Here is a 72089-nt window from a genome sequence, read left to right as displayed (position 1 = left end):
TATGTGTAGAAACACTGCAGTAATCACACACACATTTATGTGGATACCAAAGAACTGATGACTAATTTATCACAATAAGCTGTTATTTGCTCATCAACACCTGTTGTTTACTTTGAGAGAAGGCCATGTGGTGGTGATGTGGCAGATTAGTATTCATAGAGTATTTCTGGGTTTGCTGCCATAAAGATGCCTGCAATAATGACAAGATAGTCAGCCATAACAACATCTGCATTAGGAGAAGGCACATTTCTAGTCAAAGCGAAAATCTCGAATGGTAATTAGTTTTACCTAACAGGGCTCCAAAAAATGTTTTACTTTTAGTTACTATCTAAAATAACTAATACTTTCTATAATTTTGCAACAAGATGAAAAAGCTTCATAGGCTAGGCAACACTGGGCCAGGCTAGGCCATACAAACCACTGAATAACATTCCTTGTTGCTGTGATGAAATTTCAGCAAAATGGACTAAAATGGCCTGACACATCACTTTTTTCACTTTGATTTTTGGGGTGGCTTTAAATTCAGTCCGCTGTAGGTTGATAATTTTCCGTCAACTGATGTGGAATTGTTTCATTCCAAACACATTACCCAGCAGTGTATGAGTGAGAAAATACAAGAGCCATCCCGTATCTCCTTGAAGTTTTCAGCAGACTCTATCAGTCTTTATAACTTTAAAATCTTCTTTTTTCTTTCCCCCTAGCCCTTACATATAACGCTGTCTTTTGCCAGAGGTACAGCTTTTAAAATTCACAGATATCCATCTGCAGACATTGCTGCGATACATCCTTTGCATCTTCCTTCGAGTCATGAGATGAGGATGTTTCTTTGCCTCAGCTTTACAACACTTTTCAGATCTCTGCCTTCAAACAAACCCACCTCTGCTAAATAGCTTGTCATGAATATTAATGTAAATGTCCAATAAACATTAATGAGATCGTGAATAAATCCTGCTGATGAAAATACCCACTCTCTTAAAGGGACAATTTTCCAGTGTGCAGCTTGAGAAAAAATAGCTAGTTAGAATTACAGGACATAAAGTGGTCATCTAGGGACACACATTTTTACAGTCTATTAATCTATGAAAAATTAAAGGCTCTCAGTTATCCCCGAGGAGATTACAGCACTTTGTCTTTCAATATAGTAACTCGTTTAGTGGTGTCCAAATACAGCACACTGCAGTCCCTATTGTCAGGAGGCCGTGAGCCCGAAAAACTGCACCAATTTTTTTGCAAACAGCTGAACAAAATAGGTCAAAAAAGAGGATGCAAAACTCCTGATATTGGTATTCTTTAATTGGAAGAGACAAAAATATGCAACCTTCAAATTCCTTTCACTTGTTATTTTTATTTCAAAGTGACAAGAGACGACTTTCTCTCACAGCAGACGAGATTTTATCATTTTTACACAGGAACATATTAAAATCATTTGTCATTATTCTGTCACATTCATAATGTGACAGGACTGAAGATACACAGATTTCTTTTTATTTCCAGTTTCCTGAGCAGGGAGGAGATGTCCAAACAACAGCTGTTATTGCTGCTTTGCTTGCTTTGAGATTTCAAATGCTGGCTCGCAGAGCCGATGACAGTAAACAAGCGCTCCCGCGTGCAGATGACAAAAACAAATAGTTTCCAATCTCATCAAAGCCCAGGCGAACTGTGGTGGATTTACAAGCCAAGCTGCTGCCATCCGACTATCAGAGATAAAAATTATTCTGTATTTCTTCCACATTAGTGGAAATTATGACACTGGAATCAGAAGATCTTCTACTCTGTGACTGGCTTACATGACGGGATGTTGTTAATCTTTATATTTGAACGATGTTGCCAGTTTGATCCACCTTTAGCAGGAATAGTTTTGGTGTCGGTGAAAGTTTGTCATAATTTACAAGTCTGAATGAAAACAAAATAGTTGAGACAAAAATTAAAGAGCATATTCAAGTAAATGTGAGTTTCACAAGGAGGATTAACGATGATGCTGATTTGGCTCAGGGGGAGGGAGTTAGAAACTGAGGAACTTTGCAGCGCCTTCACTGTTATCAGCAAAATCTAAAAATTGATTCTTTAACTCACAGGGAGACAGAGAGGGAGGCAGCTGTGGGTGTAATAACCATCCTGTCTCCTGTAATTTGATAAAAGCCTCACAGCAGCATTTTTGGATGAGCTGGAGGCGGCTGATTGACTTGTGAAGGGCCAAAATAAAGGGAATTGTAACAATCCAGATGCAGTTGTTCTTGTGAAGATGGGTAGTTGTAAAGGGAAGTAAAAGGCTTAATTTCTGTTATGATCTGGAGGGGGGGAAACTTCATGATTTGTTTTATATACAGTGAAAAAGAAAGTTTTCAAAGGGTCCTGCTGAAAACTAAATAGACCCCACGATTTGGTAGCTCTCAGAACCACCTTCAACAGGAATAACTTGAAGTTACTCTTTTCTGTATGACTTCATCATTCTCTCGTCATTGTTGTTGAAGAATTTTTCTTTCTATACTTTACAATGTTGCTTCATTTCATTGACGTTTGCAGGCATTCATTTCTGCACAGCTGTCTGAAGGCCTCGCCAAAGCATTTCAATCAGATTGAGGTCTGGACTTAGGCTGGCCCATTGCAGCACCTTTATTCTTTTCATTTTCAGCTATTCTGTTATAGATTTGTTGGGTCATTGACCTGTTGCATGACACAGGGCCAAGATTTAGCCAAGGCCATAGAAAGTATAGGGGTGCTGGGAGTGCTCCAGCACCCACTGTACCAAATGGTAGAGATAATAGCATGGCCCTGCTTTTATTCTTTAAATAACACAAAGAATCACAGCCAAATGATGTAACGTAGAAATGGTAAATGGCCTGTATTTGTATAGCGCCTTACTAGTCCCTATGGACCCCAAAGCGTTTTATACACCCAGTCATCCACCCATTCACACACCCATTCACACACAGGTGATAGCAGCTACATTGTAGCCACAGCCACCCTGGGGCGCACTGACAGAGGCGAGGCTGCCGAACACTGGCGCCACCGGGCCCTCTGACCACCACCAGTAGGCAACTGGTGAAGAGCCTTGCCCAAGGACACAACGACCGAGACTGTCCAAGCCAGGGCTCGAACCAGCAACCTTCCGAAGGTGTACTCCCAACTCTTGAGCCACAATCGCCCCTTGATCATGACTTGTAGCTAAAAAAAGGTGCTTTTTTCAAAATCAGCTATCAGGTAATATTAATCAGGTAAAATTATCACTCTTATATTTTGTGAACTACCATCTCATAAAACCTCAAAACACCTGGATTTGTCCCCATCTTGGATCCAACAAAGTGATCGTTCTCCAACCTGTGATTCAAAACATTAAATCCATGCATCCAGATTAAAGTACTATGAGTATGAGTTTAACATTAGCATTAGGCAGTAATTCCACTCTACCACCTTTGCTGCAAAGGTCTATGTTGCATGCTGTGCAAATTTGGCTTTTGGGCTTCACTGCTGTGTCTTAAGAGGCCTCATAGTTGCAAGACTGGGACACTTTTTAGTGGTTTCATAATGACTTTGCTCATTGTGCACACCCTGTCACCGATTAGAGGTTTAATAATTGTACTGTCCATGTTAAAATATTGTTTGTAAGCCTATATATTGTTGTCCACCAGTTGGGTTAAGTTTATCCTTGTCTGATGTTTGCAGCGAGGTTAGAAGGTGACAAGATGAATGAAATTATATCTAAATTTTAAATAAAAACTTTTAAACCTTTTATATTATTATAGCCTCACATGTCAGCACCTCCAACTTCAGGGCCATTTCCCATGTCTTTGGCTTAAACTGACAGTTGACCTCACACGTCACCCACAAAGTATACAGATGAGTTCATGCTTGACTTACTGACCACAAGGCCCCTTTGGTTGCAGGACAACTGTCTCTAATAGTTAACAGTCCAGCCAACATAGCTCAGAAGCTAAAGAGACATAGCATAGACAATGAAGCCAGTAATAAATTCAAAAGTTTGAAAATAATTTCAACTTTAAAAGTGAATGGTGCTAAAGGCTCACAAAAAGTTTTACTTTGAATCTTAGATGTGATCTTACCATCTAGAAACATCCTGCTGAAGTCTGAACTGTGCAACAGCAGGTTGTTCTACCCTTTTATTCCGGATCTGGCTCCTGTTCATAGACGGCGTCTGCGGTCTTTAATCTCCACATGAAGCCATTACTCATGGTAAATAAGGAAATTTGCATTATTCATTAGGTAGTATTTCAATTGGCTGGAGGTGAACCTGGGGCCAGACTTCAAGCCTATTGGAATAAGTTTTCATGAATAATGCAAACCTAAATAGCTTTCAAAACAGCTGGAAGACAGAGGGGGATCTGGGCTGTAAGGAGAGATGGATTTAGAGAAATCTACACAACTTTTAGGGGATACAATTTAAAATATATATTTATAAGAAACTCAGTATGTCTAAAAATAAGTTTTTAAAAAAGCAGTATCAGTAAAACCAAACCATGCAGGAGAGCTGGGAACTCATAGGTTTATCTAAAAACCTCTCCTAAAGCTTGACAGAGAAGCAAGATAAACAAGTTACATTTATTATAGATGCAAAGAGGGAGAGAGGCAATTAGGGGCACATGAATAAAATTGAAAAAAAAAAAAGAAGAAGAAAAAAGCCAAACCTCTTCCACAGGTGACTACCGTGGAATCAGGAAAACAGGTGCAAGTAATAACATTTAACTGTCACTTTTCCATTTATGAGTGCCAAAGCCTGTGAGTCAGCATGAACAATAGCTCAGCGTTTGGTATGGACACACACAAATGGCATACTAATGTTACTAATGTTTGGGAAGGTGAAATGTCAGTGAGAAAGGTTTGGACATTTACTTTCGGTCTCAGTTCTTACCAAAGGTGACCCTTTGAACACATTAAAACAGTTTGATCACTTTCACATGCCATGACCTGAATTTTATGTGAAATTCAGGTCATGGCATGACAGACAGAACCTGACACACTGTCTTGAAAAATATTATCATAATTATGATTTACTTTATATCTTTTTTGTAATTGCTGGTTAATATAAATGTCTGTTGTTGGATTTTTGATCATTTGTTCATACTCTGTAACAGAATATGGCTGACGCTGTCGTAAGCAGTGTGGGATATTATCTGTAAATAGCTTTTGTTACCTGAGTACACCACCACAGAGGATTTTAAATGAAAAAATGATTGAAAAGTAGACTTTTAGCATTAAATCAACAGTTAATTTTGCATTAAATATTTAGGAATTAAAGCTATTTTTATACAGAACCCCTCCATTTTCAGGGGCTCAAAAGTAACTGGACAGACTAACATAATTTTAATATTAATAAATATAGGCATTGTTTTTAATACTTTGATGCAGTCAATGGCTTCCTGAAGTCTTGGACCAATGGACACCCAATTCTGCTCTGTCAGGTCTGCAGCCACCAACAGTTGCTGCTTGTCTGTGCGTCTCTCCATGCATTTTCGTCTTCTGGAAATGAAAAGCTGCTCTGCTGGGTTGTGATGATGTGACTGACTTGACCACTGGGGAATATCCCATTTATTCGCCTTAAGGAATTCTTACGGTTTGTTTTGCAGCATCCTTTGGCGCATTATTCATTTGTGTTTTGGCTGAATATGAGTAGAGAGTTCAGCCCTGTACACTTTGCGATTCATCCTGCTACTTCTATCAACAGTCACATCATCAGTAAACATTGGTGGCCCGTCTCCACTAACAGCCTTATATGCAAATGTCAATGCTTCTGTTTCTATCTGTTCATGTTTCTAAAGTAAAATCACCATGGTGATCACTTAAAGTCTCTTTGGGCTGGTTCTTATCCTTGCTGTCAGCTTTGTGCTAATATGTGAAAATGAAAAGAAAGGTAGCATGTGTGTCCGCAATAGGAAGGGATTTGTGTTGGTGTGTGGGACTGCAGCCTATAGGTTTGTATTATTAAATAATAATTATGGGAAAATGAAAGTGATTAAGTAACAGATGGCATTACGTAAAGTAAAAAGTATGTTTAATTCATTACTTTTCTTGAGTAACAACCTCAACACTGCTTTTATCCACATACTATAGCAAGAATGCCATTACTACACCCAGGGGGCAACTTTTTGTACAGCTAGCAGTAACCTACTGTCATGAGACACAAAACTACAAATAGACAGCAAATGTAATATAAAAATAAAACTGGGTTATTTAAAAGGCCATAGGCAGCTGGGAATAAAGACTTGTGAGCCTGTTTGTCTGGCATTTTGAGAGACAGACAGGAACAACCTGAACTCTATAGACTGGGTTTTACAAGGATCAGGTCTTCTTCAATATCTCAACCTTGAACAAAAGAGAAAGGTCATCTGAGGTGGCTCAAGCAATTTTGCTGCAAAACTCAATAATACCCATCGTAGAGTAATAAGAAAGGGTTAAAACATCACAATCTACCTCTTACTTTACTGATATTTCAGTGTGACTGACTTCAAGGCAAATGACGAGCATAATGGACTGTGTAATGGTACATAATGTTAGGATTACCCACAAACAGAAAAACACACCAATAATAACTATAAGATGGAAAGCAGGTCCGTAAACTTTTAATTAGTTTAACAGAAACGCACACTCTGTCTAAGCTGCAAAACATTAATAAGTATAATTATCCCAGAAATGTATTCATGAAAAATGTGGAGGGGAAAAAAGTGTCACAAAGTTACTGCAGAGTCTCATTTTTCTTCGGCATTATCAGGCAATTAGTTCCTTTCATTTATCACACATTGGGTTCAGCAGACAGTATCGCCTATAAAAGACACACATGTATTTGCGCGCTCTCTCTCCTGCTCGCACACATATGCGCAATTTCTCTAATGACGGGCATGCATGCGGAGGTGCCAGCATGGGGGGTGCACACACGCGCTCATGAACACATCTCATTTCCAGCAGGATTAGCATATCATTTCACAGAATAAAGAGAAACTCCTGTACAGGAACATGCAGTGAAGAAGAGGCAGCAGGTTTCTGGAGATTAGACACATATTCGTGGATGCTCAGGACTGACATCGTCTGAGAGAGCAGATAATTTGTCTCTAGTTAGTTCTGATATGATATAATGATCACTTTTGTGAGAGAAAATTGAGAATGAGAACAGAGTGGCTGCTTACAAAGTCTGAGGGAAAGACGCACTTTATAAGAGAGGTGATGTCTACAAGCTGGAACAGGCTTATTTGGTTTAGTCGTGTACAGAGAGAAGGTAGGGGCAGCTCATGGGGGCTCAGATGGGAGCTAATGTGCACACCTCCAAAATCCCTGCTACCCATTATCTGTATCTGCAATGACGGCTGGTTGAGCAGAGAAAGCTATCCAGGACCACCAAGGTGGGGCCAGCACCCAGCTATGAATTAATGAGACTAGGACCAGCAACAGCATACACACAGACTATTTTATACACTTTCCCCACTCCATTCCCTTTCTCTTAATAAATCCTACCCTGCTTCCTAATGTTAATGTTATGCCTAGTACATCCTCTGCATAATACTCACACTAATCAAAAAGGAATGGCTTTTGACACGATGAGCTGGCTTAACTATTACCTTACATCTCAAAAGACAGCGATGCACGGTGTGTTTTAAAAGTTTATTAAAACACACCAACAGTTATTACTGCTTCTCTGTGTGTTTCTCTTAAAGGACTGTATTTTGGGAAACATGCTTATCTGCTTTTTTGCCTGCTACCGCTGTATGAAGTATGAAGGGAGCTTAGTTTAGCAGAAAAACTGGGGGTGTTTTTACATAAATTTAAGTCATTTATGTCATTTTTTTTAGATATAAACCAGTGCGCTCAGCTTGTAGGTCACAAAAGAATAGTTCCAGCACTTTTTAAGATCATTTAAGACCATAACTTGGATTTAAAATTGTCTTTTTTACTGATTGAACAAATTCATCTGTGTGCTTTGAAGGTACTGCCTTCTTTTGTTTTCCTAACCTTGAACCCACAACCAACCCCATTCCCAGTTTTTGAGGCCACAAAGGCCACTTTCCATGTCCCAGAGTCTGCTAGTATGGTTGGGTTCACTTGGGTCTTCTTCGGTGTAGGTGATTTAAATTTTGTCATTAGATGATGAGTGTGAGGGTCCATGTGGACATCCACATGCCTGCCTGCTACTACTTCGCAGAGAGCTAATCAGCCTGCAAAAAATCTCACTTACCTACTATATACATCTATCTTCTTCCTTTGACAGTAAACATCACAACAGTTACTTTACTGACATGTAACAGGGCATATCGCACTAAAAATGACTGTTACGTGACTGCTGCTGAGCCCCTAACAACCTGTGTTTGCTAGGGAAAACCAGCCAGGCTGCTGGATGTCACTTCAGTAGCAAAGATGCAACGGTGTTGGCTACTATTAGATTTCCACAGTCACCCTATAATTTGCACGGATGATCCTAACATGATTGCAAACATTTTCCATCTACTTGAAAACCCCCCAAAAAGGTGTTATGAAGGTTTTTTGGTGTACACTGTATATCTCCATCTTTCCCTAGCAACTGGTAGTTTCCAGGGAGTCACTGACTGGTCTCTAGGCCAGTGAGACCTCAACCTCAAGGTAAATGGTTCCTATTCCAGTCCTATACTTTACGAACAGCGGCCTCGTAACATTAAAATTCAGCCACTTGTATGAAAGCTGAAATCAAAAAGAAATGCATGTGCCAGGTTAAGGCTCTTATACACCACATCCGCTACTCTTAAGTTTTAAGATGATGTGATTGTAGCTGCTGGTAAAAGGAGCAAGAGAAATAACATGTCTCGAAAATACATACGAGAGTTATCTTTACAGCCTTGGCTCATATCCAGGGACTAAATGTCAGTTGCATTGATTTAGCCTTTTACTGTTAAAATGGTCCTCTCCAATATTTAGGTTAAAACTTGTAGATGCATCCAGAAGCAACCCTGAGCTCTGGGTAGCGACTGAAAGAATGAGATTGTGGTACATTCGGTGTAAATAAGGATCATTTGAAGGATGGTTGGATCACTCTTGAAAAGTTAAGTCATTCAGGAGGGAGTCAGCCACTGCTCCTCCACACTGAAGGGAACCAGCTGAGATGGTTAAAACATCTAACAGGATGCCTCCTGGGTGAGGGGTTCAGGGAGGAGGCCCAAGGGTAGACCAAGCCACACTAGATATTATGTCTCCCGGGTGGCCTGGGAACACCTCATTAGTTGAATTCTAGTATTAGTTTGTTACAGCAATTACTTTGAAATTGGAGTTCACAAATAAAGCTTGGCATCCATCTTTTAAGTACAGTTGGTGCTTTAATTCCACATATTAAGCAGTGATTTTATGGAGGAAAAATATTTTGGTGAGTCATCGATTTCTGAGAAACACCGAGTTCTCATCTTGAACACCAGCCCGCCACACACTTCAAACATCACTCCTTTTTGATCACTGCAAAATGACAACACCCTGTTCTCAGTGTGCAAATAATGGAGAAATCAGTATACTCTTCACAGCAGAACTGAGACGACCTGACACGATTTGCATTTCTGCTGTAGAGCTGGCGGTAGATTCATCTCCTGAGTATGCTGTAATTTGTCTGCATCTGTAATTAGTACAGATACACACGAGGATGTGCAAACCTGATAGGAAATCTGCCTTTTTTTTTTTTTTGCTTTTTGATTTTCTCAAAAATCAGATAAGCACAAGTCATCGTGAGGAAAGTGGCTGGATTTTGTTCTAACGGACGACAAGCTCGGATATAAAACACATGCAAATGGACATTTAATCTGGGATGGATGTTATGAACAAAATAGATAAAGCTGATCATTTAAAAAAATATTCTAGAAAAATGCTAAAAAGCCTGAATATTTCAGCGCGCTTGTATTTTTTTCATCAGTACGATTCATTATTCTTAGAGGCCCCTGAACTGAGACTCTGGTCTAACAGCTGCTGTGATTTCCAGTGGTGTTGGTGTTTGCCTCTCACTGTTAAAGTGAGCAGCAGGGTTCTCGGCTGCCATCGTGTAATGCCAGAGGGCTTTTCCACTCAGCAGTGACTGACCATGTGGATATGTGAGCGCTGTTTGACCCCGTGTACCCTTCACAGAGCAACAACTTTTACAGGGCGAGTATTCTCAGCTGGGAAAGCACTACCTGTAATCCTGACAGGAAGCAGACTTTGTGTAAGAGAAAGAAACACCTGCTGCTAGCAAAGCTTCAGCACTTAGCAATCTTTTTGAAGTACAGAGTAGCAGATGTGCTTTAAATCGGTACAGAGAAACATTTACATTTCATACTCTTGTTGCTTTGTCATCTAAATTAGATGAGAAAATCAATGCAACTTTCATGCAAGTGCGTCCAGCAGCTGGTTAGCTTAATTACTGCTAGCACTGTAACCTTAAAAGGATCGCTAAACTTAGTCTGTAAAAAAATAAACAAAAGCCACCTGATGATTTTTGTATTTCTCACCTATTACGACTTGTTATCTAATTTGTTTAAATCTGTTTAAAAGTCATATTATGTTTGGGTTTGTATTTGCTTGACTGCATCTTTGTTTAGCCCAATAGCCAAAGTCTCTGCTGGCTGGTAGCTAACAACCAATTCTAAAATGTCAAACTGTTCCCATAAATCACAATAGCACATTTTCATTACATTTGCATTTACTTAAAGGGAAATAGGTGTTTTAATTCTTCATGGCAGAAATTCAACAAGGTGCTGGAAACATTTCTCAGAGATTTTGGTCCATGTTGAGATGATGGCATCACACAGTTGATGCAGATGTGTCAGCTTCTGTTCCAGCACTAAGGTGCTCTATTGTACTGAGATCTGGTCAACGTGGAGGCTTTTTGAAAACACTTTATAATACGGCCTTTGACAAAGGGGGTAATTCCTCTGCATTTACTTACAAATACTTTAAGAAAGGGAAACTAGAATGAGGGGGTAGCATGTCAGTGTTTTGCAAGAAACAATGAAATAATTACACTATCAGTAAATTTAAATAAAGTTTCAGTGATTTGAAATAGCATAACTAAATTTAAGTAATAATGTCAAGTCTATCATGTATGATATGTGAGTTTTTCTGAGTTTTTGAGACTTTTCTCCTAAAAACACTCCTGAAAAAATTGCCAAAAAAGAGCAAAGTTGGATGTATCAAATATATTACGAATTAAAATTCATAAATCTGAATTAAGTGATTTCTGGTAAATTTGTCAGAATGTTTAATAAACATTTTCTGGCCATTATTGGAGGCTCTGCAGAGTTAAACAGCACACAACTTTAATGTATTTTTGAGGAAATATTGAAAATACATTGTACTTCTTTAGGACATGTGTCATATTATGGAGTAGTTTAATCTTGGCTTTTTACTTTTTAATCTATTTTTTTACGTCTTTATTTAATATTCATTCTGTTGTTCTGCACCATGGTCTATGTTTTCATGCTGTTTATGCCAAATTCTGACCCCACCATCTGAATGTCACAGGAAAAATCAGGAAGGACCAGATCAGTTAATATTTTTCCAGCCTTGTCTCATCCAATTTTGGTGAGCCTGTTTAAACCCTCTCTTCTCTGTTAACCGTACATGTGGTTATGTGGGAAAATGCATAAATGCATTGACTTGATGACATGTGATTGGCTAATTAAATAGCATCAGTTGAAGATGTGTTCCTAAAGAAGTGGCCATGTAAAAATAATTAAATATTTTTAACTTCTTGTGATAATTCAGCAGTTAGTTTCTAGTTATATAACATGGCAAAATGTAGTTCAACAGTCAGGCTCCAAAATGACCTGTATTTAATAGAGGCCCATAACAGCCATTGCTCACATAAAGCCTATTGGCCATAGGAGCACTCACTGGAGACAAGAGGGGAGAAGTGGTGAGGGAAGAAGATGAAGCAATCATCGAGAAATCAGACCTATTTTATTTATTTATTTATTTATTTATTTATTTATTTATTTATTTATTTTGCTTCACCTTCGTGAAATTATCAGACAGACTGGGGGAGGCCGCTGCTTTCAACATGTAAAATCCACATAAGCAGCTGCTAAAGAGATTCAAAAATATACAAGAAGGGTCTTTGGGGGCATGCAATGCTCCAGCCAAGCCAATATCCTGTCTGCCAAATTTGAAAGAAAAAAAAAGAAAGGATTCACACTGCTATTGTGATTGTGTGAATATTGTACAAATGGATGGGTGACAAAATGAAGAAAGAGAAGCAGAAAGAGGGGGGAATTTGAACAGACTTCTTAAATAAAAACATCGCACATAACGAGCATGAAAAAGTGTCTGGCACTCCTTACGATAGGTCGACAGGCTAAAGCATGGAGGATTCAAACGCCTAGGAAGTGTCATATTTAGAAGAGCAGAGCAAAAAGTGGTGATTAAAAGTGTTTTCAACACCAAGAGACTGGAGGTGAAGTGTTAGCCAGGAGAGAGGAAGAGTTGAGTGAAGGGGAGGAGCAGCAGTCAAGGCCTGTGCCAGCTGCTCTGTTCTCACGTGGGATGGCTGTAATTAATTTGGACACTTGGCTGCTGGGTGGCATCAGCAATAATGTGTGTGCGTGTGCGCTTGTATGTGTGTATGCGGGCATGCAGGAGCCTTTTATCAGTGAAGACATATCCCCGCCCTCCTACTGTATGTTGCCCTTGAGGTGGCTATTTGCATTAGTGTCAGAGTAGGGCACATAAGCTAGTTGACACACAGGCTTACACACACCCACGCACACACAGAATTCAAAGGAGTCAAGTCACATTAAGTTGGTGTTAATCATTTAAGATCATTTCCGATTTAATATTTTAGCATAAAGCAACATTATTCTGCACGATTATTAACGGGTTTTTTTTTTCGTTTTGTTTTTAAAAATGTGGGCAAGTTGTCATTGATCTCAGCAGGCGTGGACTTTGAATTTAAAGCATGCTTATTAAAAATGCATTCATGCCTTTTCAGGGCCACGGGGGGCTGTAGACTGCAGCCAGCGCTCGCATACACTGGGTGGAAAACAAAGAAAACTCCTGTATAGGTTACAAATTTATCACAGGTCTAACAAAAAATGAATAAAAAAAATACACAATAAGTCACATGCATAAATATGAATGAACATGGCGCACAGTTCATCTGACCTGCATGACTGAGGAGATAATGATATAGAGGGGGAAAAAGTGCACGCGCAGAATGAAAATTCAGGGAAAAGGATCCGTCTCTGGGGTGTTTTTGCATTAAATTATTCTCATTGCTCAGCGCGGACCAGGAGGGTTAAATATCATCTGAAGAGCGGTGTATATGTGCGGGGCCGGGCACAAGCAACCTGAGCCATTCAAATGTGTTTACTGTCGAGTAAAAGAAGGAAGATAAAGAGATCCACCAGATAGGAAGCATAAGGCACATCAGCTGTGCAGCACAAAATTAGCAAAGCATTATGATCGAGTCTTTTTTTAATCACTTGCATGCAGCACTTCAAAATGCAATTACACATGGAGCATTCACACAGCAATGCATGTGTATCTTTTTTGGTTTAACAGTAAAAATTGTAGGCTCCAATCCCTACAACTGAAAGACTGAGAGAATGTACTGTACAGCTGAGAGGAATGACAAAATTGATCACTACCGGCAATTTATTTTCACACTAAACACAGAAATTAGATTTGCAAAATTAGTTCGTGGAGCTGGAAGTGAGCTTTTGGTTTGTTAAATTGCATATTGATGATTAGCTTGGTGCTGTGAGGGCAGCCAAGTGTAACGGCATCTCAAAGCAACTGCAGCTGAGATAGAGCGCACTTAGCTAATAAATGTAATTCTGAAGTCTCGCTGAAGAAATATTTAGTAACAGCGTAATTTAAGCAATCAAAGAAGGGGTTAGTAAACGTTTCATTTGTGTGTTAAGGGAAAAGCCGCACTGAGCGTGCCTGCTGCGCTTTAACCAGCGGTTTCTGACTGTTTATCTCTGAGCTGGGGTGTGGCTGCCAGCAACTAAGGAAAATTCACACTTTCTCTGTGACGTGCAGTCTGAAACAGCTTTCATGCAGACCATCAAAGGGCAGGAAAGTCATGCAGAATGTTTCACCTCTGGCCCCCTGGGAATTACTGTCACCAAAGGTTGGGTGTTGAATAAGCATCATGCAACTGCCATTGATGATTTCCACACACTGGGATCAGAGGCTGCCATAAGGGGTCCAACACAGTGCTTTGGGAGTGCACTGCAAAATGTTTAAGCTCTGCTCCTGTGGATTGTCTCCCGTGTGTCATGTGTGACTTAAACAGAAGGCCACAAGCTGTTCCACAGCTGAATCAGAGTTTGTATGGAGCTGTAAGTGGTGTTGGGGATCTTGTCAAAATTAATACAATTATAAACAAAGAAAAGTATGGTGAGACTTTGATCCACCATGTAATACCATCAAGAAAATCCTTTGATTTCAGTGACTTAATTTTTCAGTATGACAGTGATGCCAAATACACTGCCAGTGCAGTAAAACCACACCTGCATAGAAAAACCGCAGACTGGCCCCCCAGACCCTGGACCTCAAGATTATTCAAGCAGTGTGGGATCATGTTGACAGAGAAGGAAACAAAAGGCTAATATCCAAAGAAGAGCTTTGAATGTCCTTCAAGAAGCCTGGAGAACTATTCCTGAGGATTACTTAAAGAAATAACAAGAAAGCTTGACTAAGAGAGTTCAGACTGTGTTGAAAAATAAAGGTAGTCATACAAAATATTGATTTTCAAACTTATCAGAATTGTACAAACTGTTTTTGCTTTCTATGCCGTATTTTATACTATTTTATGTTTGCACATTTCATTACATCTCAGCACCTATTCCCCCTTTTCCAAAGAAATAAAGGGTGGCTCAAGACCTTTGCAGACTGCTGTAAATAGTGAGGAGGTAGAGTGAATCAATGACATCAAACTCCATATAGCAAAGGATCTGGCCTAGACCCTCAACACCTCCCACCTGGGAGAGAAGGTGCAGCAAAGGCTCTTCTTCCTATGGCGTTATTTTTGTGCCAACTGAGCGAGAGGGGCTCCTATTGTGTGTGTTTATGGTTAACAGCAAACACGGAAATAATTTTTTTGCACGCAGCAATGAATTTTGTTCACTCAAATTCAGCTTTTTTTCATTCAAAATAAATTTCTCCTCAAAATACAACACTTGCACCTGCAAACTTTTTTTACGTGCGCTCAAATTTTTTTTTACCTGCGCTCAGAATAGTGGCACAAGCATAACACCATATCTTCCTGCAAAAGCTTTAAATCTCCCCTCTCAGCTCTTAGTGAATTTCTGCAGAGTAACAGAAAGCTTTTGCTGCTACTGTGTCACAGTATGGTGAACACTGCAGAGAACTGGAGAGACTTGGCTTGGATAGATAGGATAGCACAAAGGATTGTGGGAAGTGTGTCCCAAATCGAAATACAGTTAATGTATAATTCAATTCAATTCAATTCAATTTTATTTATATAGCGCCAATCACAACATAAGTCGCCTCAAGGCGCTTCATAGATACAGAGAAAAACCCAACAATCATATGACCCTCTATGAGCAAGCACTTTGGCAACAGTGGGAAGGAAAAACTCCCTTTTAACAGGAAGAAACCTGGATTAGCTGAAGGCTTTTCAGTGAGTCTTTTGGACATCCTGATAATAATGAATTACAGTAGTCCAGCCTGGAAGTAATAAATGCATGAACTAGTTTTTCAGCGTCACTCTGAGACAGGATATTTCTAATTTTAGAGATGTTGCGCAAATGGAAGAACGCAGTCTTACATATTTGTTTAATATGTGCTTTGAAGGACATGTCCTGGTCAAAAATGACTCCAAGGTTCCTCACAGCGTTACTGGAGGCCAAGGTAATGCCATCCAGAGTAAGAATCTGGTTAGATACCATATTTTCAGGGCCGAGTACAGTAACCTCAGTTTTATCTGAATTAAGAAGCAGAAAGTTAGCGGCCATCCAGGTCTTTATGTCTTTAAGACACTCCTGCAGTTTAACTAATTGGTGTGTGTTATCTGGCTTCATGGACAGATAGAGTTGGGTGTCATCTGCATAGCAGTGAAAATGTATGCTATGTCTTCTAATGATGCTGCCTAAGGGAAGCATGTATAATGTAAACAGAATTGGTCCTAGCACTGAACCCTGTGGAACTCCATAATTAACCTCAGTGTGTGAAGAGGACTCTCCATTTACATGAACAAATTGGAGTCTATTAGATAGATATGATACAAACCACTGCAGTGCAGTACCTGTAATACCTACAACATGTTCTAATCGCTCTAATAGGATATTATGGTCGACAGTATCGAACGCTGCACTAAGGTCTAGCAGGACAACCACAGAGATGAGTCCACTGTCAGAGGCCATAAGAAGATCATTTGTAACCTTCACTAAAGCTGTTTCTGTGCTGTGATGAGCTCTGAAACCTGACTGAAACTCTTCAAATAAACCATTCCTCTGCAGATGATCTGTTAGCTGTTTGACAACTACTCTTTCAAGGATTTTTGATATGAAAGGAAGGTTGGAGATTGGCCTATAATTAGCTAAGACTGCTGGGTCTAGAGATGGCTTTTTGAGTAAAGGTTTAACTACAGCTAGCTTGAAGGCCTGTGGTACATAGCCGATCATTAGAGATAGGTTGATCATATTTAAGATCGAAGAATTAATTAATGGCAGGACTTCTTTGAGCAGTTTTGTAGGAATGGGGTCTAAAAGACACGTTGATGGTTTGGAGGAAGTAATTATTGAAGTTAACTCAGAAAGATCAATTGGAGAAAAAGAGTCTAACTTAACATCAATAGTACTAAGAGTAGCTGTAGATAATATTACATCTGTGGGATGATTACTGGTAATTTTTTCTCTAATGATAAAAATTTTATTTGTGAAGAAGTTCATGAAGTCATTACTAGTTAACGTTAAAGGGATTGTTGGCTCAAAAGAGCTCTGACTTTTTGTCAGCCTGGCTACAGTGCTGAAGAGAAACCTGGGGTTGTTCTTATTTTCTTCAATCAGTGATGAATAGTAAGATGTTCTGGCTTTGCGGAGGGCTTTCTTATAAAGCAGCAAACTATTTCTCCAGGCTAAATGATGATCCTCTAAATTTGTGACACGCCATTTCCTCTCCAGATTACGAGTCATCTGAATAATCAATTATTGTAAATGTAAATGTTATCAGGAAATGATCAGACAGGAGAGGGTTTTCAGGAAACACTGTTAAATGTTCAGTTTCTATGCCATATGTTAAAACAAGATCTAGAGTGTGATTAAAGTGGTGGGTGGGTTCTTTTACAGTTTGAGAGAAACCAATTGAGTCTAATAACAGATTAAATGCCATGTTGAGGCTGTCATTTTTAGCATCTACATGGATGTTAAAATCACCCACAATAATTATTTTATCTGAGCTCAGAACTAAATTAGATATAAAGTCTGAGAAATCAGACAGAAACTCTGTGTAAGGCCCAGGTGGACGATAAGATGATAACAAGTAAGACTGGTTTCTGAGTTTTACAGCTGGGGTGGACGAGGCTAAGCATCAGGCTTTCAAATGAATTAAAAGTCTGTCTTGGTCTTTCATTAATTAATAGGCTGGTGTGAAAAATTGCTGCCACACCGCCCCCTCGGCCTGTGCTTCGAGATTTCTGGTAGTTAGAATGACTCGGGGGTGTTGATTCATTTAAACTAACATAATCATCCTGCTGCAACCAGGTTTCTGTAAGGCAGAGTAAATCAATTTGTTGATCAATTATTAAGTCATGTACTAACAGAGACTTGGAGGAGAGAGACCTAATATTTAATAATCCACATTTCACTGTTTTACTCTTTGGTTCAGATGTGGATACTTTATTGTTCTTTCTTTGTAATTGTTTATGTTTAAGTTGTTTGTTGCTGGTTTTTAGTTTGTTTTTTGTCCGGGGGGCTAATAACATAACCGAGGACTTAACCCATCGTGGTCACAGATGGTTTGTACCGCTGTCATCAGGCTAAGGAAACAGGACCATCATGTAAGCTACCAACTGACTGGGGAATACTTTTCCCCCAGAGGTGCAGCTTCCATTACGCCCCCAAACACACACACACACACACACACACACACACACACACACACACACACACACACACACACACACACACACACACACACACACACACCATAGTATAATCATTTCAACTGTGCAATACCTACTGCTTACTGTGAAATACCTGTTACACAAATACAGGTGCAGTGCTTGCACCATCCGAGTCTACTGTGTACATACAGTTGGAACCTGTAAGTGTTTTATATCTTATTTGTAACATTTATTGTATGTTTATGCTATATTTGTATCCTATATTTTAATTATTTATGTTTTTTGCTGTTGGTCTTTTGAAATACTTTCAAAGTTACATGATATAATTTACAATGGCAGTAAAGCCTTATTTTCTTATCTACTTGCCTTCCCTTCACCAAGCCTAGGGCAACTAAATAACTTGGCATACTCTGACCATGGTGTAATTAAAGTGGGGCTGCAGTGGTCATGTAGGTACTCATAAGCAACTGAAAAAAAAAACAAAAACAAGGTTAGAGCAAGCTTTTTTTGACAGTGATTGTTTGGATCTGGACTCTTTTAAGACTTTAGTGGAAATGAGGTCACACGAAAAATTGATATGGATCACGGAAATGTAAAAGATACGTACACATTTGTCTGTTGTGTTACTTGTTATTTTGTTATTATTAATTTTGCATTTTGTTGCTTTCGGTCTCTGTGATTCTCTGGCCTCTATGCTTCCCATAGATATTGCGGAAAACAATCACTGATTGCACAATGTTTTGTTCCATGATGGAGTCGATCTATGGGTATCTGACATTGTGTGGAAACTAGATGAATACGGATGAATACGGGGATATTTTGCATAAGCATTGAGACTTGCTTTATCTGAGATTTATATTATGTTCTAAACTTAAGTATTTTATTATGACTGTAAATAGGCCTGGTTATGTTATTCAGGTCATATGGCCTTTTCCCCCACTCAGTTAAGTACTTAGTCCTTCTATTAACCTTGTCCATTTACCACAAGGTGACCTTGGTCCGTCGCCAAACAAATGGCACCTATGGGCAACATTCAAACGCAAAACCTCCAGTTATTACACTAATAATTACTAGAGAATAAATCTCAACTATGACCAGCAGGCTTTAATATAGATATGCAGAGTGCCCCCTTACGGTCCAGCGTGGGTTGTGACAGGAGACAATTAAGAGTGAGTGCTATCATTACAGCGTGAATTATGAAAGAATTTCATATTCACTGGAAATGTGTAAAAAGTGGAAGGAAATCAAGGACGGATTAGATGCATAAAAATGAAGATAAATAAGAAAATTTGAGGTAGAGTGAAAAAGAGGAAATGTGCATGTGCCATTATGAATATTAGTCAACCTTGGGCCGACTAATGAAGGACAAACCATCGATAGAGCGGCGCTGTGCCTGCAGGCGGCCAGAAATGGGAGCACACACACGCATGCAATCTAACTTACACTCACACACACATACTGTTTTAATTAAATTTACAGATGTCAAAGCTCTGATCACGAAAGCAAACCCCCCTCCTCCACTCCTGTCATTCATGCGTCCATCTCTCCCAGCATCCCTCCCTCTATCCCGCCCACCCGAGCCTCGAGGACAGCTCCGCCTGTGACGGTTAAAGTTGTGTCTTTCAAACCGAAACACATGCCCTCTCTTTCTGCCTCTCTTTCAGATACTCTCTGTCACGCACACACATGCTCAGACACACGGAGAGAAAGTGATTCCAGACAGCTATTGATCTGTTATGTAGCTGATAGGACAGTAATGAACTTCCTGTAGAACAAACGGCAGCCCGCAGAAAAAGAACTCTGCTCCAAATGTCCCTGCCACATCAAAGTTGTCCGACTGATGTTTTTATAGTTTTTCATAGCCTGCACTGACTTCATTATTTTTGAGAACTTGTCTTTTGCAGCGCATACAACTTCAGCGCTTTCAGACTGTTTTGTTTTGTAAGTGGCATTTCAGTGAAGGCTGCTGGCATGAAAAAAAGCAAATGTTTGAAATGCCTGATATTTAAAACCTCTTATTAAAAAACTTCTAAACCTCTGCTGCATGCATAATAATGTAAACCAATGGCTGATAATGAACTGCTTCACCCCACTCAGTGAAGGCTGCAGACTGCATTTACCAGAAGGTAAAAAACAAAAACATTTACGTCAAAATTGCCACTGTGCTTTGCAATCTAATTGGTGTTTACTGTCAAAAATACTTCTCATTTATTTGTTATCATTAAAAAAATATCTTTGCATGTTAAAATGTTGTTGTTTACTTTATCCTAATGTTAATTACATGGGAGCAATTTAACTACATGTGAAAAGCTGAAAGCAGCTTTGCTAAATGTTAATTTAAAAACAATCCATTTACAAATAACAGTGTATTATGTACTCACCGGCCACTTTATTAGATACACATTGCTAGTACTGGGTTGGACCTTCTTTTGCCATCAGAGCTGTTTTAATTCTTCATCACACAGTTGCTGCAGATTTGTCAGCTGCACATCCATAAAGCGAATTTCCTTGTCCAGCACATCCCAAAGGTGCTCTATTGGATTGAGATCTGGTGGCTGTGGAGGCCATTTGATTACCGCAAACTCATTTTTATGTTCAAGTAACCAGTTTCAGTTGATCTGAGTCTCATGACATAGTGTGTTATCCTGCTTGGAAGCAGCCATCAAAAGATACACTTTGGTCATAAAGGGATGGACATTGTCAGCAACAATACCTAATACTTTAAACGATGCTTGGTTAATAATCAACGTGTGCTGAAAATATATCCCCTGACCCAGTGTAGGATACAAGGCAGGATGTTTTTATGTTGTTTGCACCAAATTCGGACCCTACCACCTAATTGTTGCAGCAGAAATCGAGACTCATCAGACCAGGGAACCTTTTTCCAGTCTTTTATTGTCAACTTTCAGTGAGTCTGGTTAATTTTAGCCTCAATTTCCTCTGTTCTTAGCTGACTGAAGTGGCATCTGCTGTGATATTCTGCTCCTGTAGCCCATCTGCTTCAAGGTTCAAAGTGTTATACATTCAGAGATGCTCTCCTGGATACTTTGGAAGTAACAAGTAGTTATTTGAGTTATTTCTGTCTTCCTATCAGCTCAAAGCATTCTGTCGATTCTCGTTTTCACTTACTATAGTTTCTCTTTTTGGACCATTCTCTCTAGAGATAGTTGTGTGGGGAAACCTCAGCAGATCAGTAGTTTCTGAAATACTTAGTCCACCACGGCTGGTACCAACAACCAGGAGTGCCTCCAAAATTTTTTCATAGGGGTGGCTGTATGGTATGGAACGCCAGGACTGCCATAATGAATTAATTAAATACACCATTAAATAATTAATTAAATGTGTCAATAATTAATTAAAATTGGAATTAATTAATTAAATAAATAGTTATGACACATGTAATTAATTAATTATTGACACATTTAATTAATTATTTATGTATTTCACATTTTAATTAATTATTGACACATTTAATTAATTAATTATTGACACATTTAATTAATTATTTATGTATTTCACGTTTTAATTAATTATTGACACATTTAATTAATTAATTATTGACACATTTAATTAATTATTTATGTATTTCACATTTTAATTAATTATTGACACATTTAATTAATTAATTATTGACACATTTAATTAATTATTTATGTATTTCACATTTTAATTAATTATTGACACATTTAATTAATTAATTATTGACACATTTAATTAATTATTTATGTATTTCACATTTTAATTAATTATTGACACATTTAATTAATTATTTATGTATTTCACATTTTAATTAATTATTGACACATTTAATTAATTAATTATTGACACATTTAATTAATTATTTATGTATTTCACATTTTAATTAATTATTGACACATTTAATTAATTATTTAATGATATATTTATTTATTTCATTTTGGCAGTCCTGACGCCTGGCTCTCGTCATGAAATAATTTTATCTGTCAGCCTCACCCATCAAACTCAGGGGGCGGGGTTAACGCTGCCCATGCAGCTTCTCTAACATTTGATTGGTTGCCGTGCAAAGTAAGTCAAAACAGGTCGATCCTAGATAATCGATTGCTTGTGTAGACTTGGGGCAGCCAGTTATCCCAGAATGCAGATCAAATCACAAGCAGCAATGGTGGTGGTGTAGTTTTAAAATACCCCGTTTTTCTGTCACCAGCTACACTTTTAACAGTGTTTTAGCCGCGAATGTCGCGCCGTATGTCTGGTCAGGTTGTCAACATAGAACATGTTTGCAAAAGTGCTCAGATGTTTTCAGAGATTTCACTAGCTCTGCTAACAGTTAGCATGCAGAGCGCACCGAGGGGGTACATTAACCGGTTTGTTTACATATTCCACTCTCCGTGTTCCACATGTTGCATTCGCAGATTCTCATTTTCACCGAACGATCGTCTCTTTCCGCCTGGTCTTGTGTCTCTGTGCTTCTGTAACATAAAGAACGAGCTGACATTTTTCTCACGAAACCAGCGATCAGCTCAGCAGACCCTCAGTTTACCTGCATGCATCCTCCTCCTCATCTGTCAGCTGTTTAACACCTGCTGCTAATTCAAGAAACACGCCTAGTTACCTGGTGATAGTCACAGTTTAACTGGGCAGCCGGTGCTCGATATAACGCAATGTCAGCGCATTTTTCTGCACAAGATAAGTAAATATAGTATTTTCCCCGAGCGCAGAGCTGCTGGAGCTTGTTTCCTTACAGAGCACTTTATAGGCGAACAGCTTTATCAGCGGCTGATGTCCAATCACCAGCACACAGCTTTCAAACCTCAGCTGAGTTTTAGCTCTCAGTGGTTAAACGCTGGACTTCATTCACTCAGGTTCTGTCTGTCGGGTCACGTTTACTTCGCTGTTTTATTTACAACTGAGCAAATCGGTTTGGCTGAGGTTAAAGTTGCGTTTCATAACTGCATAGTTTCACAGACGTTTAATGGTTCACTGGCACATGTGTTAGACTGAACTATCATCTAAATATCATCTGTTTTTTAATAGTTATTCAACTGTATTCTAAGCACCAGCTGTCTGTTAGAATGTGATTTTTTTTCTCTCTCTGTTGGCAGAGGTATAAAAATGCGCAGGAAAATCTGACGTGCATGGCGAACTTCACCGACGATATTTAGGGAGGAATAAACACACATCAAACATAAATGAACCATTTGCCTGTCTCCATAATTGAGAGCATTTTCTCTTCTTATGTCAACTCTCTCTCTCTCTCTCTCTCTCTCTTTTTTTTTTTTTTCTTTTTTTTTGCTTTTTCGGTCATGTTATGTTTACCTGTCAAAGGCTTGTTACAAACTATGAAACACATTGTGCAGACTTCTGGATGTTAGAAGAAAACTAATACTGCTCATGAAGGAGACTAAAGGCAGGAAGGTGTCCCTTAAAACTAAACATGTTAATAGGACCTCCCTGTTTATATCATAGTTTATGATATAGCATGTGTATTTCAGTAATAGCCTGCTGAGGCCACTATATGTGCTGGCCTCATATCAAATGTGAAGGCAGACTGAGTCTATGTTTGACGTTTGTTTATATCTAATCTTCCTTTTCAAACATTTAAACAGCAGCGAGTCTGCAGCTGAGGGAATACAAATTCAAATTGTCGGAACAGGTTTGCTCGTTTCTTGGATTCATTTGGTGATTTATTAAATGTATAACTGTTATTCTAATCTGCTGCTGAGTCTCTTACACTTTTCTTTATGCTGTATATTTTCACGTCTCTGGAATAGTTGGCAGTTAGATAGTCAGCTGGGAAACTTTGTGTTAACTCATGGAGCTGAGGATATCGTGGATATGCTGACCTCGCTGCGTGGTGTACAGAGCGAGGTCAGCGTGATTAATATTCACAATAAAAATATTAGCCGAACATCATGAAGTCTGTATGTGTTTCATAGTGTCGAACAACCTTTGTACAGTTAAAGCCAGCAGTTACTACATGACGGAAACACCAACGTTATCTCTTTTATGTGTTTATACACAGGTCACGCTGATTACTGAACAAAAACCCAAAGATCAGATGTTAAACAGATTTATTTGCTCTCTCTCCTCCTTAAACATGTTTTTAATGTTAGTTATAATTCAGAATTGGCGACTGAAACACGTAGGACACATAAGAACATCAGGAAATAAAACACCGATAAATATAACCTCAGTAAAAGAAGTCAGCGGGGGTTACTACAGCTGTGTACCGGGGCCTGCGCTTTGTTGGTGGGATTGCTTGCGAGGCGAGCGGGTCTATCCCACGCTTTGCCGTGAGACTGGGCAGACATCTCCGAAATCATCGAAACACTTTTGCAAAGAGGCTGTATCTTGACAAACCGACCAGACACATGAAGATTAAACCACTACATTCTCGGCTAAAAAAATATTAAAACGGTATTTGGTAACACACAAACAGGGTTTTTCAAAGCTCAGTTCTGTTAGCTTCCACATGCCGGTTGTTGTGTGCTAGAAACAATGGCCACCAGGCCAAAGCAATGGTTTTGACTCGATCAGCGTTAACCCCGCCCCCTGAGTTTGATGGGTGAGGCTGACAGATAAAATTATTTCATGATGAGAGCCAGGCGCCAAGACTGCCAAAATGAAATAAATAAATATATCATTAAATAATTAATTAAATGTGTCAATAATTAATTAAATGTGTCAATAATTAATTAAAATGTGAAATACATAAATAATTAATTAAATATGTCAATAATTAATTAATTAAATGTGTCAATAATTAATTAAAACGTGAAATACATAAATAATTAAATAAATGTGTCAATAATTAATTAATTACATATATCATAACTATTTATTTAATTAATTAATTCCAATTTTAATTAATTATTGCCACATTTAATTAATTATTTAATGGTGTATTTAATTAATTCATTATGGCAGTCCTGGCGTTCCATAGTATGGGGGCTACTAAAAATATTGCGGTGGCACACCACCAAAATTTTTCTGCCGCCCCTGCCAATCACCAAGGTCCCTTAAATCTTCTTACTTCATCATTCTGATGCTCAGTTTGAGCTTCAGCAGGTTATCTTGACCATGCTGAGTTAATGCTATATGATTGGCTGAATACATATTTGCATTAACAAGCAGCTGACCATATAAAGAGGCTGGTGAGTGCATAGCTGCACCGCAAAGTCTAAAAACTATTGCTAATTTACATTTAAGCTTTTTTCTTATCTTTTTATTTAATATTGTGTATGTAATAATGTGTATAGCTCTTCCGGCCTGGAGCTATACCTACAGTCTTTGAAAATGAATTACAAAAAGACATGGCTGTATCATTAAAAAAAAAAAAGAGTAAATGTTAGTATCTCACAAATTCATGTGGAATAGCCCCATGTTCTGCTTTACAGCCACGCTAAATCGTATTGGTACAATGTTGCCCCCTTGTGGTGGCAATTTTAATTAAGGTTTGAAGAGGAATCTTACGTATTGCTTCATTAGGGGGTGGTAAGTAAAAAGGGCTTGGATTGGGAAGCACAGATTTATAATAGGAGGAAATTAAGATACAGACTTGTTGACTTCATCATTAGACTCACAAGCAGTGGTAAAAATCTGCCACTGACTGAGTGTGCATATTGGTTTCATGTCCAACTGGTCACACACCGTGGGCCTACGTGGGTGAGCTAAAAGGATTAATAAACCCACGAAAAGTGACAAAATGATCATGACAAAAAAAATGGCAAGGACCAACCATGGTCTCCTCCCTTCACTGTGCACAGAGTAATTTCACTTCCTTTTGTCTCTTTGCTTTTCATCTTTTCCCATCTCCCCACCATTAATGGGGGTGCTACAACAAAGTGTGCGCATGTGACAGAGATGCAGAAAGAGTATGTCTGCCCTAAATGCCCCTGGCACCTTCTCTGAATTTAGAAAGGAGCCCATCAATCTCTGTGTCCAGCTGCACTGGTGCTACAGTAACAGTATCCACAGTGTACTTGTGTGCCAAATGTAAATGTGCGTGAGTGTGGGTGTGTGCGTGTCCTGAAGGTACCTTCTGCTAAAGATAATGGGCTGTATGTTTTATCATATATATATACACACACACACACACTCCCTTTCTCTTGGCTCATTTTTTATCTCCATCCCTTCCTTAGGCTCCTACACTTTCTTCACATTTGCTACAGAAAATCCTGTGATGTTTCACTTTCTGACTGACGCGCTATACAGTGAAGACTTTGCCCTGGGCAGTGTCTCAACTTACATCTTAGATATTCCTGTAGGATGCACCACAGCCAAAGACAGGGCTTAAAAGTGTGTGTGTGAGAGCGAGAGATACCCTTTATCTCCCTACCTGACTTAATGCAGGAGATGAATCCAAGCAGAATTTTAAAAAGTATTAATTTAGCCCGTCTGCTCTCTCCTCCTTCTTGACAACAAGCTCTTAATCATATTAATGTTTTTTTTTGTCAGTTAAAAAAAAAAAACTAGTAGTTTTCAAGTTGTCACAGATCATTTACTCCACCCCCAACAATGTGCATAATCTAAAAAATTAACCAAAACAAAAAAAAAGCCTCTTATGGCATAAATATAAATAAACATGGGTTGTAGTTGCAGTTCACAAGGACTCAGAGATTTGTTATAAACATACATGTGCACAAAGGCTTCTGCACAAACAGCCTCGTCATCAGCATGACTTGTTCACACAGGGTTTTAGGAGCTGGTGTAACAGACAGGAATTTACCTTCAGGATTCATCACAAGAGGCAGCCTCCAACAAGACTGAAAGAGAGCCAAAGTAGCAAATGGTAAAGTGCGAGCAGGCAGCACTGAGCTTCAGGCTCCAAGAGTGGGGAGAGCTAAATTATAATTTCAAACATTACTTTCTTTTTTTGTCGCCTTCCTCTTCTCAGTTTTTCTCAAGCACAGTCCCTCCTTCCCTCTTCTACATCTTACCTCTACAGCCTCAAGTTGGATTCATTGCTGTGCGTCAGCATATTGTGTGTTGCAAGGATGACTTGTGAGGCAGGAGGAATTGATGCAACTCTCATATGCTAAACGGGGCAGTCATTTGCAGGCAATGCCAATCACTCAGGACTGTGAGTGTACCAGCTTGTATTTGCCTCTTTGGCTTCTTTGTTTATAGGTCTGACGTGCTTTAGGCAGAAGGCCTTTTTGTTTTTAATTAGTCTGCTCAGAAAATATCAGAAATGTTTTGCATGTTGTCACTCAAAGCTGAGGTGACAGATATGCTGGTTTCACTCATATGCATAATAAGCTGCTTTCCATTAAAAAAGCCATGTGAGAGTTTGAATATGTATAGGTTTCAGAGTTTTGCAGTGTGCTACAGTATTGCAATCAGTGCTAGACTTTCAAATAAATGCACAAATGATAAAGAGTTTTATCATTTAATTAAATTCAGTCACCATTTAAGTCTTCAGCTTTAGTAGGTAGAGTTCTGTAAAAGCAGCAGCGTCTAGGGTTCAAAAATAAAGCTAATAGGGAACTAGCTCGGAGGGTTGCGTGAGGTTGGCTCTGAAAGCGAAAGACAAGACTTTCACAATAAAATGCTCACCTTCATGGCACAAAGATGTTTACAGCCTTGTATAGGAAAAATAAACTTTGGGTCTCTGTGGCTAATTTCCAATCTATCTGACAACTTTCTCAACCTTTTAAACTCTAATAAGATTTAAAGTGCTGCTTGATGTGAAAGGTGGGTCCAGTCATGTTCAGTGTGTAGATTCAAAACAATAGTCTATAAACCGGTGGAAGACATCAGAGTGGTTGTGTCCATATTTTATATGCAGGTTGTCTCTGAAATTCACCAGCTGGTGCCTCCATTGTTTTTCCAACAGACTGAATAAGTCTCCAAAGACATGCCAGCAGCTCTGTGAGGCTCCACTGAAGCACGGTGGTGCTTTAAGCTAAATCAAATGTGCTAATAATGACACTTGCCGAGACTACTAGCAGAGGTGTACCACATTCAAAGTAAAGATTTAGTGTGTTATACTAAGTGCAGTTGAAGCCAGAGTTATAGTTTTGTTTGTTTCTAATTAGTTAATCCCCCAAGATTCTGGAAACACTCCTTGGAGATCTTTGTCTATACTGACATGATAACACCACACAGACCTGCACATCCACAATGTGAATCTGCTACACTACACCCAAAGGCGCTTTACTGGATTGGGATCTTTTGACTCTGGAGGACAGTTGAGTATACTGAACTCATTGCCATGTTCAAGAAACCAGCTTCAGATGTTTTGTGCTTTGTGACATGGCGTGTTCTCCTACTGGAAAACGTGGACACACTGTGGTTGTAAAGGTTTGGATGCGGTCAGCAAGAATACTCAGGTAGGCTGTGGTGTTGAAATAATGCTCAGCTGATTTTAATGGGCCCAAAGTGTGCAAAGAAAATATCCCCCACATCACCAGCACAACCACCAGCCTGAACCAATGATAAAAGACAGAAAGGGTCTGTGCTTTCCATGTTGTTTATACCAAATTCAGACCCTACCACCCAACAAAACCACTGTAGCAACAATTCAGACTCATCAGACCAACCAACGTTTGCAAGGTTCAACATGCTGTGCGTTCACAGTGCTCTCCTGCATAGTTTGGTTGAAATGAGTTCCTGTTGCCTTCCTTTTAGCTTCAAGTAGTCTGATCATTCTTCTCTGATCCACGACTACATCAAGAAATTTCCACCCAGATAACTGGACAGTTTCTTTTTTTAGGCCATTCTAAGTAATCCCTGGAGACAGTTGTGTGGATGACATTTAAATCACGTTTTCCTCATTCTGATGCTCAGTTTGAACTTTCAACCATGTCTACATGCCTAAAGGGATTGAATTGTTGACATGTGATTGGTTGATTACATATTTACATGTAACAAGCAAATGATTAGATGGTGTGGAGGTTAACATTGTCACTTCACAACAAGAAGGTTGTGAGTTTGAATCCAGTCTGTGGATACTTTGATTAGGTATACCCAATAAAGTGGCTCTATTAAATAGTGGTGGTCGTATTGTTTTGCAAACCACAAATGCCGTTGCATAATTTCAATGGCACCGGGCCCAATGACGTATCACATTAAAATGTAAGGACACAACTTATTACTTCTACAATACCACTGTCTTTCAGGTTCTAGGAGTTTAAACAGCATATCAATAATTCTGACTGATGATTAAAAAAATAATTAAAAGAGAATCTGTCCGTATATTCAAATCTTTTCAGCCCAACATGTGTTATTAATGTTTATTTTAAACCACTGGGAGCTGTGTGCTGTTTATGCAGCGCACTCAGGTGAAATATTTTTTGCAACAGCACTGGAGAATAATCTGTCATATAGAAGTCAAGCAGTTCATGCAGTTTGTATAACATAATATAAAATTTACTTTATAACCTTTAAACTTTGCCGTTTGAACCAAACTTTCCAAGTTTACTTTTACCTTTTCAAACCACAACGCGTGAACAGTTCATATGAGACAGGTGTGCTGAAAACCATGCCAATAAGGTCAGGCTGGTTCAATGATAATCATTTTAGAGTACTTATCAAACACTATTACACACACCATATATCCCTTTATATGATCTGTGAATGGACTTCACTGAGAAGGATGTACACTTTGTCCTTGGTTTAATGGCACCGTAGTTTGATAGAATTGCAGCTGCCGGCATCGTAACGTGTCTGATGTATCATATTCTCTCCTCTCGCTCTCTGCACAGTGGGACAGCGGTTTCTGTGCTTAAAGTCATCACCGTGACTTCACTGGGGGTTCATTGAAAAGAGATGACCCATGGACCTTTCAAGGGTGTGATTTGAGAGCAAATAGTATTCAAGCTTTTCATTATAACTCATGTCTTCTATAAGCATTCATGACATGATTCACAGGCAAACTGAAATATGCTACTGGAAATGAGCAATTTTACCAGCATACATTGAGTATTTTCCCTTTTTTGGCATCTGTTTCTTCTGCATTGCCATTTACGCCAATACCATCTGGGAGAAACTATTTTCTAACCGTCCCAAATAAGTAAAACATCTGAAAGTTTCGCTGATTGTTTTGTTTGAAGCAAAAGTATATATTTATAATACCAAATTGGTAGAAATATATTTTCTACTATAATCTTGAAAGGTTAGTAGGCACAGCATGCTTTTGCAGTTTAGGGGTCTGCAGTGAAATGGAAAGAAAGCTGTGCCATTTTCTGCACTGTTATCTGTACTCAGTGGTGGTATTTAGCCTGACAAGCCCTTCTTTAAAAGCAAATGATCCTTTATACATATTCATGATTCCTGCGGAGTATCCTTCTCATGACCTCTAAATTGCTAACTCATCTGGAGACACAAGCGGACACAGATCCTTGATCAGAGTAAGATGTGCCGCCTTAGAGCGGCAGAGCCAACAAATGTCTATTTTTTTCAATCAGATCCAATTACCTCTTTCTTGGCTGGCAAAGCAGAGGTATGGAAATAAGGACAAAGGGCAGGGATGCGTGAGACAGGGCAGAAATATATCCAGAGAGGGGGAAAATAAAGTAATGAAGATGTTAAGGGAAAGTGGGAGAGAGTAAAAGCAAGTAAAGGCAATATCAAAAGGAGGAAAGGAGCTAGGAGAGAACAAATGAGGTAAGTTATGTAAGCTGGGTGAGGATAAAACAAAGGGATAGAGCAGCAGAAGTGAAGAGTGATAACAGCGTGTACAATTTCAATGATATAATGTTAATCAAAGCGCCATCACAAATTTAACGACTTATAAAATGAAAGGAGAATCAATAGAGAGACAATTGGGTTTAAAAGGATGATGATTAACCCGAGTGATAGATGACCTGCTGTCTGTTGATCATGTTGGCTGTCTTTTTTAAATCATGTGCGCGTCCCGGGCTACAAATGCAGTTCTTTCAGCAAAGCGGTGGAGCTTGCCAAGAACAGTGTACTCCAACTCAGTCTTTTATCTTCAACAGAACACGAGGGGAGAGTTGACTCAACCAAGGAGCTGCTGTAAAAATAATTTAATCTGTAAGAACAGTATAGGCATGCATTGAAAGTACACAAGGACCACTGGGTATGCTGGAAATTGATGGTAACTGTGACACTAATTATGTAGGGGGAGGGATTTAACAATATGCACCCTTTGGAGGGGATTACAATTACTCATAGAAAGGTGGAAATGTTAAAATCACCCCACATCTCTTGGGAAATAAATCCAGTTTCTTGGTGGTAGTAAAACTAAAATGTCAGCCTTGTGTTAAAATGGTAAGTGGACTGCATTTTTATGAAGCTTTTCTAGTCTTACTGACCACTCAAAACAGCATTAAAGTGGTGGGACTAAATGAAAAAGTCAGCAGGCTTCATTGCTGGGGACCATAAATGTTGGTACAAAATTTTATGGCAATCCATCCTATAACTGCTGAGATCCTTCAGTCTGGTTGAGTCTACTTGATCTTAAAGAAAAAGGGGGAAAGACCATAACCTTGTGACATGTGAAATTTAATGTATTCAAATTTCAGCATCACAGAGGCCCAGGAAGCTGGGCTTCTGTGAAAATTAATCCCAAAGCTGCTTGCGCTTGCAAGCAAGCATGTTGCACGGCAGCTCTGTCACCACTGCGGTGTGTTAAAGGTATAGTCAGTCATTTTTAGAGGTTATTTGATAGAAAATTTCAATTTTACTCATAAATATGCATTTATTAATGGATAATTACATCTTCCAAAAACTGACAAAATCTTGTCTTCTTCACTTCAAGCCTCATCTGAACTGAAGTTGTGACTTCAGTTCAGATGAGTTGGGACAAAAATGTGCATAAACATGCTCATTTAATCCCAATATTGTTGCAATTATCTATAACCTTTACATGTGACCCGCCATCTCCAGACAGCTGAGCCAGCTAAACCACAACAGCTGGTTTTAAGATAGCTATCTTAGGCTTGAGTCTCCTAAAAATCACTCTTTGCCACTGACAGTCATTTGGATTACATTCTCACATTGTATGTTCATTTGCGAAGTTTCCAACAACGTCAGATCCACTTCAAACGAAGTTTCACTAAGGCTGACTAACAGAGGCTAACTTCAGCTAACAGAGGCTAGCAGCAGAGCTTATCCTCAACAACTCACCTCAGTATCACTATCATTGCATAGAAGTGAGCTTCTCAGACACATCGACTTGTAACAGACTATTTTCACAAAGATTTACCACGTAAAGCAGAGTAAATAGATCTGGACGTCAGGAGTATTCTCTTCAATAATGACTGCAATTCTTCTATTTGCAAATAATCACACCAACAGTTATCACATTCACTGCTATTTTCTCTCTTCATTAAAATGAAACAACCATAAAAATTATAGCTATATGCTCACTTACATTATATTATTTGTAAGTGAGCAAATTCAATCTCAGCAGGGAATCAAAAAGTTATTTCCCACACTGTATCCAGACATATGGAAGAGAAATGTGCATAAAACAATGAAATAAAACACAATAACAACATTGGATTTTGAAATTTGAAATGTAAGAAATCAGGTGGGAAAGGTCCCTGGTGGTTATTGCCCTACGTTACCTTTGATTCACCACTTGAACTTAAACACACCGATTAACATTTGTCATGAGTGATTTTTTAAACGAACTCATAAACAGAACCCAGTCAGAGGCACTGTAGGGCAGCTTTTCAAAGTAAAAGAAACCTAGAGCATTATACATAGATTCATGCTAACTTTTACTGTCTTGTTTTGAAAAATAAAATACCTGAGGTAACCTCATAGCTAGTTACAGCCACTGTGTGTGGATCCTGCCTCAGGGCAGCATGGTGGTGTAGTGGTTAGCATTATTGCCATACAGCAAGAAGGTCTGGATTTGGATCTCTTGGCCTCGGGGCCTTTCTGTGTGGAGTCTGCATGTTCTCCCTGTACCAATGTGGGTGTTTTACCTTCCTCCCAGTTCAAAGACATGCATGTTAGGCTCTTTTATTACTCGTTAAATGTAAACGATAGGTAGATAAAGCATAAAATAAAGTGTACAGTATCTGTGAAAAAGTAAATGTGGGTGGTAGAGAAAAGCACAAAAATATTCCAGCCCATTTCATTAAGTTTATGTAACAAAACTACTTGACGGGGGGTTTGACAAAGAGAATAAGAGACAATTGTCTTGTAACCAAGCCAACTGTGGTGAATATTGTTTGGCAGTTTTGTTTTCATGAGACTAGGCTGATTTTTAAGCAGGCCTGGCTAGAAACACAAATGTATAAACAACACCGAGCTGTCTTTTGTGTGATACACATACATGTTAACCAGCTCGATCCCAAAGCAAACAGGCACATGAAAGCTTTTTCTCCTGTACAGCGTGGATCCTGCAGGGAACTTTGAGGCAGGCAAATTCTAGCACACCTATTATGATTTGAAGGAGCACTAAAATGTCTTCGTCTCAGGCTGGCAGTGTCACAGCCACTCCACATGTGTGCTTGTCACGAAGTGACAAGATTAAAACGAATTCAAATTTCAAGCAGTTTTCAGGGCCTCAAACTCTGTAGAGGGGATGAAAGGCGTGTATCCAGAAAATAAATGTAAAGGAGGGCTAATTCTAATGAAAGTTTGTGTGGTTTTGCTCCACATCTCTTACATTTTTCTAGCGCAACACTGAGGGAAAAAAGGTGGGAGGTCACTCGCTGTGCTGTAAATTGACTGAGGAGACTTTAAAACAATGAATCAACTGAAATGAGAGCAACACCTTTAAGACACTGACGCTCCTAAATAAAAGTAAGAGGGGAAATATGGTTTTTTGTGACAGATCTCTCTGAGGTTTTGGCAGAATTTTTCACCTCAGCATTGTGTAGGAGTTATAACTCAACTCACTTTTTTCTGTCTCTTCTCATGTGTCAGATTGCGTTAGTTTGCATGCCTCTGCACGTACATTTTGTTCCATTACAAATAAGTCACAAAAAAAGTAACTCTAATGCTGCGTATGTTCTCTATCAGAGCATTTCCTTATCTGCTGGTGTCGGAGGGTTTTATCCCTGCTGAGGAGAGCAACAGACGGAGGTGATGCTGAATGAATGCAATATGCTGCAGCTCCTGTATGTTGATATTATCTGTCAGGTATCATTACTTTTACACTAGAAACTTGGCGCTAAAGGAAATCAGCTGTGCAGCCATCCGTGTGAGCCTCCAACGATCTTCTTGTTGCTTCACAATGCAGCATAAAACTTAAACGAACGCTCTGTGATTAAATGTTTCAGTCACAGTTCGAAGTCTATGCAGACACAAATAGATGTGATAAAACAACAAGACAACAGCATAACTGTTGACTGTTACAGTATGTCTTGCTGTAATGTTTAGTCTTCAGCTGCTGGCGTTGCTGAAAAGAAAATGTGCTTCTTTGTGTTTAATATTTGCTTTCAGTAGCTGTTCGTTCGAATACAAGCGAGCGAATGCGCGCGTATATATTTAGGCACATGCTTCTCTTTTGTAAACAACACAGTTGACAACTTGACACGCGCACAGATGCTATGAAATGTTTCAGAGTCGCGCCGAATGTGGGTTTAAGTTCCAAACTGACATTAGTGCGGATATGTGGGTCCCTCTCCCTTCAAATTTATGCTCATCTCTGAGTAAGATCTAACACATCTCCCAACGCAGGGAGAAAACTTTCCGACATCCTTGACATACAACTCAGTCCCCGCTGTTTTGGACTGACAAAGCAGCACTACTGTGACAGAACAAGCGAGCGAGCTAATACGTGCCAGTCAGCTAGGCTGGATAGCGGGAGACGAGTGATTGCACTGCTGATGGAGGTAATTTTGCACAGGGAGGGGGTGCTGATAAATAACAGAATACAAATGCTTTGTGATTGATAAATACTCTGTGACAGCCCTTTGTGTCTGCGGAAAGAAGGCCGCTCTAAAGCAGTGAATGACAACAAAAGCTGCTGCTGTGAAACTTTTCACAGGACGAGCCACACAGAGAAACATGTCCGCCAAAACCCGAGCAGATGAACAGCAAAAAAATTTTTCCAGGAATCTTTAACCATTTGAGGTGGACAGTCTACATAATGCAGCTTTTTGATGTTTAAGGAACTGCATTTATTCACTTTCTGTACTGCTTAACGACTTAAATTGGTCTCATGTTTTGAAAATGAATGCAAAGCTATAGCCAGCTAAGACACAGCTAAGCTGTGCTAACCAGCTAGACAGTCATGATTAAAAACTGACATCAGGATGTAATGAAATCATCTCGTGACACCACAGACTAGCCAATCAGTGGCATGCAGTCTTTTGACATCACATTTTCTGAGCCGAGTAGGTACTAGTGAAAAAAGACTAATACGGTCCTACCACAGCACTGGAAGACATCTGTGCACACTGTGGAGATAGGAGGCCACAGGAGGGAAAGGAGGCTGAATGACACATCGACAGAGTGTGCAAAAGTCTTGAGCCTCCTCCTAATTCTTTGAAAATGTTGCCAAAAATTGCCAAGAAAACGGGAAACGGGTGCAGACATTAACTAGAACATGCACACAAACACAGTATGTAAGACAAAAACAGAGCTTGTGTTCACAGTGTTTTTCCATCCAGGTATGCTTTTACTGCTTTGGCAGTGTGTTTGGGATCATTGTCACGCTGAAAAATGAAGCTGTTGCCAATCAGATGCATTCCAGATGGCATTGCATGGCAGAACAGAATCTGATGGCACTTTTCTGCATTCATAATTCCATCAATTTTGACAAGCTCTTCAAAACCACTGGTTGAAATGCAGCCCCAAACCACAACAGAGCCTCCACTGTGTTTTACAGATTGCTGTAGACACTCACTGTTGTCTGTCGCTCTCCTGACCTCCTCTGTACTTATTAACGATGATCTGAACCAAAAGTTTCAAATTGGGATTCATCACTCCATCTAGATAGGAGGGCTGCCACTTCTTCTTATGTCATCCACTTGTCCAGTTTCCAAAAACGTATAAGGACACCCTGCACACCCTGCAGAGGCATGCATAGTTTCTGACCAATGACTCTTTGGGAATCACTTGTTGGAACACAAATATGATTTTATGTCTGTCAAACTGTGTTATCTTTGGCATTTTTATTAGATTTAACTAAATAAATGGAAACAAATTATATTCTTTGTGACAGGCTGCTAGTAACAAATTGTGTAAAGATTTCAGATGGATTCTTTGCGAAGTTATCTGTCAGTGGTTCATCCCTTGAGTTAAGTGCCTTTTTTATTTTTATTCTTCAGCGATCTATAGATCAGTGATACGTGGCTTAACAAATAAACAAACATTACTTTGATAATGGTCAGGTTGAAGGATTGGATAATAGCGGCTACACTAAAAAAATGTTTGTAGGTTTACGAGAATTTCATCTCTAAAAGGAAACTGGCAATACTTTTTAATTTTATTTGTTGCTTCCCTCATATTGAACAAATATGACAAATACTTGAATTTAGCTCTTGATAAGCTAGCAAACGAGCATTTTTCACTTAAGCAAAGGCAGCCTGTGATCTGCCTGAGATCGAAAATAAACGCTCTGCTGTCAGTCAGTCTCGCTTTCCACCATGTAAATAAAATACTACTTCAAGTTAAACATAAAACTGCTCTGAAATGTCACACTGTCATTTTTCAAGTTTTTTATTTCCAACAAAACTACTATAATAATTACTGAGGTGGTGCCAGTCGGGCGGTTAGCTGTTTCCTCCTGTTTCCAGTTGAGCTAAGCTCACTAACGGTGTGTTCACACCGAACGCGATAGAGGCAGGCGGAGCGTCAGGTTTACATGTAAAGTCAATGGAAAGGCGCGCTGACCCGCGATTGCGGCCCCCGCGAAAATTCGGAAGCGTTTTGGCGTTGCGAAAACGCAAAAACGCCAGAAACGCGCGTGAGTGTAGGGCGTTTCAGGCGTTTGACTCGCGAAAAAATCCACGCGCGTGAGTTTATGTGTTGCATTTTGTGCATACGCGCGTTTCGCCTCCCCCGCTCGAGTTGGAAAAATCTGAACTCCAGCGTAAAATCGCGCCGCGACAACCAATCAGGAGCCTGGTGACGTGGCTGTTACCTAGTTCAAAGGGGCAGATCCAGCCAAAGCCATTCATTCTGCATTCAAAATGGAGGAGAAACTAATCAGTGCTGTGGCAAATCATCCAGAATTATACGATGCTACCTATTATGCCGCCTCAGACACGAGAATTCGTGAAATTCCAAATTTATAAATCAGTTTTTGAAAACAGCACAGCTGTGCTAAATTTGGAAACATTGGACCCTAATGATCAGTAGTTTACTGATGAGGCAGCAGCTCTCCAGGGCAGAAACAATGTTCTTATGTTTCTCCTCCTTCTCCCTGAGGCTCTTCCACTCCAAGCTGGGTCCTTTTTATCCCTGTCTCTCTGTAAATAGTTAGATCTCATATATTTATGTTATTTATGTCCTTTTGTTACTGAATTTGTATATTTTATTCCTGTCTGTCTGTAAATAGTTGATGTCATATATTTATCCTTTTGTTACTGAATTTATATATTTTATCAAATAAACATTTATACTGACAAATGTCTTTGTTCTACTACACAGCAAATATTGGCACCGGACTTGACAAAAGTAGAATTTATTTCATATTACACCAATAACAAAACATACTAATACAGTGGGATGCATAAGTTTGGGCAACATTGTGAAAAGTAATTATTTTCCTGTACAAATCGTTGGTTGTCACAATAAAAATTGTCAGTTAAATACATCATATAGGAGACACACAGTGATATTTGAGAAGTGAAATGCAGTTCACTGGATTTACAGAAAGTGCAATAACTTTAAACTAAATGAAGCAGGTGCATAAATTGGCAACACAAAAAAAGAGGAATAACATAAATATGTAGTGTATATCAATGTGTGTGTCTCCTATATGATATATGTAAGTAACATTTTTTACTGTAACAGCGATTCATACAGGAAAATAATGACTGTGAACCTTCACAGACACTAATAATAAGGTTGCCCAAACTTTTGCACCACACTGTATATAGGAACATAGTGAAGACAAGTTGCAGAGTAAAAAGAGGTTAGTTTATTTTGGAGTAGAGCTCCATTCATTAAGAAAATGTTAAAAAGACAGGAACACTCTTTAGAGGTTTGTGGGTGGCTCTTAAAAGAGCCGTTGTGGGGAAGTCGTTCAGACTTCAAACAGGCTACTCCTTTGGTTGCCAAGACACAGCTCCCTCTGCCGAGAAGTGAGCCATGAACTTCTCCCTCACCAGGACAGCCTCTCTGGAGGAGTTGTTTGCTGCCACACGACCCAGGCCTTGCAACGGCTCCACCACAGCAGGCGCCACACCTCCCACAGCAGGTGCCCCTCTCTCGTCCACACAGCGCAGAAAGTTGTGGAGAACACACGTTGCCTTCACACACTTCTCGGCAATTTCAGGACGGAGCTCCATGGCGCGCCGATACAACCTCCACTGTGAGGAGAGGATACCGAAGGCACCCTCCACTATCATCCTGGCCCTGGAAAGGCGATAATTAAAGACCCTCTTCTGTAAAGGGAGGAGGCGTCCAGGGAAAGGTCTCATGAGCTCACGCCGCAGCGGGAACGCTTCATCAGCCACAAAGACGTGGGGCTGGGCTCCACGGTGTTCTCCACCAGGTAGAGGCTGGTCTGGAGGCAGATGGAGAGTCCCAGCCCGAAGAGCCTGACCAAAGGTGGAGTTGGCCAGGATACCACCGTCGCTGGTCCTCCCGTACCCCCCAACATCAATGACGCGGAAGCGATGCTCTGCATCCACAACCGCAAGGAGAACAATGGAAAAAGTTCCCTTGTAGTTGTGGAACATGGATCCTGAGTTGGGGGGTGCCTTCGTCTGGACGTGCTTCCCATCCAGAGCTCCACAGCAGAGAGGGAAGTTCCAGCGCTCCTGGAATCCCTCTGCAATGGACCGCCAGTCTTGAGTTGAAGGCACAGCCATGAAATCGTCCACTAGACAGTCCCAGATGGCCGTCGCTACCTGGGGGATGATCTGGCTCACCGTGGACACACCGACTCGAAAACTGAACGCGATGGTCCTGAAGGAGTCCCCGGTGGCAAGGAACCTGGACAACAGTGTTCAAAATGAGTATTATGTGTACTTCAGTTACAAAATACATTATAGAAATTACAAAACATGAATCTTGCATAGAAAATTTTGTAAATATAAGGATAATTACATGATATATATTTGGTATAATCTGGAACAATCTGCCGTGATTTTAAACAAATATTCAACTATCCCAGAATTAAACCAGGTCTAGATGTGAAAAGGAGTGAGTATCACTACAAAGGTTAACCCACATTGGTCCTAGTACAAGTTTGATATCAGCAAACACCGAGAGCATACCTATGACACCACAGCCATGCTATCATTCAAACACTGATAACAGCATAAATCGAATTAAATCGGGACCTGATGAGACCGTCAGTGTATCACTACAAATATTGTGAAGTCGTGTCGTACCAGTTTGCTATCGGTAAACACCGAGAGCATTCACTCTTAGCATAGCACATCCATGTTAGCAGTGTATAAATGGATGGTTTAGCATATATTAGCGCAGGTATCATTACAGGACTACCGTATTAAACACTTTTACTAACCTCAGGCAGATGGACAGGCGCTCTGCTGGTGGAATTGAGCGCCTGTAATTGGTGTCTAGGCGGGCAATTCTGGGACCGACGCGGGAAAGCAGGTCCTCAAACTGGCCGAGTGACAGGCGATGATATCGCTGGAATCTGCCGTCATCCAGGCGCAGCTCCTGTAGCAAATGGTGAAACTCACCAAACTGATCACGCGTCTCGAGGACCTGATGGACCCAGGTACGGCGAGGACGTCTCTTACGCCGCTGCTCTGCTCTCCACAGTAAATAAAGAAGGGAGACTCTCTCTTCAAGCGCTAGCTCGACAGCTGCCATCTTTCAAAGATACCGGTCTAGCACAACTTCCTCCCACATCCCTCCCACATCCCTCCCACATTTCCGGTTCACGCGCGTGAAAATATGATATTTTGGGGCGCGAGCGATTTTTCTTGGACACGCGTAGAGGTCGCGAATGTGCAGGCGTCAAGTTAGGGGCGTTTTGGCGTTTTTTCACGCGCCCATCGCGTTCGGTGTGAACACACCGTAACGGTGTGTTCACACCGAACGCGATGGACGCGAATAGAGCGTCAGGTTTACATGTAAAGTCAATGGAAAGGCGCGATGACGCGCGATTGCGGGTCCCGCGAAAATTCGGAAGCAGATTTGCGTCGCGAAAACGCCAAAACGCGTGAAACGCGCGTCAGTGTAGCGCGTCTGGCGCGTTTGACGCGCGAATAAAACCACGCGCGTGAGTTTTTGTGTTGCATTTTGTGCATACGCGCGTTTCGCGTCTACCGCTCGAGTTGGAAAAATCTGAACTCCAGCGTCAAATCGCGCCACAACAACCAATCAGGAGCCTGGTGACGTGGCTGTTACCTAGGTCAAAGGGGCAGATCCAGCCAAAGCCTTTCATACTTCAATGGAGGGGAAGGCTAATCAATGCGGTAGCAAACAACTCGGAGCTGTACGACACCAGCTGCTTTCAGTACCGAGACAGGAATAAAAAGGACCGAGCTTGGAGGAAGATATGTGAAGAGATCGGGCAACCTGGTAAGTTCATTCATTTCTCTTTTGAAAGTTTTCACTGACCCGGGGAAGCAGCACAAAAGCTAGCAAGGCACCGCTATTTTCCCACTGACGTACAAATACCGTTCTGCTTTTATGCATGTTGTCATTTAGGAATATATTTTATTGTTTATTAATAAACAGCACACAGTGGTCCCGCTGTTCATCCGTCACTGCTTTGCTTTTTCGCTGATTTTTTATTGCACAGTACAGCATTGCATTCTGCAGCCTGATTGACAAATCTGCTCCGTGTCGTCTCCTGCGCTTGCCAAATTTATCACGTTTGGTTTTGATAACCATCGCGTCCAATAGAAAAAACAGCACAAAAACACCCATAACTATGAGCCTCATTCGGAAATAGACACCTGCACCGCGAGGGAAAAAGGCGCACGAAAGTGGCGGGCAGATGAAGACAAACCGCGGCATAATAATACTTTTACGTTTTGCAATCTACAAAGGTTTGCACTTTGAGAATCAATTGTGAGAACTGTGACCAGGGGCTAGTTATTCTGAGAACCCCTGCAATAAATGAGGGACCACTGTCTACTCTATGATTATTATATCCAACCTGTTAACATTTAATACTGTATTGATAGAACCAACTGATTCTGCAGCAGAGCATCCCCAGTCCCTGAGCTCCTGCTGCTGAACCCACAGATATGTACAGCAAGCACTGATACCTTTTTAGTCGGTGGGATTCCCTTGTGATCACCTTTACTAAATATCTACAACCAATCTGATTATATCCTGTTATTGTTTGTTTTTTTTTCAATGTTGAAATTAAAATCTAGTAGCAGCCTTCTCATTTCTTTGTGTTTTGTGCTGTTTTACAGGCCCACAGAGGAGGACGGCTCCGAGGCAGATGAGGGACGGGTCCCAGGACGGTCCATCGGCGGTGGAGCTGGCCATCCTGGAGTCCCTGAAGAGGCCACACCAGTCTCCAATGGAGCATTTCCTCCTCAGCCTTGTTCCTGCTCTGGAGAGCAGCTGGTCCTTTTTATTCCTGTCTCTCTGTAAATTCTTATATTTTATATATTTATGTTTAATGTTTTTCTGTTTGAGACTTTTAATATTATTTCAAATAAATGTTTATAATGACTAATGTCTCAGTTCTACTACACAGCAAATGTTGGCACACGACTTGACACATGTAGAATTTATTTCATATTATACTAATGACAAAATATACTGATACAGTGGGATGCAGAAGTTTGGGCAACCTTGTTAATAGACATTATTTTCCTGTATAAATCGTTGGTTGTTACAATAAAAAATGTCAGTTAAATATCATACAGGAGACACACACAGTGATATTTGAGAAGTGAAAAGAAGTTTACTGGATTTACAGAAAGTGTGCAATAATTGTTTAAACAAAATCAAGCAGGTGCATCAATTTGGGCACCACAAAAAAGAAATGAAATGAATATTTAGTGTATATCAATGTGTGTCTCCTATATGATATATGGGGTGCCTTTGTCTGGATGTGCTTCCCATCCAGAGCTGCACAGCACAGAGGGAAGTTCCAGCGCTCCTGGAATCCCTCTGTGATGGACCGCCAGTCTCCAGGTGAAGGCACAGCCATGAAGTCATCCACTAGACAGTCCCAGATGGCCGTCGCTGCCTGGGGGGTGATCTGGCTCACCGTGGACACACCGACTCTGAAACTGAACGCGATGGTCCTGAAGGAGTCCCCGGTGACAAGGAACCTGGACAAAATTGTTCAAAATCAGTATTATGTGTACTGCAGTTACAAAATACATTATTCAAATTCCAAAATACTTTTGTGATGTCAGATTTAAATCACAAAACATGAATCTTACATAAAACCTTTTGTAATTATAAGGATAATTACAAAATGTATATTAGATAATATCTAAAACAGTTGTGTTTTATTTTAACTTTAACATATCATAATTTGATTGGTAGCAACTTTCACAACTACAGTGAGCCAATCACTCATAATTCCTAAACATGTCAATCAGGTAGGAATGAAGTAAGACATTAATAGAAATAAAGAGTTGTGTGTTGACATGTAGCCCTTTCCTTGCTTAAATCAATATTTTTGAAAAATTAATCTGTGATAAGACAGCTTATCAAGATAGAACCATGTAACTAGAGATGAACCAAACTGTTCACAGTTTTATCTAACTCTGTTTTAATAAAGGCTGTGACCCCTGCTATAGAGTCTGACAGCTGCAGGGATTATATACAAATATTCAACTATCCCAGAATTAAACCAGGTCTAAATAAAAAGGAGTGAGTATCACTACAAAGGTTAACTCAGTGGTCCTAATGCTACAGTTTGATATCAGCAAACACCGAGCGCATACATTGATGTGACACCACAGCCATGCTATCATTCAAACACTGATAACAGCATAAATCGAATTAAATCGGGACTTGATGAGAGCTTCTGAGTATCACTAGAAATATTATAAAGAGTCGTCTCTGTACCACAGTTTGCTTTCAGTAAACACCGACAGCATTCACTGTTAGCATAGCACATCCATGTTAGCAGTGTATAACTGGATGGATTAGCATATTAGCACAGGTATCAATAAAGGACTACCGTATTAAATAGTTTTACTAACCTCAGGCAGACAGACAGGCGCTCTGCAGGTGGGATTGAGCGTCTGTAGTTGGTGTCTAGGCGGGCGATGCTGGGACCGACGAGGGAAAGCAGGTCCTCAAACTGGCCGACGGTGATAGCGCTGGAATCGGCCGTCATCCAGGCGCAGCTCCTGGAGCAAGTGGTGAAACTCACCAAACTGCTCATGCCTCTGGAGGACCTGATGGACCCAGGTACGGCGAGGACGTCTTTTACGCTGCTGCTCTGCTCTCCACAGTACATAGAGAAGGGAGACTCTCTCTTCAAGCGCTAGCTCGATAGCTGCCATCTTGCAAAGATACCGGTCTGGCACAACTCCCTCCCACATTCCTCCCACATTTCCGGTTCACGCGCGTCAAAATATCATATTTTGACGCGCGATGGATTTTTCTTGGACACGCGTTGAGACGCGAATGTACACGCGTCAAATTAGGGGCGTTTGGGGCGTTTTATTCGCGTCCATCGCGTTCGGTGTGAACACACCGTTAGGAGCACAGTCCAAAAGGCCAAGTGCATTTCAATAAACAACCAAGTAATGCTGTCTGGGAATTGGTAAGCAAGAAAATGTCATTTGGCCCAGGTGGATTCCTATCTGTCTGGCTTATGGCATTTGGGCTCCTCTGTGCAGAAACCAATTTCCAAATCTGATTTCTTTAGCAAATACTGAAGCTATAAAAGCAAAACACTTATATAGGAGTTCCAGCTATGAGTGGATATGGACCTTACTTTTTTTGCCTTTTTCTCCTAATGTTCCCATCTCTCTGGTTTACACTGTGGAAGAAATGAACAGCAATAAAGGTAGCAGTTTCTTACAGAGCAAATTTGTAGCACCAAATAAATAATATCTTCACACAGATAGTGCAAGCATTCTAAAAACAGATATTTTCACTGTGGCCCCCTCGTCTCAAGCCTGCCTCAAAGCATCAGTCAGGCCAGCTCCGGCTGTTTAACTGACATCCTAAAAAGACCCGCTTCAAATCATCGCACCCAGAGAGGAAGGCGGGGAGAGAGATCTGAAGAGAGCGCCAGAATAAAATGAGAGAAAACAGACAGAGGGGCCTAATGAAAAAGTAGAGAGGGAAAAATGGTGGAAGATTTCTATGCAGTGATGTCCTTGTGACACGGTAAATGACAGGGTGCATGAATTTTGCAAGCATCAGCAGCTTGCTCTGACAAGGGCATCTTAGCTCTTGTGTAATACTCCCAGGGTCTTTGAGGTGTGGCTTTCAGACATCTACAAGACCAAGTGATCACAGGGGGGTGGGGCAGTGAGGAGTAGCCTGCAGAGAATACACTAGCTCCCTGGGAAAAGGACATTAGAAGAGTGGTAAAGATGCAGAAGAAGCAGGGATGGAGGTTTCACTCAGCAGGCCAGCACATGTACTGCAGTATCAGTAACAGTTACCATAGTAATCACGCTGGGGGGATGGCTGCAGTGTGATCACTGTGAAAAATGAGTCAGTATTAGTGGCACAATGATGACATCTAGTGGTTGTCTGGGACTGTCAGGGCACTACGTTACCCGAAGTATAGGTGTTTGTCTTCAGGTCGTTTTTGTGTGAGCTGCAGTTTCGGAGATATTTGCTGCAGTTCACCGTCTTTTGATTATAACGGAGCAGAAATCATTCTTTCCATACATCTTTAACCCGTTGCCCAGAAGATACAAAGCTTGTGCCACACTTCAGCAACCACATCTCTGTGCAATAGCCATGACAAGAGGGTCAGGCTGACACAGGAGGTGAAAACTAATGGTTTCAAGCTTGGGTAAACTATCATGTTAGCTTGCTGCAGTCTTCTTTTAGTTAGTGAGAGCCATTTGTACTCACCCAAAATATCTAAGGAAGGCTTCCAGCACCTTGTTGAATCATTGCCACAAAGAATTGAGGCAGCTCCAAAGAGATCCAACCCTGAACTAGCAAGGTGTACCTAATAAAATGACAAATGAGTCTATTTCCATTTTTTTAATCTCTACTAAATATAATCTCTGCAGCTTCCCTTACTGCCTTGAGAGTGCAGCCCTGAAGTATGAAGTTTTGTATCTCAGTAAAGAAATTTTTAGTCTTTTAGTTCATTTTTCCAAATATTGAGGCTACGTTTAGATCTGCCAGCCATCAGTGGGTCTAATCCACTAAGCAGCCTTGGCAGCTTTTCCACCAGAGAAAAGCTAAAGAAGTTTTACCAACTCTCAGAAAAACTTGATGGGCCTTGAAGCAACCTTAAGCTCTGGCGTACTCCCTCTCTCTCTCACACACACACAGGAAGAGAGAAAAAGGATAAACATGTAGGCAGAGGGATTCATTCAGGGTTTTTGATCAAAGTGGGGATTCTGAACCCAGACACACCCTGACAATTTAAATTCAAGAATTGCGAGATAGCCCCAAACAGTCCACTGTTCAGCTGTACTAAACACATGACAGTGCACTGCTGATTTTAACCATCAGGCTGACTTATTTAATGTAATCTTCCATAAGCACATAACATGAAGTAAATGACAGGATAAAGATTGCAGACTTTCAAAACTGTAGCTGGACACCTTTGCTGGACATTTTTTTTCAGTAAATCACTATATTTAGTTTCTCAGTGGTGCTTCAACAAACAAGCAAAGACTTTTATTTACTTTTACAAACCCATAGTTCTAGTTTTGCTAGACATAATGGTCAAATCAAAAAAGTTTATCATAATGAATAAATCATCATCATTTGCAGCTAATAAACTTAAAAATAAAAAGCCACTGGTATTTCTTTTAAAATATTCTGTATCACTTCATCAGAGTTTACATACAGACGTTTTCATTGCTGTGACAAACTAAGTCTGCTTCATGATTCAGTAGCTCGTAGAACCGCCTTTATCAGCAACAATTTGAAGTAACTGTTGTCTGTATGAGTTTATCGATCACAATCACATCATTGTGGAGGAATTTTGGCACATTCTTCCGTAAGTGCTGCTTCTCTTCGTTGACGTTTCTTGGCCTTCATTTATGCACAGCTCTCTAAGGTCAGCACTTTAACTGCAAGGTGTCCAGCTTCTGTGGCTGCAAAACAAACTAGTGCTGTGCAATACTGCAGATGTTGCTATGATCTGATATGAGGTAACTACAGGGCCAGTAATGCAGATACCGATACTGATACCGAACTTATAGAAGGCAGCTTGTGTAGGGGAGTGTCATGATTTTTAAGATGAATTATCATCAATTTGCAAATTCTGAACACATTTTAATGAACAATGAATCACTGTGATTTTACTTTCCATGATAATTAGTTAATATAGCAAACGAACCATTCAACTTTTCATGAATGATGAAACTTGGGTCAACTTCTGTTGTTTAAATCTCAATTATCACATAAAGCTTCAGACATTTTTCACAGTGCAATGAACTTAGGGGATAGAAACAAAGTACCAATACCATCATGCTAGTCTCGATCCAGTACCAGTGTTGATGTCAATACTATCGATATTTAGATTGATCTGCCCAGCTCTAAAACAAACCCAAATCATCAGCCTCCACCACCGTGACTGACAGTTTGTATGGGATGTTTGAGCTGATGTTCTGTGTTTGGGGTTCACCATCATGTTTGCTGTGCATTATGGACAAACATCTCCACTTTGGCCTTGTTTGCTTCAGAAGTCGTGCTGTTTATTCAGATGCTTTCTGCTTGCATCCCTTCCAAACAACCTAAACTTGCTCAGTCTTTTTTCTAATCGTACTCTCATGAACTTTAACATTTAACATCCTAACTGAGGCCTGTAGACTTTCAGATTAAGCTTTTGAGTTTTCTGCATTTTCTGTTACATTTTCAAAATGTAAGGCAAGGCAAGGCAAGGCAAGTTTATTTGTATAGCACAATTCAACAACAAGGTGATTCAAAGTGCTTTACAGAGACATTAGAAACAAGAACAAATAAAAAGCATGATTTAAAATTGATTAAAACAAGCAAATAAACTAACTAACTAATTAACAAACAAACAAACAAACAACAGTATATAAAATCAAAACAGATAAAATCAGAACAGTAGATAAAATCAGTAGTTAAATGTAAGTTTTGAAATTTAAGCTTAAAGTGTGGATTTGGTGCTTTATTCAAATGCAGCTGAGAACAGGTGAGTCTTCAACCTGGATTTAAATAAACTGAGTGTTTCAGCTGATCTGAGGCTTTCTGGGAGTTTGTTCCAGATATAAGGAGCATAAAAGCTGAATGCAGCTTCTCCGTGTCTGGTTCTGACTCTGGGAACTGATAAAAGACCGGATCCAGATGACCTGAGGGATCTGGATGGTTCATACTGGGTCAGGAGGTCATTGATGTATTTTGGTCCTAAACCATTCAGAGCTTTATAGGCCAGCATCAGAACTTTAAAGTCTATCCTCTGACAGACAGGCAGCCAGTGTAAGGACCTCAGAGCTGGACTGATGTGGTCCACTTTTTTGGTCTTAGTGAGGACTCGAGCAGCAGAGTTCTGAATGAGCTGTAGTTGTCTGACTGATTTTTTAGGTAGACCTGTAAAGATGCTGTTACAGTAATCAAGCCTACTAAAGATGAATGCATGGACTAGTTTTTCCAGGTCCTGTTGAGACATCAGATCTTTTATCCTTGATATATTCTTGAGGTGATAGTAAGCTGACTTTGTTATTGTCTTAATGTGTTTTTCTAAGTTTAGGTCTGCATCCATCACTACACCCAAATTTCTCGCCTGGTTTGTGGTTTTTAGATGTATAGATTGAAGTTCTCTGGTGACCTGTAATCGTTTTTCTTTGGCGCCAAAGACTATTACCTCAGTTTTGTTTTTGTTTAGCTGGAGAAAATTGTGGCACAACCAGTCATTGATTTCCTCAATGCATTTACCAAGAGCCTGTACAGGGCCTCGGTCTCCTGGTGACATTGTGATATATATTTGTGTGTCATCTGCATAGCTGTGATAGTTTATTTTGTTGTTGTTTATAATCTGTGCCAGTGGGAGCATGTAAATGTTAAACAGAAGGGGTCCCAAGATGGAACCTTGGGGAACTCCACATGTGATACTTGTCTGCTCAGATGTGAAGTTACCTATTGATACAAAGTATTTCCTGTTTTCTACGTATGTTTTGAACCAGTTTAGTACAGTTCCTGAAAGACCTGTCCAGTTCTCCAGTCGTTTGAGTAATATGTTGTGGTCAACTGTATCAAATGCTGCACTGAGATCCAGTAAAACTAGGACTGACATTTTTCCACTGTCTGTATTCAGACATATGTCATTAAACACTTTGGTCAGAGCGGTTTCAGTGCTGTGGTTCTGTCTAAAACCTGACTAGAAGGCATCGTAGCAATTATTCTGTTTTAAGAAGTAACTGAGCTGTTGAGAAACTGCTTTTTCAATGATCTTACTTAAAAACGGGAGATTTGAGATCGGCCTGTAGTTGTTCATTTGTGTCTTGTCAAGATTGTCCTTTTTCAGTATAGGTTTGATTACAGCAGTTTTTAGTGATTCTGGAAACACACCTGATATTAAAGAAAAGTTGACGATCTGTAACAGGTCTGACTCTAAAGTCTTTGAGACCTTTTTGAAAAAACTTGTTGGCAGGACATCTAAACAGCAGGAGGAGGAGTTCAGTTGACCTAAGATGTCCTCCAGGTCTTTGCTGTTAATAGGTTGAAACTGTTTCATGGTGTTTAAACAGTTTTTTGGTGGACACAGTACATATCCTGGATCTGCTGTTGATGTACCAATTGCTTGTCTAATTTTTTGGATTTTTTCAGTGAAGAATTTGGCAAAGTCATTGCAGGCCATGGTCGAATGAAGTTCAGCTGCCACTGACACAGGAGGGTTTGTTAGCCTGTCAACTGTAGAAAATAAGACCCGAGCATTATGGCTGTTTTTAGTGATGATGTCAGAGAAGTAGGACCTCCTTGCATTCCTCAGTTGTAAATTATAATTGTGAAGTTTCTCTTTATAAATGTCATAATGTAAACTTATATCATATTTAAAGATTAAATAAAATAAGGTTTTCTCATCAAATAAAAACCACATGTTGTGGCAGAGCTAATATAAGACTGGAAACTGACTGTATGTAGTGATAAAAATAAAAACAATGGAAGTTCATTCTTACATTAGCGTCATTTTGATTCTGAATAAATACTGACTTGCTCTTCTTCAGGCAAGCAGTGCCATAACGTTCGATCAGCTTCCATCTGTTTGCAATTCACCTCCACATCTGTTAAGATAAAAAGGCTTCGGAAAATCAAACAACAGTGTGGAACTCCCTATAAAGCAACGATTTCATGCATGTACTGAATTATATCAATAGTGGCTGTGTAGTGTGATCCTTCTGTTTTTACATCATTAAAAAAGACAAACAAAAAAACAAAAACCACAGACTTCAGACCACCAGGCCCTTCTTTGATCTTTCTCTCCGTTTCTTAACAGTCTTCTGGCTGCTGCACCTCTTCTTCTTTGCTTCTACTTCTGGGTCAAAATCAGAGTCACTGTCACCGTTTGGTCGCCTTCCCAATGTCTCCTCCTCCTCCTCTTCTTCTTCTTCCTCCTCTTCTGTCGAGTCAAAGGATAAATCACTACCTGACTGCTTGTCCTCGCTCCCCTCATCACCGGAGCCTGTTTTCTTTAACTTCTGTACCTTTGATTTGATTCCTCTGGGCCTGTCCGTGCTTCTCCTTTTACTTTTCGGCTTCATTGATCTCTCCCTCTGAACCTTCTGTTTTACTTTCACACTGTCAAACTCAGAGTTCACGTCTCTCTTTTTCTTGTTCCTCTTAGCATCATTTGCCCTTTTATCCATCTGCTGAAGTCCAGAGCTGGACGTGTGGTAACGCTGGACGTGACTTTTCAAGCTCACGTTGTGGTTGAAGCACATGTCACAGAGCTGACACTTGTACGGCCGCTCCCCGGTGTGCAGACGCATGTGGGACTTCAGGTGGCTCGTCTGGTTGAAGCCACGCTGGCACACCGAACACTTGTACGGTTTCAGTCCTGTGTGCACAACGGAGTGCCTCCTGAGACGATGTATGTCCTTGAAGTCAATCCCACAGACTCCACATTTGAACTCCCTCGAGACTCTGTGCTTTGCCAGGTGGCTCCGGCGTTCTTTACTGGTGGCGAATGTCTTTGGACAGTCGGGACATTTAAAGGGATCTTTTTTATCCTGGTGGGTCAGCTCGTGCCTAAATTTGTCCGCCCTGGTTTTGAAGGTGACATAGCAATACTTGCAAGGATGCTCGTACGTTTCGTCGTGGATTTCGCTATGATTTCTTAGAGCAATCTCAGAAACGCACCTTTTCCCGCAGATATTGCAGGAGTAGGGTTTTATTTTGTGCTCGCATGTGTGAGGCTTCAGGATGAGGAAAAAACGTCCGCACTCTGTGCACAGCTCATTAATTTCGAGGCCACCCGGGGATTCAAAATCTTCCTCTTCGCCTTCATCCTCGGTTTCCTCCTCAGACTCCTTTGTGAGCTCGTCAGCCACCAAAAGTTCCTCCGTGGGATTCCAGTCCCCATCTGAACTCATCCCACCTCTATTGCCTTCCTCTTCGTCGTCTGAAGGATCGCTTTTTTCATCGCTAAAAGTGACGGCCTCAGACAAAGCCACAGCGCCGGCGTTGTCGTCTCTTAGCGCTGACTGTGAATGACAAGAATGGCAACGTAGCATTTGGGAAACTTTTTCAAGCCTGTACAGCAAAGAGTTTTCATGAAAAATGACTAAGACAGAGGTGCAAGCAAAGGACAAAGTATCATTTCTATAAGTGCTTTTTTTAAAACTGCAATTCAGCAAAAGCGCGGGCAAAGACACAAAAAGCAGAAAACAGATACTTTTTTGTTCCAAATGGAATAATAGAGACGCAGAATTTGCATCTTTCTGAGAGAATTATTACTTCTGAGAGCCAAACAAATTAAACGCATGTATGACTCTCAATCCAAAAAAAAGTAGCTTGATTAAATTGTGAAGTGATGTGAGATCTTAAGAGTTGCTATTTGCACCATCACTTCTGAAGAAACTCCCAGAAACTAAGTGGGAAGCTCCTATCATGACTACGTGAAGCTGGCTCCAAAAGTGAGTCAATCCCTGTCATGTCTTAAGTTAAAATACCCGGCTTTAGAGAATTCAAAATAATTTTACAGACTGCTACCAAAACGGTTTTGATCTCTATGGATAGTTTTCTCGTTTACAACATCTGCAAGTGGGAGAATTTTTTATAACTAATCCGTGTGAATAGTAAGGGTTAGGGGCGTGGCCACTTTGATTGAGTGTGCTGACACAGGCAGCTGTAAACCCGTTGGTGTCTGCAGCGGCGTCACATCTGCTAATTGGAGTCACTGTGTTAGTGGTCTTGCGTGTTCCTTTTGGGGCGCCTGCTACATCCTGCTGTATAGTATAACCCATCCAAGAAGTCTGTACTTCAGAGTGAAACACAACTATTGTTTTTGGTTACATTATAATTCAAAATTGCATCCATTTTGAAAGACAGGTAGGCTGCTCTAGTCAGCTGTTTGAATACACTTTTTTTGAAAGACTGCTTTCTGCTAGCTAAAATAAGCATCTCAATTCATATCATTAAGCATTACCAATGCAATCCCAACCATAATGCGTGACATTACGGCGGATACAGCTATCTTTTAGTCTATGATATTTAATGAAATATGTCATATTAAACTTTTTATGAGTCAAGTCCAGTTAGGAATCATAAAATAAACACATTGCAAACTTCTCTGATGACCAAGTTTTCTTTAGTAGACAGTAAATCAGGTTAAACCTACCAGTTGGGTCTCTGGGGTTCCCTCTGTGCCTCTTGTCAGGCGTCCATCTTCAGCGGCAGGGAGAGGGGCACTGACCTGACCATTCCGCTTGTTTTTGTAGTCGCACTTATGGCATCGTTGTTTCAAGATGATGAGCTCCCCATAGGTTACTTTCACTGCCTGGAGTTTGTCTCCACATGTTGGGCACTTTTGGCCAAACACCTTCAGGAGGCAATTTTCATTCACCATGTATTTGTCGTTCTGAAGTGCAGGCCTGAAACACAAGAATACAAACAGTCAGACGCGTCATGATGTCACATCTTCAAACATGCTCAGAAATGTGGAACTTACAATTCCTGGTTCGAATCTGTGTCTGGAGTTTCAGGAGTGAGAGCATCTGAAACATTGTGGGGGACAGGCTTGAATACAACACTTTGTCACACTTTAGATTTTTAATGGTGTGATATGGACACTTTCTTACCTCTCAAGGGGCATTCTGTTATTTCAGGGGAACAAGTAGAGCTCTTACATAATTCTAGGTCATCACACTGACCATCTGCATCTGTGGTGGTAACAGGTTCCTACACAAAAATCACAAAAAAACACAAAAGCTTTCAGTCAAACAAAGCCACAAACAGTTAACAAGCATGCGTTTTTTGTCTATACCCATCAATGTATGGATTTCAAAGTAAAATTGCTCTTCAAGTGACTCATTTCAACAACCAAAAAAATTTAGCCTGTCATTGATGAAATAGCAATAATAAAACACAAAACAAAAATTTATGTGAAAAAAAAATCAAATTGCAGATAACAGAAATATTGAAATATGATAAACTTGTCTTAAAATAGCCACGCTTAGAATTGCAATTCAAACACCGTGTAAAGCCATTAAAAATAGTTAATATGTCACTTAATATACTTTAGATCAACAGTATTCATATACGCAATTTCGGATAGCTTTTGATGTTGTTGATCTTTAGTAAAATTAGTCTGTGGAAGCAAATCTTTCCTTCTAATAGATGGATAGTGGAAAAAGTAAAGTCTCTTTACTTTGAAATACAAAATCAAACTGACTTATTGATTGATATTGACTGAGTAACTCGATAAGGGTGTGTACTGTGGATCTAAAATAAAATTAGTCTGTGGAAACAGGACGTTCACCTGTAATGGCTGTTCACGACTTAAAATCTTAATTAAAAAAATAAATCAGCTTTCATTATTTATGTTTAATTTTGAAATGAATTCATTTTCTCTAGTATTTTGGCATTTATGCCAGACTAAACGTGTGGTGTGGGCTAACATAGAAATCACATTCATTTGAAAGTCGCTTTTATTTTGTAAACACGTCTCAGTTTCTCTTTCCGTAATACACAGTATATAGGTATAACGCAAAGCAACGTGGAAGCTGGCTTGGGAGCAGTTTTTTAAAGATCCGGTGAAGTCCAGCAACAGGTGATCCCTCAGCTGACTTACCTCATCCTGTGGGCTCTCCACGGGTTCCTCTGGCTCTGTGTTGACCCACAGTGAGGGGACAGCACCGGGCTTCAGCTGCACCGAGCCACTCAGAGCCAAGCTCACGAAGCAGTCATCTGTGAAGTGTTCACTGCAAATAGTGATATCAGTCCAGGACGATTCTTTTAGTCGCTGCTTGTTGACTTCGAACAGAAACAGAACCCACTCCAGTCTCCTCTCCGGGTCCTCTGGTAGCCTGAACCGCTGCACATTGTGTCGCCACGAATCACAACCAACGACGGAGCACATGCTGGGCTACAGATGTGACCCTCCAGTTGTAGAAGTGGTCGGACAGCGTTACGTTTTAACGCTCGCTTGCTGTAGCTGCCACATTTTAACATAAACAACAATGGCAGGCTAATGGCTAAGTAAGCGAATGTTGTGCTAACAGAACTGGCGTGGCTCTCTGGCTGGGTTCGCTTGGTTTGGCGACCAGCGTATCCCGGCTTAACAAGTAGATGACGCTGGCATTTCTCGTCACTTAGGTAGAAAACTTGCACAGCTCCACAAATTAAAAATTAAAAAGACTAAAACCAACACTGAAACTATTAAAAAAAAACACTAAAGTAAAACTAGACATTTTCAAACAATCAAAGCTATATTAAAATCAAGAAATGATTTTTTTAAAAGTAATCAGAAAATAGAAAACTATACTATAATAACTGGTATTTAAAAAGTAATCAGAAAATAGAAAACTATAATAACTGGTATGGTGGCCTTTAACACAGTTGTTACACAGCATTTCTAATATGGGTATTAAAACACTGGATATTTCCAGTGTAAAAGCACATGTGGAAAACAGTCTGGTCCTGTGTGCTACATGCCCCAGGAGGATAGCTTTTTCTTTGTGAAATAATGCCTTCTCTGTCCTGATTGGGTGCTGCTGCTTGAATCAAGTCAATCAGCAATCGGCAGATCCCTATATAACGTTTGTGAAGCTGTGTTTCTGGGCCTTCTGGCCATTTTCACTGCCATACATGTGCAGGCTCACATGCCTTTGATTTGTATTTTTAGCCTTATGTGACTTTGTTCAGACTGCCTGTAGGGGAGAATTGCTTTTGTAACGTAATCCCTTGTTTTCTACTGTTTATGTGCTGGTTAGGTTGGCTATCTTTGTATATTTTGTTTTCTTTGGCATTGGGCAAGTTCCTTTTATTTTCTGTTAGGGATGTTTTGTTTGTTATGTTGGCGTTAGCTCTCCCTTGAGTTAAATGTCAGTCTGAACCAAAGTTTTAAACTAGCAGAAAATAAACCTTTAAAAATGCCATCTTGACTCCTCTTTCACTATTTTAACTTTATGTTATTCCCTCCTATCTCTTCGGCTAGCCAGGGGATGTAAAAGACACATTAAGCTGTTTCTGAATAAATCATTAGCTCAGTATTTTTAGTTCATTGTTTCAAATATCCTGATTTGTTGTTGGTCTTACTACTGTTTTTACTATTGGACTTTTTCCTTTTTTTTCAGCTGGGTCAATGTCGCAGTCAAATTTTTCTTCTCCCACTAGATCTCCTTTTGCTTCATGTCTTCCTCCTCCTCCTCCTTCTCCTGCTCCTCCTCGTCCACAGTCACTCTGTCCCATTAGCCAGAGCACTACCAGCGCTGCCGTTTTTCTGTCCAGGAGTTGCCGTGTGATAACAGGGGATGTGATTCTTCAAGATCACATTGTCATTGAAGGATTGATCGCAGAGCTGACACTTGTAAGGCCGCTGCCGTGTGTTCAGGCGGATGTGGGATTTCGGGGGGTTGGCTGAAGCCCCGCTGGCTTTGGACTGTAGGAGAGAGCTGGAGTATCTTGAGGAAGCCCATGCAAGCACAGGAAAAATGTGCAAACCCCACACAGAAAGGCTCCAGGCAAATGTGAGGCTCAAGCCAGCATCCAGGATTATTACAGTTAACTAAAACTAGATGTGTTAACTTAAGAAGTCAGAAATTAATCAAGTGTAACATTAACTGTATGCAGTTTTGTGGCCTGACTTTCCCACCTGGTAGGTGTAGTCGCATTAAGGACATCACTGCTTTAAGACGAAGAGCGCTCCATGGGTGACCTTATCAGAATCAGAATCAGAATCAGAATGGGTTTATTGCCAGATGTTGAGGTTTACAACATTAGGAAATTGCTGCGGTGCTTCAGTGCAGACAATAAGAATTAAAGTGCTATGTAGAAAGAAAGATATGTGCATGAGATATACATGAGATATATACATGAGAATAAGAATTAAGAGTGCTACGTAGAAAGATATATACATGAGTGCAGGTGGTGATCAGTGCCAAACATGAAATGATGCAGTGACACAGCGTAGGGTCATATGTTAGTGGCGGGGACAATCATGTGGTTATTGTTCATGTGTCCAACAGCAGAGGGGAAGAAATTGTTCTTATGGCGAGAGGTTCTGGTGCGAATGGACCGGAGCCTCCTGCCTGAGGGGAGCAGGTCAAACAGACTGTGTCCAGGGTGAGAAGGGTCAGCTGAGATCCGGGCTGCACGCCGCAGTGTCCTGGAGGTGTACAGGTCCTGCAGAGATGGGAGTCTGCAGCCAATCACCTTCTCAGCAGAGCGCACAACACGCTGCAGTCTCTGTTTGTCCCTGATAGTGGCTCCAGCGTACCACACGGTGATGGAGGAGGTGAGGATGGACTCGATGATTGCAGTGTAGAACTGCATCATCGTCCGTGTTGGCAGGTTGAATTTCTTCAGCTGCCTCAGGAAGTACATCCTCTGCTGGGCTTTCTTGATGACGGAGGTGATGGTGGGCTCCCACTTCAGGTCCTGGGTGATGGTGGTACCCAGGAAGCGGAATGAGTCCACAGAGGTGATGGGGGTGTCAGTCAGGATGATGGGGGGGAGTGGGGCTGTGTGCTTCCTGAAGTCCACAATAATCTCCACTGTCTTCTGGGCATTCAGCACCAGGTTGTTGTGGCTGCACCAGGACACCAAACGTTCAACCCCCCTCCTGTAGGCAGACTCATCCCCGTCCGAGATGAGCCCAATGACGGTGGTGTCATCTGCGAACTTGATTAGCTTGACAGACTGGTGGGTGGAGGTGCAGCAGTTGGTGTACAGGGAGAAGAGCAGAGGAGAGAGAACACAGCCCTGAGGGGAGCCGGTGCTGATGGTCCAGGAGTCCGAGACATTCTTTCCCAGCCTCACATGCTGCTTCCTGTCCGTCAGGAAGTCAGTGATCCACCGGCAGATGGGATCAGGCACATTCATCTGGGAAAGCTTGTCTCGGAGATGGTCTGGAAGGATGGTGTTGAAGGCAGAGCTGAAGTCCACAAACAGGATCCTGGCGTAGGTTCCTGGGGAGTCCAGATGCTGCAGGATGAAGTGTAGGGCCATGTTGATGGCGTCATCTACAGACCTGTTGGCTCTGTATGCAAACTGCAGGGGGTCCAGGAGGGGGGCCGTGAGGGTCTTGAGATGGGAGAGAACTAGGCGCTCAAATGACTTCATGACCACAGATGTCAGAGCCACGGGTCTGTAGTCATTTAGTCCAGTGATCCTAGGTTTCTTGGGGACAGGGATTATGGTAGAGGACTTGAAGCAGGCAGGCACATGACATGCCTGCAGTGAGGAGTTGAAGATGCCAGAAAACACTGGGGCCAGCTCGTTTGCACAGTGTCTGAGGGTGGCAGGAGACACACCGTCTGGGCCGGGAGCTTTCCGAGCATTCAGACTCCTAAACTGCTTCCTCACATCTGCTTCATGAATATGAAGAGTTGTGGTCGGAGGAGGTGGTGTGAAATCCTCTTTTGTGTGGGGTGAGGGGGCGGGTGTTGCAGGTGAACAGTTTGAAGGTGGTGATGGCTCTATGGAGGGGGGAGAGGTGGGGGAATGAGTGTCCAAAGTGCCTCTATTGTTGGGGTCGTTGGAGGTGTGAAGGCTGCCTGATGGCTCGTCAAAACGGCAGTAGAAGTTGTTAAGGGTGTTGGCTAAGAGCAAGTCATCAGTGGAGTGGGGGGTTTTAGGCTTGTAGTTTGTAATATTCCTAAAACCTTTCCACACAGAGGCCGAGTCATTCTCTGAGATCTGCTGCTGCATCTTCTCAGAGTGCTGATGTTTGGCAATGTCCACTTCTTTAGTAAACCTGTACTTGGCCTCTCTGTAGCAGTCCCTGTCTCCGCTTCTGAACGCCTTACTCTTTTCCAGCCACAGCTGTTCAGTAACTTTACATTTACTGAACAGCTGGAGGCGTTTTCATTCACAATAAACTTCCCCCTCATCTTTATACATGCTAATCTTAAAAGAAAATATTGAAGCCAACTGGGAAGCGCATTAAACCTGCATTCTATCTCAAGGCCACCAGATGGCGATACTTGAGGCCGCAAAAAGACTTCTGATGCTTTTGAGTATTTGCAGACATGTGACCGCTAATCATGTTACACACAAATGAATAAGGCACTCAACACACAGACCTGCAGACTGGTCAGTGTCCCCATGCTAACTGTTTCTAAGGAAAAAGGTGCATTTCCCAACTGGTAGTACACCTCTGTGTGATTGCTTTGTAACTAGCATAGTTTGTATGAAACCGACTGACTTTTCTACAAATACTGGCCAGCTGTCTTTGAGCTGCAGTGAATCAGTCAAAAGTGTGACACAAATCAGTAATGAGATGGTTAGCCTTTAAAGAAGTTGCTCCTTTCGAAACATGTCAGCTGCAGCTCTGAGGCACAACTTTTACTATGAGGGTGAACCGTCTCTATTTCTGGTTTATGTCATACTTTCTCAATTTTACTACTGCTGGTTGAGTACTTGCAGACGAACGTGAGAAACTACAGCCTATCTACTAGCAGCTAAAGCAGTCACTAAGTTCTTAGTGTAGCAGCTTCTTTGCAACCATTTTCACCCAGTGACAGCTAATAACCTCCAGGTACCACTGGCAATCATTTGGGGAACACACACTTTTCCAGTCTCCTCACTCTTCTCCAGAGTCGACTGGTCACACAACTGATCACAGAGCACATTTTCAGTTTCTTAAACCTCTTGCACACCTTTATAAAACCTTAATAACACCAAAACGTCAACTGGTTTTGCAGTTTTTACACCTCAGCAGTGATAAGCTGCCGTGCCTGTTGCCGTAGCAGCGAGAGCTTGTGGGCGGGGTTTTAATGGTGGGTTCGAGTGATTTGTTGTCTGGAGTACACCGGCCAGTACATGGATCAATTAATGATTTTATAGAATTGTTTTGATATATATATATATATATATATATATATATATATATATATATATATATATATATATATATATATATATATATATAAGCAGATTTTTACAGTCATTGGTCTCAATGAGCACTCACTGGACACTTCATTTGGTACACCTTGCTAATAGTCATGGCATAGATTCAACAAGGTGGTGGAAATCACCTCAGAGATTTTGGTCCATATTAACATGATAGCATCACACAGTTGATGCAGATTTTTTGGCCATGTCTACATGCATAAATCCACTGAGCTGCTGCCATGTGTTGGGCTGATTAGTTTATTATTATTATAGATTATTTTGATTAATGAGCAGGTGAACTTCTATACTTCTAAACCTAGTAAGGTGCGTGTAAAGCGAGTGAGTGTATGAAGCAGATAGTACTACCACAGTTAATGGTATTACCTTAAAAGGAAAATAACAAATATAGGTTCTGTGACAAACAGAATAAAATATGCACCTTATTTGTAATTAAAATAAAAGCACGCACTTTCCGCAGACGGCAGAGCTCACAGAATGGCTCTAATTTAGATTGGCAATGATTATTTTTGAGTCTGAAAAAAAAAGAGTTCAGTCCTTTAGAAAAAAAATATGCAGTAGATTTGCAGGTTTGTAAAAACACCATTAGGTGGTGCTGTTCAGCTTTTGCCTCTACCTCAACACACTGTAAAACTAGGATGTCACGGCCACTGCAGAGTAGGTGTGATATCATGACATAACTGAAGCTTTACATTTCAAAAGACTAATGCAAGAATTACCACAAACCAGGGGGCAACTCCTTATCCAACAATGAGTGGCTGCATTGCTGTTTAAGCTGCTCTTTGAAATTTAGAAGTTCCTATGTGCCTCAAAGGACATCTTGGATGGACAGAAGAAGAGAAACCACTGGCCAGTTTGTGTGCAACCATCACTGTGCATTTTCTGTGTTAAGACATCCTGTTCTCCATGTAAAGAAACAGATAATTTACAATAGATGGCACAAATCAGCATATAAATAATCCTCAGAAATCTGTATTTTATTTGCCTTTTTATTGCCCAAAGAAATATTTGATTATGTATAAATATCCTATTCAGACACTTGAAATTCCATAGTTGGGGTCTACATTAAGCTGAGGGACTTTTTCAACTGCAGAAAGATCCTTTCTAGTCACCAGCTTTAGTAAATAAGCTGACCTCCTGACCAAGTGATTATCTAAATTATAGCAGCTAATGGTGATTAGTCCACCACATGGACATGTGGCTGAAATACAGACGCAGGGTCACTTAAGTGGCCCCTGAACAAACAGGAAAGACACTCACAACTGCCGCTTTGTGCAGCAGGTGGTTGCTCTCCTGTGTCCCCTGTAGACATGACATGTAGACATGACACAAGTATTCCCAATATCCAAACATTTTTAAGGCATGAGAGAGTAAAAAAAAGATATAATGGGGATTGGTGGATTTATTCTCCCACTGGGTGTAAGGCCCCCAGCTTCCTGGGTAATTGAAAAATGATTTCACGTGTCAGCTAATGAGTGCAGCATATCTATGCCCCGAGGAGGCCAGTCAATCAATCTCTCATCAGGCTGCCTCAACAGTAATTTGTGTTTGTTGGTGTGTTTGCACATGCCTTTGATGTGCGTATAGGAGATGTTGTTTTTGTGTTGTGTATTAATGTGTTAGATTAGAGCCATTAATTATGAATCAAGGACAGTCTGGTTTCCTCCTCTTCCCTGACTCATTTTGATATCCATTTTCAGCTGCAGGATATTTGCTGAGTGTGTTGAAACTTCAAAAGCCAGCTCTTGCTTGGAATGTGCCATTAAACTGTAAACATCAGGACAGGGCAATAAACCTACCAGCGTGCACGCACACACCTCCACAGTTTTCACAACTACAGACCCACTCTTTTCATGCCGACTGAGGTTCAATGTGAAGTTTCCATGTGACCGTGCCAAAGAAAAGAGGCAATAATGATCCAAAAAGTGTAGAAAATGTAATTTTCTTGGGTGTTTGAGCACAAAGGAATTTCACCCTTGACTCTCATTTACATTCTGTCCTCCTCCATCATACCAGTTCTGGGAAAAACAGAGCAAGCCGCGGTCGAAACATGTCAGCTGCCTTTCACATTTACGGAGGAATGTTGGCCGCGCTTCACAATGTTGTCAGTCAGTACGCCAGATAAGAGCTCTCAGTTCATAAATAAGATTGATGGCACCGCATACCACCAGTTCCTGCTCTGTGTTTTCCCATACAAGCATCTCTGTCAAAAGCATCTGTGCTATCTCACCAGCTCATATCCTCTCTGTCCAAGTCCAGGCTTGCTTAGGTGTTTTTACATGTTCCTCATCCACTCATTAAACCCACTACTGCAGGATATGCCCTGACTTCAGCTGCTCAGCTGCGTTCGAGTTTAATACTAGTTTGTTTGGGGGTATTGGTTAGGATATAGTTATATTGTATTTTAGCTACACATATTTGACATGCACTCTTAAATTCCAAAGTCTTACATTTCCTCATAGTTCATGGGTCTTAAAAAACTTAAACAACTGAAAATAAATAGTTCCACAGATTGTACTTTAGTCTTTCTGTTAAAAATCTTTAGGTGTAAAGTTGAAAGAATGTCTGGTTATTCCCTCAGTTTTTCTTTTATAAGCTTGTAAACCTTTTAAGATTGAGTATTCTTAAAAAGTAACCTGTGCACCGTCAAGCTCTCCGTTAAGGATACAGTTGCATTTTTAAGCCAAGTCAGGCCTGTTTGTCTTAAAGGAAAACATCATCTCATGTTGGAAACTATCTTGGCTATTGCACTTTGATTTTTTTTAAGCTGATCTGGAGGAATTAATTTCTAAAAATAAGCCATCCAAGGACTACAAACAAAAAACATCTTCTTGTAATGTATCATGGCTTTGTTTAACCCAAACCAATACCGTCCAGCCTTTTTGAATGCTTCCGCAATCCACAATGGCGCTGCTTTATTTTATAAATACAATACTATACAAAAGATTAGTAAGAGAGTACACATTTTAAAGCCATGCAATAGTGGTGTGTAAACACAATGGGAATAAAGAGAGGTGAGCGGAGAAGAAACACACAGTGTATCATGGGAAGTTCCCAGAAGGATAACTAAAGGATGTTTCAGGGTTTTCTCATCCAACAATAACTGTAACAAAGGAAAGCTTTAAGTAAAGACAGTGTCTGTCTTCTGAATCTAAAGTGGGCGCTGCTTCCACAGGAAAACAGCCTGATAGCTAAAGACTCTGCCTCCCATTCTACTTTTGGAAAACTGAGCAACCACAAGCCCGAATGATCTGATCCCACAGCTTCTCACACCCAACACATCCTTTTGTTTTCTTTTCTCTGTGAAGGGTTCGTGGTGCAAATGTAAATAAAGTTGCAGTCACTATTGAGCAAGTGAAACTTTATCAAATAAAAATTGTAATTAATTTTATGTGTAACTTCCTAATTCAGTTACCTTTTTTCCCCACATATTTGATATTTACAGGATGTGTTGTGGAATTGCACTTTTGTGAAACATCTTATAAAACAGATAGTAATTTTGGATTATTCAAAGGTTGCATTAAAGTCAGTGTGGTACAGATTAATGGGGGCTCCAGTGACGAATGTTGCTGGACTGAAACGGAGCAGGCTGTGGTGTTCATGGTCAATTTACAGAGTATATCTAAAGAATCGGACGGTTTGCTTAGGCTGCTGCCCCCGCGACCCGGCCTCGGATAAAGCGGATGAAGATGGATGGATGGATGGACGGACGGTTTCAAAAGGCTATGTTTTTTTAAAGTAATGGACACAAAAATTTTAAAATACATTGCCAAATATAAAGCTTTACATACAAAATGAACAATGTTCACATGTGCTCAGTGTGCTGTCTGGAAGCATAGCATGTGTCAATGTGAAACTTTTTGATATCAATGTGTTTAAGGTTTATGATGCTGATTAGATCAACTCATCAACCAACCCTTATAAAGCTTGTGTAAAGGTAGAATACCTTTACACAAGCTTTATAAGGGTTGCCATGACTGCCATTCGAGACCAAAGTGGGATAATGTGGAACTGTGAGGTGTTTAAGATATGATGGGCACTGGCAATTTAAGAGTTTAAGAATACTATTAGTGAAGTAAACTGCAAAACTAAATGATTTTGGGGGGTTTAACTATCCTTCAACTTTAAATGGGCAACTTGTGGACTTGTTTTTCAAAGCTGGCAGCAAAGTTGCTCCAACCCTCTCTGTGAACTCAAAACAGTCCTTTAAGGCTATCTAATGTTTCTTATTGTAATCGCACACTGACTCAGGGATGCTGAGATCAGGGCTCTGTGTGGGTCATGCCATTTGTTACACGATTCCTTGCTCTTCTCATCTCTGAAGATAGCGCTGGCTTTGGCTGTGTGCATCAAGCTGCAGAATGAATTCAGGACCAAAGAGATGCTTCTGTCATTGTATTTCCCGATGAAGGCAGATATAAAAGAAAGAACCTTGAGCTCTCATGTGCACGAAACCTTTGAACAGTATTCTGTATGTGAAAGCGAAGTAGGAACCACTCAGGATCACCAGGTGAATAAAGCAGGCATCTACTAGAACTGTGGTGATGTGTTTTAGTTTTAACAAACCAAACCATGCAGGGTGACCGCTGAAACATATGAAAGGACACTGATGACACCATAACATTCATTGTCCTTGTCGCTGTCACTCTCATTGTTCTGGCGCACTGTGAAAACCCAATGTCTGAGCTCCCGCCGCCCCAAACTGGTACAAGTCGATACTTGTGGCTCGTTTGAGCGGGTCTGTGTGTGTTCACATATGTGCGTGACCTATTTGGAAATAGACACCATATAACAGACCTCTCCTTTCTCTCATCTTCATGTCCAGTGGCCTGTCCTGAAATAGCTCATAAACACTTCTGGGCGTGAGGTATAGCTGAGGCATTGAAAGCGTGCAGGAATGTGATGCACGTTAGCAAAGGTGCACAAGAATTTTCAAATGACATTAGCAGCTAATCTGGGAGAAACCTGCCTTTGTCATGTATAAGGTTACGCGTCCTAATGAGAATGTAATCTATGCCAAGCATGCTCTCCGTGGCAAGAGGAGAACAAGAGAGCTGGCCACCCGAGAAAGTTGAACCCAAAAGAATGCAGCTCTGGTATTCATTAATGAAGAGCACTCTTCTCTGCGATGGAACGACGGTGCAGGAATGAGGAGATGGCGTAACAACGGAGAGGAGACTCATCAGAAAACAGAAAAGCGCTAACGGAGCTACCTCGGTATTTATCGTTCAGCCAATAAATGAAATGATAAACAAGTCAGACAGCTGGTAAATTATATTAGAATATTTTATTGCTTTATGAAATGTTGCATCAATTCAACTGTATTAAACCTTCATATTGTTTCGAGTTCACAGAAATGTCTGTTTGAAGTCAACACTCGGTTGGTTGTGTACAGCTTGACAAGACCGTGATTGTCGGCACATAACTTACAACAAACATACATACATAAAACTCTTTGGCGTCCCGCTCAAAGCACTATCGTATCTAAAATAACAAACATCTGTAGAAAATATATAATAACAATAATAATAATAATAATTAACCTGTTTGTTAGTTCAAAGCTCACAGTAAACAAAAAGAAAAACAACAACACAGCATTTTCAACTTTTGCCCCTAAATGGCGACCAAACCAGCTGGATCACCACATCAGGGCAAACACTCTCAAACTGTAACCACACATGCAAACATACTATGAGAAAAAAAAAAAGATAAAGAGCATGAGAAACAAAGAGAAGATGAAACACCGTGATGCTGCATCCTCCCAAAATTGCAAGCTTGCAACACCAGGTCTGTGTCAGTATATGCATTTATATATTATACAGCTCCCTGTTCATGCACCTCTGAAGCTCTGTAGAACCAGCTACCCGAGACTCAAGACGTGCGAAGAGCAGGAGCGCTAAAATCAGCAGTGTTATCAGCTTAAATTAATTAATAACGGGGAGTCTTACGTAAAGATAATATCTATCTGATCGGAATTAAATTCACTTTTTTTTGTTCATTTGTTTTAAACTTCAAGAGAAGGGGTGGATCATAAAGATAACCTCTTACTAAATGTTTATCTAGAAGAGCTTGAGGCTTAAGTTAATATTTGGGGAATGTGGAAACCAGATAAGATAAATATGTAGCTTTTTAATTCATTGGTTTGGGAAGAGAAATAATAGGGATTATACAGGGTGGGAAAGCAGCATTTATATTTATATATATTTATTTATAAATATTTTGGCATACACTCTCTGAGAACACGTTGCCATGTTAGAATCCAAAATACTGTCCAAGTACCTCAGAAGATTCATCTTTTCTCACTCCACCAGGCAGACTGCCTGCAGCTGTCCAGCCGAGTGAGAGAAAGTGAGTCGGAGCACAGCTCTGTCTCTAAAATGTGAAAACAGTCCTTGTTTTTCCTCCTTTCTTTTGGTAACATTCCTGCCTCCAGTATTTAGTTCCAGTCTTGCACCTCTTCACAGATACTCAGAAATAGCTTCTTTTTTCTTTTCCGCATCCCCATTCAAAATCTCCCTCTCAGTTCTTTAAATGAAGATTTCCACTGCCTCCGAATCCAGCTCATCCAGGCCCCTGAAGGGGTTTAATAGCAACTTCTTAGGCGCTGCCTTGACTGGAGAAAAAGAAAACAAACAAAGAAGACATGGATAATTATTTAAGTGTTTTAAGGCTAAGACCAGCAGAAAGAAAAGTCCTTGATGCATTTCAGTTAGCTGTGGCTAAAGGTTAACAGACGTTTTCCACAGTCAAACAGGCCACTCTACTGAGCGTGCTCAGTCAACAAAACTACATTATTTCCTAACTGTGCACATTCCACAGGGCCCACATTATGAACCATGGCCTACACACATGGTATCTGACTGGTTGGTTATTCCACAGCATGGTTAATCAATATGCACTTCATGAAGTCGAGGCCAAAAATGCCTTTTATGTGTACAGCTGTACTGGGGTATAACTTTGTGCAGGATTGCTGCTTTTTTTGGCTTACTGACCCATCGTTCATACATGATAAGGTGCTTACCACTGTTGAGCTTAGTTGTACTGGCTGCCTCTTTGGTTTTGGTTCCCTCCGCCTGCCTTTCTAGCGTCCCAGGTTCAGACTGAGGAGAGAGCTGACGACTGGGCAAAGTCTGATCATCTGAAAGACTCTTACCTACGAGAAAGCGTCACAGAAGATGTCAGCATGTGCACCTTTTTATTTCAAACCTTTCAGCGGTAGACAAAAATGTATGTCTTTGGATCAAAAAATGGCAAATTTGTGCTCCTCACCTCGTGTCTTAGTGTTGCTCTTTGTGGGGCTGATGGAGGGAGTGGAGGAGGCAGATCGGAGGGTTGCCCCCGCTGCATTCAGGAGGTTTTCAGGTGGACTTTGCTCGTCCTTTCGACCCTGGTCCTGGTGCAGCCGCTGGTTGAGGATTTTGATCACGGCATCTTTTTCCAAAATCTGAGCATAAAGGGCACGGATCCTGATGCAGAGCAGAAAAAACATGTCAGAAAGCTGGTAACCAAACAGTGGATGAAAAAAAAAGAGGCAAATCCTGAAGGCTTGTTTGAAATCAAAAAGGGGGTTGATAAATAGTAGGTATGCACCTGTTCTCCATCTCCTGGTTCCTGTGGTCGGCGACTGGCAGGTCCTCGTTGAAGCTGTTGTTGGAGGAGTGGCAGGGCGAGTGGTTAATGATTGTGGTGTCCCTGGAACAGAAAAAGAACATTTCCTGGGTTTAATTCAAGCTTGAATGAGCTAAACTGAGCATTTGTACACATGAATTCCCAGCATTCATCAGAAGGAGAATGAGACACCAAGCTACATCCGTCTTTACCTCTGGGCAGCGGCAGTGGCAGCCACCTCCATGGCAAACTGCCTCATGGTGCTCTCTTCCAGATACTTCTGCTCCCAGCGCACCACGTCGGCTTCAAGGGCAAGGATTCGCTCCTCACGCTCCCGCAGGCGCTCTTGGAGTGAGTTCATGGTCATTCCAGGGGGCTGTGACTGCCTCTGTGATAAAGAGATAAAGTATTTGAGATAGATCCTAAAAAACAAACAAAAAACTGCCGTCATATATGACCAAGAACAAAGGCTCTACCTGTTGTGCCCTCAGACTCCTCAGCTCCTGCTCTAGTCGTGTCCTCAGCCTCATCTCCAGGCTCTCCCTCTTCTCACAGGTGGACTGGAGCTGAGCCAGCGCGCTCTGAAGCCTCTCTACCTTTTCTACATACGCCCTCTTCCTCCTCAGCTCCTCCTCGAGCTGGCGACCTCGTCCTCGAGCCGCCTCCAGGGCCTCCTCGAGTCGTTTGGCCCTGAGGTTCTGCTCCTCAGCTGCGGCTCGCAGCCGCTGCAGCTCCCTCTCCATGCGCTCCCGCTCGACATTCTGCTCCTCATCTGAATCAAAAGAAAAAGTAAACACGGTCAGATGAAGAGCATTACAGGATTAGAGTCAAAGTGTGTTGGACAGAATGGAAGTGAAAGTTTTTTTTCCAAACTTTTCTCAAGTCTTTTCTGAAAAAGTACGGAAAGCTAATCCGCAATTATCCCTCCTAAAACCGAATAAGTATCCGAGTTTTTACATGGTGGCCAGTGTTCTTCATTTAGTGAAGCACTCCCGGAATGCTGAGAGCAGGAAGGGGGAGAAATCTGCCCTATCCCTTTGACCCACATAGCACAGAGAATTCCTCATCAAGGCCATGCAAACACCACAACCCCGCTTGAAAATCAAACTCACACACAGGTGGTGGTGAAGGAGGTGGTGGTGGTGGTGGGCGGACTTCATTTCTACCACTTGCACTGCTGCTCTGTGATTTAGAAGGGCTTCATTTCCTTTTGCAAGGAGGTGCATGGATTGAATTCCCTATTATGAAGCCTTCTTACCAAATAAGCTGAAGTTATGTAAGTGAAATTCCTGCATGAAACGATGCCCTTAGCAACAGAAGGGGGCCCATGGTACGCTACAATCCAGTCCAATCAAGCATGCCAATTCTAGAGGATGAAAAGGAGGAGGAGTGGAGAGGAAACTAGCCCAACGAAACGACATACTTACTTTGTTCAAGCAGCTTTGCCATGATGTTCTGGTTATGGTCGGCTGCCTTGACTTCTTTTGCAACATGGGTCCTAGCATTTTCCAGGTTTTCTGTGATGCAGCAAAGTGTAATCAATTAGAGTAATTTAAAAAAAACCTTGGACCTGCTGAAGCTGGTGTCACTGAATACTGCAGTTTGGTGTCAGTACCTCTAAGGTCTCTGTTGAAATCCTGCAGCCTCCTGGCTTCAGCCACAAGCCTCCTCCTCAGTGTCTGTTCCAAGTTCTCTCTCTTATTGCTGGCCTCCCTCAGTGTCTCATAGGCCTCTGAAATACGCTGGATCTCCTGCTCCAACTGCAATGGAAGGACGAGGGGGAGGGGGAAGATATAGGAGGGTTGGAAAAGAGGAAGAAAGGAGAAGAGAAGGAATTTTGGGTTAACCTACTTGACATGCTGAAGAGGAGCTGGAATGTTGATTCATGCTGTTATAGCACACAGATACATATATGGGTTCACATGAATGTATGTGAATAAAGCACACTGTGTGTGTGTGTGAACATGTGTGTGGTGTAATACTGAGAAGGAATTTAAGCCCGCACCACTCCCTTTGCGACTGATTTATATCTACATTCCTGAGGGCTGATAGCTTCAGTTCCAGGTGTGTGAGCACACAGGAGCATGCGCACACACACACACACACACACACACACACACACACACACACACACACACACACACACACACACACACACACACACACACACACACACACACACACACAGAACTGGGAAGGCTGCCAGCGGAGGGAAGGTGTGCATGCCTGTGCCTGGCTTGCGGAAAACGGCAAAGAGACACCCACCATTACGGCAGTCACACAGGCATGTTTACCCAGGGCTGCGGCCTGACGGAGAAAACTTTCCAACCCTGGCAATTATCATTCTTTAAGGTTGAGACAAGGCAAGGCCCATGTGACATAACTCCAGCAGAGAGCAAAAGGGATTTTTTTAAAGCATAAATTGGCTGAGATATCAAATGTCACCGAAATGGTTTCTAGCACGTTGAACGAGTAAATATCTCGTTTTAGGAGCCGGTTTGGTCTGACACTCAGTCACAAAAAGCAAAAACATGGCTGTAAACGTAGCACTGTTTTAAAAGGGAGAACATGGAAAAAGTGGTGCTGGGTACGAAAACAAAAAAGACCTTTCACTTTTTAAGGGCAGCCCGCCACTTGACTGCTGTAGACCCCCACCCAAGCACTCATTAAAAGTGTGGGGGTCGAAACCCAACTGGCTGCTGTGTGACAAGCCCCAGATTAGACTGAAAATCTATGGTCTCCGCACGCGCACACACATACACGCACACTTTTTGACCTCCACTAGGTTAGCTACACAATGAAAGGAGTGTGTAAACACAGTAGCAGGCTGTGACCTCTGTTTGTGTCTCTGTGGTGTGGAAGGAAGCAGCTGCTGATCTCATCTGTCTGCCCTGATGAGGGAGTGTGCCTGGGGTTGGATATCAGGGAAGCAACTGTTAACTGGGCTTGTGTTTCATAGACAGGTGGCTCAGATGGAGGGTGTTGTCTGGATGCTCTCCAAATTCCTTTGGGATTTTCATGACTTAATGGTGTGGTAATCCTTTCCTTTGAGTTGAATGTATTTAAAAATTAAAGATATTGAGAGAAACCTTTTTTTTAAGTACTTGTAAAATATTCTAGTTTATCTCAATTGTGGACCAGTGAGAGATGAAGCTTTTCTGTTCTTCTCACCTTTTGAATACGGCCGCTCTTCTCCCTGTGAGCCTCCAGTTCTTGTCTCAGCCTCTCGTTCTCCATCAGCAGCAGCTCCACCTGGTTGGGCTCCTCCAAGCCAGCAGGTGGCAGGCTGTTGAATGTGCCGTAGCAGGGGGGTTCTGCTGGCTGACCAGACTGGACATACCTAAGAGATACCCGCATACATTAGAGGACACTCTAGCTGAATCACACTTATACCGTAATAGAATATAAATATGAGAAAGAGCTTTTTTATATAGCATGACATCTAACGTATCACTGTGTATGAATTTATACACAGGCAGGCCAGCCGGCTCCAGTAAAGAACCTAAAAACCTGTATGTGGAACGTACTCAAACTATCCTAGGCAACGCAAGTATGCAAAACTCTCCTTTAGCAGCATGCCAAACATTACAAATACCTACAGGGCTGGACTTGTTCTCCGGTGCGGATTTCAAAGAGGAAATATGAATAAGTATTCAGACTGCGGTGTGACTCACACTAAAAGTATGTGTTTACGCATGTGAAACACAATGGTGCCACTGGGCGGGCTCTTGTGAGAAAATTTACACCGGAGTGCATGATGTAATGTTAAAGTTGCTTAAACTCCATCTGGTACCTGTGCTGCTGAGGCTGCACTGGCTCCTGGACCTGGTGAGGGATAAATCCTTGGCCCTGGATGGGGGCTGAGTACTCTGGGGGTGGGTTGCATTTGTCCATGTTTGGCCCCAGGCCCTGGTAGCATTGTGGGCTGTAGTAAGGAAGCTCAGGGTAGCTGTGAGAGGTCATCTTTATGGCTTCTGCTTTAGCCGCTGCGTCTTTCCTCTCCAGAGATATCTGCATGTGATGCTCGCTGAGAGACCGCACATGGCTGCACTTTAGCGCCATCAGATCAGCCTCTTCGTGGAAGACCCCTTCATGCAGAAGCTTTCCCTCATGGAGCTGCCAAGCCATGTACTGAGACTGAGCCTTGGCTTGCTCATAGGTTGGCAGCTTCTCCCCATGCAGCTGGTAGCCACTTTCTGAGTGATGGTAGTCTCCCTGGTGCTCCTGGCCCTGCGGTTCCTGCCTCGCAGAGAGCTGAGGGTAGAGAGGATCCTCCTGGGTGAGACTCTCCAAAGAAGATTGTGGGCTACTGCTCATGTCGCCCCCACTGCTGGGTCCACTGTTGCTTCCACTGCCTCCCCGCAGGGCCTGCTGCTGGATGGCTAATAAGGTACGGGTATCTGTGGGGTTTCCGTAGCGGAGCTGCTCCTGGATGAGCCGATGCAGGACTTTGCCAGACGACTCCTCGGTGGACAACATACTGCTTTGTGAACTTAGTGATTATCTCTTTGAATCAGTTGACTTTTTCCTCAGTGAAAATATAAAATAAAAAAAACAGCTGTGAACCTGGAACAAAGGGGCGAGAGAGTAAAGTAGGATCAGTCTGAGGTGGCAGTGAGGTCAGACGGTAATAAAGCTGAGGCAGGCTTTCACAATAACAGCAACACTTTAAACACAAAGTTATTAAATGTGTTTATTTATTAGAAAACAGTGTGACAATGAGTCTATGTTACCAACAGCGACAAAGTGGAGATGTGGACATATTTTATCACTGCAGGCAAAAAGTGCATGCGCCAAAACTTCCACTCTCACGGTGGAGCAAAAGCGCACAAAACCACCACGTAAAACACTCCACAGCTCGACTTTCCTCTTTAATACATTGTAAGTAACTTTAAATTAAAACACAATTCCCAAAGATTCAACGAGAAGTTTTACTGTAGCGACTCTGGCGCTCAGGAGAAAACAGAAAGAAAGGGGGGAAAAGACGCTCTTCTTACCAGCTCACGCTCTCATCATAACCCAACGTTATCCTCGACTTCGAAGTAAAAATAGTTCCACTATTGGCATCAGCTTTTTTTTTTAAGTTAAACGTGTCTCATTTCCCCCCTTGAACGTGTTGCCGCGATCCTCTCTTGCTGTGAAATGATTGTGGAGAGAGCAAGCGGCGATAATAAGTAACCGAGGAGGGACTGAGGTCGGAATGCCAGGAATGCAAAACGCGAGGTCCCTCGGGGATCAAAAGCGTAAAAACCACACGGGAGGAGGGAGGAGGGAAGCTGCAGTGCGCTTTATTATTACCAACGAGGAAAGGAAGAGAAGTATAGGAAAGGAATGAGCATTTTGTTTCACTAAACTGTGAGTTACTTGATAAACAGCAGCAGTTATGAAGTGATAAACTCCTTCAGTGATGCAAAAGTATGCGAATCATTCACTTTAGTTCAATTAAAAACATACTGCACTGCATGTACTGCACCATTAACAGCATGCATAATTAACGCACATACTCAGAAGGCCACCTGAACGTATAGAAATCTATAATTATAATAATTTTATGTTTCTTGTAATCGTTGGTGATGCATGTGCAACTCTGCTTCTGAAAACAGCTGGGATGGTCTATTTAAAATAGTAAAAAGAAATCATTTGAATTGTTTAAATTGAGACTTGTTATTGCTTTTTATGTTAAATTTGTTGTCAAGCTGAATTTGATGCCAGTAGCACTTCAGAGTATGCATGTATGTTTGCCACTTTATTATATCACCTAATTATTTAACAGCACCTTTTA

The 72089-nt window shown here is 41.1% G+C and overlaps 3 protein-coding genes across 3 annotated transcripts; all 3 read right to left on the bottom strand.

Annotated features, from left to right (window-relative positions):
* Positions 1 to 37912: 37912 nt before the first annotated feature.
* Positions 37913 to 39889, bottom strand: LOC113010791 (protein ANTAGONIST OF LIKE HETEROCHROMATIN PROTEIN 1-like). The gene is made up of 3 exons (XM_026150001.1): positions 39881 to 39889; positions 39576 to 39781; positions 37913 to 39037 (listed from the first exon to the last, which is right to left on the bottom strand). Exons 1-3 carry the CDS (start codon positions 39887 to 39889, stop codon positions 38140 to 38142), a joined length of 1113 nt encoding a protein of 370 aa, XP_026005786.1. The 3' UTR covers positions 37913 to 38139.
* Positions 39890 to 49152: 9263 nt separating this feature from the next.
* On the bottom strand, positions 49153 to 53988 carry LOC113010504 (zinc finger protein 316-like). The gene is made up of 5 exons (XM_026149590.1): positions 53418 to 53988; positions 52426 to 52525; positions 52296 to 52341; positions 51966 to 52218; positions 49153 to 50829 (listed from the first exon to the last, which is right to left on the bottom strand). The coding sequence occupies exons 1-5, from the start codon at positions 53703 to 53705 to the stop codon at positions 49576 to 49578; spliced, it is 1941 nt and encodes a 646-aa protein (XP_026005375.1). The 5' UTR covers positions 53706 to 53988; the 3' UTR covers positions 49153 to 49575.
* Positions 53989 to 63967: 9979 nt separating this feature from the next.
* On the bottom strand, positions 63968 to 71519 carry amotl2b (angiomotin like 2b). The gene is made up of 11 exons (XM_026150090.1): positions 71305 to 71519; positions 70101 to 70873; positions 69479 to 69647; positions 67923 to 68067; positions 67735 to 67824; positions 66784 to 67079; positions 66520 to 66695; positions 66290 to 66391; positions 65969 to 66165; positions 65721 to 65852; positions 63968 to 65312 (listed from the first exon to the last, which is right to left on the bottom strand). Exons 2-11 carry the CDS (start codon positions 70784 to 70786, stop codon positions 65227 to 65229), a joined length of 2079 nt encoding a protein of 692 aa, XP_026005875.1. The 5' UTR covers positions 70787 to 70873; positions 71305 to 71519; the 3' UTR covers positions 63968 to 65226.
* Positions 71520 to 72089: the final 570 nt, after the last annotated feature.

This window comes from Astatotilapia calliptera, chromosome 18 (genome assembly GCF_900246225.1).
Source record: "Astatotilapia calliptera chromosome 18, fAstCal1.2, whole genome shotgun sequence".
Classification (NCBI taxonomy): domain Eukaryota; kingdom Metazoa; phylum Chordata; class Actinopteri; order Cichliformes; family Cichlidae; genus Astatotilapia; species Astatotilapia calliptera.
This window is presented reverse-complemented; position numbering and strand designations above follow the sequence as displayed.

Excerpts from the sequence above, each read along its gene's own strand:
- LOC113010504 (XM_026149590.1), bottom strand. The coding sequence starts at position 53,705 with ATGTGCTCCGTCGTTGGTTGTGATTCGTGGCGACACAATGTGCAGCGG. Across the intron at positions 52,342-52,425 it reads AACAGAATGCCCCTTGAGAG|ATGCTCTCACTCCTGAAACT; the intron begins GTAAGAAAGTGT and ends ACAATGTTTCAG. Across the intron at positions 50,830-51,965 it reads GAACCCCAGAGACCCAACTG|TCAGCGCTAAGAGACGACAA; the intron begins GTAGGTTTAACC and ends TGTCATTCACAG.
- amotl2b (XM_026150090.1), bottom strand. The coding sequence starts at position 70,786 with ATGTTGTCCACCGAGGAGTCGTCTGGCAAAGTCCTGCATCGGCTCATC. Across the intron at positions 66,696-66,783 it reads GGAGTCTGAGGGCACAACAG|AGGCAGTCACAGCCCCCTGG; the intron begins GTAGAGCCTTTG and ends TCTTTATCACAG. Across the intron at positions 65,313-65,720 it reads TACAACTAAGCTCAACAGTG|TCAAGGCAGCGCCTAAGAAG; the intron begins GTAAGCACCTTA and ends CTTTTTCTCCAG.
- LOC113010791 (XM_026150001.1), bottom strand. Across the intron at positions 39,038-39,575 it reads CGCCTGTCCATCTGCCTGAG|GTTCCTTGCCACCGGGGACT; the intron begins GTTAGTAAAAGT and ends ACTGTTGTCCAG.